Source organism: Vicia villosa, linkage group LG1 (assembly GCF_029867415.1).
Source record: "Vicia villosa cultivar HV-30 ecotype Madison, WI linkage group LG1, Vvil1.0, whole genome shotgun sequence".
Classification (NCBI taxonomy): Eukaryota; Viridiplantae; Streptophyta; class Magnoliopsida; order Fabales; family Fabaceae; genus Vicia; species Vicia villosa.
Genome location: NC_081180.1, coordinates 109,291,898 through 109,361,672, shown reverse-complemented (window position 1 = coordinate 109,361,672; position 69,775 = coordinate 109,291,898). Strand labels below are relative to the sequence as shown.

Genomic DNA, 69,775 nt, shown 5'->3' with positions numbered 1-69,775 from the left:
ACCAGAATATGCTAAGGCTACTTCTGAGTCAGACTCAGATGAGGAAATGGAAGACGCACAAGCTGACGATCTTCCACAAAATCACCCTGCTGAGATTGCTGTCCCTTTTGGCAGAAATTCGGGTGCCTCTTCTTCTGGTGAAACCTCAGCCCTGATGGAGACCTTGGGAGCTCTTCATCAGAATCAAGCTATGCTGGCTTCTCGTTTGGACGCGCAAGAAGCAGCCAATGCTGAGTTTCGCTCCTTCATGGCAAGGCAAACTACAAGCACTGATGGGATTCATGATGTTCTGGCACGGATTTTGCGTAGGCTAGGAACTTAGTCCTTTTGTCTTAGTAGTTTTCTTTCCTTGTTGCATCTGTTTTCTTTCCTGCATTCCCGTTTGTAATCCTTGTTTTTGATTATCAATGAAAAGTTTCTTTGTGTTTTGCATTCCAGTAAATTTTATTTGTCGTCTTATACATCTGAATCTCTTTAAATATTCTTTTTGATGTTATGACAAAAAGGGGGAGAAGATAAATGATAAATGATTTGATTTAATCAGTTGCATTTACTAACAAGAACTGCAAGTTCTATATGGTTTAAGTGTTTTGCAGGTATAAAGAAGTGAAGTGAATCTTCAGAAGCAAACACAAGAAGCAAAACCATAAGAAGTGTTATTCTGTAAAAAGAATAAGCTCTTGGAAACTGAAGCAAGCTGAGTGCTATCAAGCTTCAGATATCAGAAGCACGGATAATAGAATTTGATCTTTATTTGTCTATTTGCTTTGACAAAATTCTATTTGCTCTGATACATTTTTTTAGCCTATATAGCTCTGATATATATGGCTCTGATACATATCATGTATTTGAATATACATTTTATGTTCTGACTCGTTCATGCTGACTTTTGTCGTTTAGTTTTTGTTCTGTAACATTTCAGGATGTAGAGATGCTCTGATGATGCTCTGGTACATTCAACAATGTTCTGATACAAATCTAGCATGAAGAGATGTTGGTAGACATTCAAAGTTCTGAAGCTATCCGAGGGAAGCAGAAATCAGAAGATGTGAATGTTCTAAAAGATCCAGAAAACTCAAGTTCTGAAGCTGTCCTGAATGGAAGCAGAAATCAGAAGCTGTGAATGTTCTGAGGATCAAAGAAACTCAAGTTCTGAAGCTGTCCTGAATGGAAGCAGAAATCAGAAGCTGTGAATGTTCTGAGGATCAAAGAAATTCAAGTTCTGAAGCTGTCCTGAATGGAAGCAGAAATCAGAAGCTGTGAATGTTCTGAAGATCAAAGAAATTCAAGTTCTGAAGCTGTCCTAGATGGAAGCAGGAATCAGAAGCTATGAGTGTTCTAAGGATCTAAAGAAATTCTAGTTCTGAAGCTGTCCAATGGAAGCAGAAGTCAGAAGCTATGAATTCTCTGAAGACAGAAGCTTATATGATCGTCTCTACCGAAATAATCAGGGAAGTCTTTTATTAAAGTTCTTCGAGTATTTATTTCAGGGGGAGATTATTTATCTCAGGGGGAGATTGTTAATCTCAGGGGGAGACATATTCATATGCTTATGCTATAGCTGTGTAATTTGTCTTTTGCCGTCTACTCTTTCTGATCGCAAATTCATATCATTTATATATGTTTTTGTCATCATCAAAAAGGGGGAGATTGTTAGAACAAGATTTGTTCTTATCAATTATCTTAGTTTTGATGATAACAATAATATGAATTTTGCTTAAGATAATATGGTACTCTAATCCAATGCAATTTCCCTTTCAGGAAATATATAAAGAGTACGCATAATTCAGCGCTCAGAAGATGTGTCTCAAAGGGTTCAGCATGCAACATCAGAACATGGTCTGGCAAGACATCAGAAGATGGTCGAAGCAGAATCAGAACATGGGTCTATGGAAGCATCAGAAGAACATGAGATCAGAAGCACTGAAGCTCAGAAGATGGTATCACGCAACCGAAGCACTTCAAGGTCAGAAGATCAGAAGATGCTATGCACCAAGCTGTTTGACTCTGATGATATTCAAACATTGTATTTACAAGCATCAGAAGGAAGTACAGGTGGCAGACTACGCTGACTGACAAAAGGAACGTTAAAGCTATTAAAGGCAACGTCAGTAGACACAGCGTGAACAAGGCTCGAGGTAGTTGACAAAAGCGTATAACATTAAATGCAATGCTGTACGGAACACGCAAAGCATTAAATGCACTCAACGGTCATCTTCTCAACGCCTATAAATATGAAGTTCTGATGAGAAGCAAGGCGACGAATTCTACACCTATTCTGTGAATATCAAACTTGCTGAAACGCTGTTCAATCAAAGCTCAGAATCTTCATCAACTCACTACATTGCTGTTGTAATATCTTAGTGAGATTAAGCTTAAACTATAAGAGAAATATCACAGTTTGTGATTATAGCTTTTAAGAAGCATTTGTAAACTCTTGAATTGATTACATTAAGTTGTAAGGAACTAGAGTGATCGTGTGATCAGTATACTCTAGGAAGTCTTAGAAGGTTTCTAAGCAGTTTGTAACTAGAGTGATCAGTGTGATCAGTAGACTCTAGAAAAGTCTTAGAAGGTGTCTAAGCAGTTGTTCCTGGAGTGATCAGGTTGTGATCAGGATACTCTAGAAGACTTAGTCGTGGGCTAAGTGGAAAACCATTGTAATCCGTGCGATTAGTGGATTAAATCCTCAGTTGAGGTAAATCATCTCTGCGGGGGTGGACTGGAGTAGCTTAGTTAACAGCGAACCAGGATAAAAATAATTGTGCAATTTGTTTTTATCGTCCAAGTTTTAAAGTCACACTTATTCAATCCCCCCCTTTCTAAGTGTTTTTCTATCCTTCAATTAGATGGTCATCCTTGAATGGAAATAGACGTAGATTACGTTGATCCTTAATTGAAAACATGCGTAGTAGCTTTGATCTTATCCGGATCGGAGGCGGCTTGGATTCTAAAGTGAATTTGGAAAGCGGTAATCTATATGTTTGCATTTTGTGGCTTCGATCTTGTCCGGATCTGAAGCGTGACTAGATTCTATATGAATCGGAAGCGGCGGAACTTTGGGTCCACATTGGGTACCACATGCATAGAGTCGCATGTCTTGCATTAAGTCACATTGAGGTTATATGATGTTTGAATATATGCATTTATGTGATTGTTATGTGTACATGAGATGTGATAATTGAAATTGGTGATGTTTTGATACATAATTGGTTAAATATGTGAATATGTGATAATGATGGATTATGTATATATTTGGGATAACAGTATTGAATCTTTTGAGTATTATACTACTGAATTTTGTGCATACTTGAATATGTGAAATTTATTGGATGATACTATTTACATGATTATGACTTGTTGTGTGATGAAAAGTATATGAGACTAATGAACTGCAGAAGTATGAAGTGTATAGTAGCTATTGATACTTGCGATGTGATGATTTTATATGTCTGAATCCTAGCATGCAATTTATCATACACCCGCTTATATGATTTAATATCTCACCCTTTTCTCTTGTTTCGCCGTTGCCTTTATATTGGCAACGTGCAGGTATTCAAGTTTGAAGATTTAGTTGTCGTTACTCGAGTCGGTTGTTGCTCTGATACGTAGCACTCTGGGGGGAACGATTCATGTCATTCATGATGTTGTTGTTTAATTGTGTTATCTTGGTTGAACAAAATGATCAGTTAACTGAAGATATTTTATTGAATACTTGTTCAATTGATTCTGATGTGTTTTAATAAAATAAGTTATTTTGTTTCAAAGGTGCTATGTATCCGCTTTATGCAACGAGTTGATTTGTTTTGATTATGTGACGCCTCATTTGTTTATTGAGAAATTTTGAAAACTCTAATTTATATATATTTGTCGGGTAGAAATGAGGTGTTACAACGCACCCTCTGGCGCTCTACACAAGAACAACAACTTTATTTCTTCAAAATACTCTCACAGCCGTGTCTTTGACACTTTATTCCTCGAGGCTCCGACAACGCAATAAAACCTACAAAAATACAACAAAACTATCAAACGGTACATATTTACACAAAAACGTAACAAAATTCAAAGTATACGAAATTACACAAAACGGGGAATTATTCAAACGGTATTAACAAAAAGTATCGATAAGTGCCACTAATTACATACACAAAATAACTACATTCTGGCACTTATCAAACTCTCCCCAGCTTGAATGTGTTTGTCCTCAAACATGGCCAAACACTCAAATCGCAAAAGTAAAAATCCATTGAATCAAGATTCAACAACATTTGGAAAAACGAAACAATTGTACGGTTCAAACAAACACGTACGAACAAAGTAAATACTTACCACAATCCTACAACGAAAACATGAAAATGAAACGAATCCTACGTACAAAAATCATGTAGAACATTCTAAACACAACAAGCTCAATCATGAATCACGCCTAGCAAAAATTCATCGGTAGATGAAAAACACCGAAAGGTGAGGACTTTGACCACACCCAACAATCTTGCAAACAAAAGACAAAATTATGCATTCATCCAAAAATAGTATCGAAAATGCAACGACACGAATCACAAAGGCTTTCAAGGTTGTAATGCGGCTCGATTAACAAATAAGTGATAAGTCCTAAAGCTAATCGAAACAAAAACTTGTCTAACCTAAGGGAGTAATTACTTCCACAAAGTTTCAAACAATACAATTCCAATCCAACTTTATTCTTCATCACAAGCTGTCAAACCACACACAAAACTTATTAGCACAATTTTATTTCACTACTCTTTTTGTTATTTTCTTTTTTCAAACTTTTTCTCTTTTTTCTTTCTTTTTCTTTTCTTTTATTTTTCACTTTTTTTTCCTTTTCCTTTTTACAACCTCATACCAACCACAACATAAGTAAGCAAACATCCTCTCCCCAACTTGAACTCAACCACAACATAAAGTGAATACTCTCTACTTTCTAAGGCAAGGTCAAAATTCAAACTATAAATCATAGTTGAGGGTGCAAGAAAACAAAGAATCAACATCCATATACAACTGAGAACCAAATGCTCATAGACAAGCATTAAGTAAAAACAATATGGACATTGACAAAAAGGCTCAAAGGGGGTTACTAATGCTCACACGCTCACAAGGTGAATTGATATTTGGCTATGGTAGTTGTGCTCAAAATCAAACAAGTGCCTTAATCACTTTCGTGCATTCACAAAATCAACACAACCGAAAGATTAAACATAATAATATCCAGATAAAACAAGAAATGTAGGTCACTTGCATATATACACAATGGAAAGCCACCTCACATTTATGGTAAAAAGGGAAAACTAATTGTGATTCAAGTCATGAGCAAGTTATGCAAAAAGAATGAGTAATATGAAATTTGTACAAATGAAAAGTCTCCTAAACATGTTATGTTATAGAAAGAGATAAACGAGTACCTTGATACGTACAAATTTGAACAATCATTACCGCACAACCGGCATGTTGAATCTATCACAATCGGAGAATTACCAATTGCGACTCCAAGTAATCGGGCCAAAATTTGAGTCTAAACAACAACAAAAGAATTAAAATATAAAACTATAAAATACTATACTATAAAGCCTTGGTGTAAGGGGGAAAAAGGTAAGCCGAGTGAACAATTAAAAAGAGTTCACTGGCCAAAAGCTACAAGGCGCGCGACGCGCGCTACACCTGAAAAACAAAAACCAGTGTAGCTAAACAGAAACCTAGAGATACCTCCAGTTATCACCTACACTAGTCATTTACAGAAAAACAGAAAAACAAAATCGTTGGGGTGCCTCCCAACAAGCGCTCGTTTTACGTCGTCAGCTCGACGCCTTTATTGTGTACGGTGGTAGCTTCCTCTATGATACGCCAACGCTCTTGCCTCAACGCAACCTAAAGAAAATGTCCTAACCACACACTTGAATAAACATTACGAAACAATATAATTTACAACAAAAATTAAACAACACATATGTACACATACTCAAACAATAAGAAAAACACAATTTACAACAAAAATTAAACAACACATATGTACACATACTCAAACAATAAGAAAAACACAATTTACAACGGAATGGTGAAATTGACTAAATAACTTGAAAAGTGAAGATATGTAATTTAAGAGCTAATCTAAGTTCAACTTGTTTAGTCATTTTACCAAACAAAATTGAAGTATAACTATACAAGTATGAATATGCACAAAATATACGATATACACATATTTACGAAACTTAAAACGCGAAACCATTGCGATGCGATTAATCTAAAAACCAATCCCCGGCAACGGCGCCATTTTGTTGAAGCGGAAAAGCGGCAAGCAAAAAGTAATAGGTATATTTATTACCAGGTGATATAGGTTATATCGTATCATAGTCCATAGAGATTGGTAGAGAAAAACTATCGTTCAACTATCTCATGTTCTAAGTTTCATGAATGGGTTACGAAAAGTAAATACGAGAAAAGTAAATAAAAGCAAGTAAACGATCTATTGTAGCTTAATAGAATTCATTCTAGAATCGTATTTCTACTCAACCCGTCTAATACTTAAATTTGAAGATCTGTCGCTCAACACTCACCATACGTATAAAAATCATCGGGCATCATTCGAGATGCCACATCAGTGTCCATTTCTGCAACACTAACGAAAGCTCAACCGTACTATTCACATCAGCAATTTCCCAACCGACACAAACAACACGGAGGCATTAAACTCGATACCCATTATGATTATTAGCCTCAAATCTATTTCTACAATTTAGAAACTAATAGTTATCATTCCTAATCAAGATCTATGATGTCCATTTCTGCAACAACACAAATCCAGAGCATTTAAGCAAAAAGATCAAGAACAACAACAATGATGATTTGTAAAGCAAATATATAAACGATCCCAAGATCAAAAAATATACATACAAGAGAGGAAAAATATACATACAAACCCCACCATTGGAATGGGTCACAGGGAAGAAGAACAACAAATAGAAACTTCTCGTGTTGTCGGCACAATCGGAGACCACCCGTGCTCAATCGACATGATGAACCACCCAATAGTGTTGCTTGAACCTCTAAACTACAAAGAATGGATCAGAGCTCAACTTTGTCAAAGAAATGATGATCCAACCCTAAAATAACAAAGTTGGTCTATTTATACAAAAACAGAATTTCGCATAGCGCGCAACGCGTGCCCTAACTTAATGTACCAAATTGCTCTAGAGAGCGCGATGCGCCCCAAGTCTGCGCGACACGCCCAACCTTCTACCAGAATTATATCTTTTGCTCCTACAGTGCGCGTAGCGCGTTACACCAGTACAACAGCTTTATTTCTTCAAAACAATCTCGCACCGGTGTCTTCGACACTTTATTCCTCGAGGCTCCGGCAAAGCAATAAAACCTACAAAAATACAACAAAACTATCAAACGGTACATATTTACACAAAAACGTAACAAAACTAAAAGTATACGAAATTACACAAAACAGGGAATTATTCAAACGGTATTAATAAAAAGTATCGATAAGTGCCACTAATTATATACACAAAATAACTACATTTTGACACTTATCAAGAAGCAAGCATATTGAGACAAAATATCATTTTCTGAGGAGTCAAGTCCAGAACGCGATACTAGAAGTTGTGCATTGTGACACCCAGATGCAGCTGGCAGACGTTCTAACAAAGGCAATCAAGACGAATCAATTTCTCCGCTTAAGGGATGGATATGATGTTGTTAGTTTTGTATAAGAAATCCTAAATTAAGGGATGGTATTGAAGGATAATTTAGTATTTTAGTATGTTGCCTATGTGACCTTAGTTTTCTGTGTATAAATAGACTAGTAGTAGTTGTCATTTAAACCTAATCATTTCAAAGCTCTTTTGTAGCCATCATTTACAGAGTATATTATTCCTTTTGTTTTCACTTCATCACCTTGTGCACTAACAAGAGGGTCACAATTAATAACAAAACTCTCTAAAAAAACTAATATTTTTAATTATTCAATATTAATTTAAATTTAGAATTTATGATTAATTTAAAAGAAATCCCTTACAACACACCCAAATATTTTTGGATACTCATAAAGTTTTAGTTGGTTAAATAGATTATGTCTCTTTTGTTCAAATAGAACTCCTATCTACATCTAAATGTATAATTAATGTCATATTTTAAAAATGTGTCCCATTTTTATTAGGGGTGTATGCGGGCCGGTTTATTTCGGGTTTTGAGAAAATATGATATCCAAATCGATTAAAATTAAATGGATTGGTTTGGATTTTTTTAAAAATAAAACTCCTATCTAGATTACTTTGATCTTTTTATAAATGTATAATTAATGCCATGCTTAAAAAACCTAAAATGGTTGGCCTAACGGAAGGGAGCTCGGGTTCAAAGGGTTTGCTCCCCTTGGGATCTCGAGTTCGATGGCGCCCGGGACTAAAATATTTCCAAATTCTCAAGGACTACGTGGGGTGAAAGCCCTATATGCGGATTAGTCGATCTGACTGGTTGGATACCACATATATTTAAAAAAATGTCATACTTAAAATATGTGTGTCATTCCCGTTAGGGGTGTTTGCGAGCCGATTTGTTTTGGTTTTGAGAGAATCTGATATTCAAATCGATTAAAATTAAATGGATTGGTTTGGATTGAATTTGCAAATTTTTGTGATAAAGCCCAAACCGAAGCAAATCGAGAAACAACGAGTTGATTTGGGTTGGATTGATCGGGTAAATAAAAAATGCAACAATATTTGAAAAAATAACTTATTTACAAAAATTAATTTTTCATAATAATATAAAAAAAAGTATAGTGTTAATAGTGCTCAATTGTAAATATTAGACTAACAATTTTTTTCTAAAAGATTAAAAAATATCTAACATAAAGGCTTTTAAATCTATAGCGAGTCACTTGAGTTAGTATGATAGTGAATGTATTTCATAGCTATATGCACATGCACAGTTACCACATTACAATAACAATGTTTTAATAAAAAATTAAAATAGCATAACTTGTTTACACATGATATTTCGCTTTTTTCTTCTTGAAGTTGAATATTTGATAGTAATTTTTATGATAATTAATTATGGTTGGTTTGGGTTGGGTTTGCGGGTAGAAAATTGAAAATCTGATATTCGAATTGATTGTAATTGAATTTTATTGGTTTGTTTCGGTTCTTGCCCGAAATGAAAAAATATCTAATCCAAATATTATAGTTTTGTTCGGATTTACCTGAACCAGTGAACACCCATAATTTCATTATATTCTTTATACATTTAAAATCTATTTCACTGATCCCTCCTACTTTAAATATAAATAAAATGTTTTCATTCCTTTAGCACATGCACACCTTTTATTTGTTTTATTATCCATATTACTACTATATGCAAAAATAATTTGCTTCCTTTTTCTGTGTCTTATTCCCATGGTTTTTCTCTTTGTATATCTCAATAATAATGGGTAAAAACACAGAGAAAAAAAAACGTAGCATATATATATTCTCATATTAGAACTAGACATTAAGAAAATCTCCAAGTGGGGCCAGCATTACATCTTTGCTAGCTATTCACGAATTCCTATCAATAACATGGGATTCTAAATACAACATCTTAACATGAAACCTTAGAAAATTTGAATAAACAACATTCATGCAAGTCCAAATGGAACACATGCAATGCCCATAAATTGAGGTGATTTTGTTTAATAAAAATTTGGTTTAAGGGAACAAAGGTTAATGGGTGAAATGATTTTATGGCTTATTGGTGATGGAGTTTTGTGGAAAATGGTAGAGGATAGAATAGGGACAAAATGAATGGAGATAAAAATATTGTGTATGATGTGTTACCTAACAGTAACATAACCCACACGCTTTCGATTTTACATACCCGATGTTTTTGTCTTGATACAATTGGAACATAAATGATTGCCCATGTTTTGGTTAAAAATAATAATACTATATGGATTCCATACTAGAATTTACTAAAATAAAATTTGTTCATCTTATTGAGATCCACTATTGTGATATTGATTAGAGTGGTGAAATGTATCTTCCGACTCCAATGCGTTTTGGTTCAGTGGACCAAAATATATAAATAAACTGAAATGAGATGGTCTGATTATTTAATCTATTATCAATCTATTAAAAGAGAAGTACCTGAAAAAACCACGTTTACCCTTCTGAATTTATGTTTTAACTTTTCTAATTCTATGGGCATAAGTGACTAATTACATATCTGCTGCAATTATATGCATTTGATCATTAATGCAGCTGATGTGTCATACCACCATTTTTTGTTACTTTTTTTTATTTATTTTAATTTTACATATCTATTATTATCATTCACTAATTTCGTGGGCCCATTATAAATTACTAATGGCAACTCATTTCGTCAATAATTGATTGCTCCACTAATGCATAATTAAAAATTTAATTCATTATAAATTACTAATGGCAACTCATTTTGTCAATAATTAAAAATTTAATTTCCTACACAATTCATGCATTAGTTTGGAATTGGAATAGACATTTTTCAAAAGCACACAATCATAACTTCCCATATTCATTTTCATTCTTCCAATAAAAAAACCACATCTTTCTCTATCAATTTTTATTATATATAATTCCACGTTATCAACAAAACAAAATATTGTCTAATTCAAAGTCTTTCTCTTCCACTCTCTCAAGCTTCATTCAATCCTATTTTTTTAGGTTAAATTTTTTGCTTTCCATGATTCTTCGTCATCCCGTTTTTAATATATTTCTCTGCGGACGTTTTTAATATATTTCTCTGCGTCGAGTTTAATGAAGTTTTTCTAACAGATCTTTGAAAACATCAATGACACGACTGATTGAAGCTTTGAAGGACATTAACAACTCAAAGGATTTGGTAAGGTTGTTGTTCGTTGTAAATCCGGCATCTTCCATGCATCTTCCATTCATATATTTCCCCTAATTTCTAAAATCATTGTCAAGTTTCGAATCGAAAGGATTTTTTTTTAAAAAAAATTCAACCTTATCTGTCTTTATCAAAACTCCATTTTTTGTTATTCTTCTTAGAATTGATTTGTTTCTAATTGTGGAATTGTTTCTAATTCCTCAAATTGTTTCTGTTAGCTGTCTTTTAATAATTATTCTGATAATTTCATGAATTTTATTTTTCAAAAAAGTATTTTGTTGTGTTTACCTTTTGATATGTTATATTTTCTATAATACTTTATTGAATGTGTGTCATAGTTATTAAAAATTAAAATGAAGTTGATTATATTAATTTGTTTTTGTAGATTCTTCAAACCACGACCGGACATATATCCTGGATTTGAGAAAAATGTGAAAGAGAAGGATAGGTTCTAATATCAAAGAATGGAAGGACAAGCAGCAAAAAGAAACTTGAAAAATTATTTTTGAATGTTGTTGTGATAGATTATTCTAATGGAAATATAATAATTTGCACTTTGTGAATAGTGTTGGAAATTGTTTTTGGGTGTGGGAATGAGATTATTCTATTTGTTTTGTCATTAATTAGTGTTTTTATGGTGCATAAAGTAAATTTCTTCTTCATAAATGTATAAAATGATATATAATAATTTGTACATATAAAATTTCTTTAAATATATGATCTTTTGTTAGAATTTATTTATGAAAATTTATCAATTATAAAATTTCATTTACCTTTTAGGAAAAAGATTATTTATAGTACATCTGACATTTATAAACTCACAAAGACCATTTAAACCAAAGTATAAAAATAATGATATTCATTAAACAAATATTAACATAATTCTAATTGTCATTTTGTACCGCCCTAATTATTCAAAGTTAATTTTTACTTTATTAAATATATTTCTTGATAATTTAATTTATTATTATTATTATTATTATTGTTATTATTATTATTATTATTATTATTATTATTATTATTATTATTATTAAGGGTCAACTTTTAATATCGTTATTAAAAAATAATAATGTTAAGCAATATATACAAATGTAAATCTTAATATTAATAGAAAAAAATGATATCTCTGTCAATTTAAAAATAAACGAGTCTTAAGAAAATAGTTTTAAAAATCATATTTATGAATGATGGTAAAGTAATTATATTAAAAAATTTATATTACCTATAAAATTTAATAATAATACTAAAGATAAATAATTTAATTTCTTTTTATCTATCACTCAATCTTATTGAATAGATCTATATTAAAATAGGTTTTAGCTTATAACTAAAATATAACTTAATATTTATGATATATTTTAATTTAGTATTACGATATGCGCGTTGAAATTCCACACAATTATATATCTATGTAAATTATAATTTTTTTAATGATAAAATGATAATATTTATACTAAAAATCGCTGTAAATATTTTTTTTAATAAAAAACATGAGACAATTATGATATATGAAAAACACAACTTTCTAATAAAAAACACATTTTTAAGCATAATTTTAAGAGTGATAATATTTTGATTTTCAAAAATATCTCTAAGAAGTTATTATAAATAATTAATTTAATTTTTAATTATTATATTATATATTATTAACAAGCCTACGAAATTTTATATAAATTTAAAATCATTATTATTAGTTACATGTTTAAAAAAATTTCTTATATTTTTATTTAAAATTTGTAAAATTTACAAAATTTTGTAGAGTTAAACTTCTATTATGAAATTCTCCCAGACAAAAAAGATAGAGAAGATATTTATTTAGAACTGAAATTTTAAAATTTTAAAATACCTTGGTGTGTAAATATTCATTTGGAACTCAAATTTGACGGGGATCTGTCATATATGGTAGGTTTGTAAAATTTGTAAATATGATATAACAAGAAGGATTTAAAACTGATATTTCACGGGAAGCTGTTATAGATTTTAGGTTTAATAAATTGACTAATATCTAAAAAGTAATATTATTTGAATTGGAAAAATTATTTTATTCAAATATGTAGTTTTAAAATAAACTCATTTGGATTAAACTGAATTTTGTTAACTCATCTGGATTCACGGGTAGATGTGAACGTATCTAAGAGATACCAGTTGTAGACTGTTCATTTTAACGTTCATCTTTTAAATATTTCTCTTATGTTTTATATAATTGAAATTAGATAATCGGTTGTACGATTTACTGTAAGTTTGAATCAATGTTTAAAAGTTGGTGTATATAATTAACATATATTTGTAACTATGTCAATGTTAACCAATTGATTAATGAATTCAAACTTTACAAATGATAATTTCATAGACATGTGATGTGAATTCAGACGGAACCCGTGCGATAGCACGGGTTTCTTACTAGTAGACTATTAAAAATGAGTTCAACTTAGTTTTTAATGAATGGCATGGTTTGATGTGGCAATTTGACGCATATTTTATTATTATAGTTTTAATTTTATAAAAAATAATATAAAGGACAAAAAATTATATAGTATAAATAAAAAGTAATCATAAATTTAATTAAAATAATATTTAAAATATTCATCAAATCAATATATATATATATATATATACATATATATATATATATATATATATATATATATATATATATATATAATATTACTGCGTCAGTCCAAAGTTTGTTTGGTCTGCCAACCTAACTCATAAAACATATAGGTTTGGTGGACTGGACAAAAAAGATTGGGTCATGTTTTTTGAATGTTTTTTAGCGGCCCGGCCTACACTAAAAACTAGGGTTTGTTGGTCGGTCCAATGAGTCGGACTCATTTTGACAGCTTTAATTTTGACCATGGCCACAACATATCTCCATTCCAACCATTGTTAGTCATCACTCTGATCAATGACCACCGACAATCATTAATTTGATCACTAGAAACCACTATTCTAACCACCATCCGAATCATTAATGTTCACTACTCTATCTATATGTAGTCTCTAATCTAGATACTACTAGAGGAGTGCTAGGAACACTCTCTTTCTAACACTCTCTCCAACATTCACTCTCTTATTGGATGAAACACATATGGGTATCTCACTTTGGAAATGGATTTCATATAAAGTGGTAGGACTCACATGTGTTTCAACCAATAAAAAAACGAGTGATGGAGAGAGTATTGATAAGAGAGTGTTATTAGCATTCCTCAATACTACTAACCACCACTTTAACTATCACTCAAGTCACTATTGTTGTTCACCACCAACCACATTTTTAACTAATATTACTCGCTATTACATTCATCTTCAATTATTAATCTGATAGATAACCAACGATTATTATTATTCTAACATTCGCTTCGAGCATCGACAATCACCACTCTTATCACAAACGCCCATCATTCCATCCACAACATCAAACTACTATCAGTCACTCCTTTGACCACCACTAAAACTGCTGCTCTAACATACGTTGGCCGCCACTCTGAAAATTATTTATCCACAACAATTATTTTAGACCACTATTATTTTTTTATAAAAAGAATCAATCACTATTATTTAAATTATTATTAAATAAATATATTATAAATTTAAATATTTATTTTTATGTTTATGTTTAAAATCGCTTTTGGTTTTTCATATTTTCAAAACTGATTTTAAAATTATTTTAAATTTTAAAATTAAAATTGATTTAAATTTTAAAATTTTCAAACCAAAAAACCACTTCGATTATAGTCTAAGATACAAGGAATACATGCTCCCTCTATCTCATGTCACATGTCCACTGAAAATAATGCACGCTCATAATAAAAGTTATTAACTATGTTGAATTCAATTATAAAATACAGTATAAGTTCTTAACAAATATATAGTTTTAATTTTTTTTATAAAAAATTGGATTATTGAAAGAAAGATCAATAATGATGCAGCAGCACTATATGACAAAGTTAAAAAGATATAAAAGTCTAATTACAAAATGTCAAAAACATATACACATTCCGCCTTTTTTTTTTTGTCAATAAACTATGTCTTTTATATGATTAAAAAATCAATAAACTAAAAAGTACTTATTAAAATATGTCTTTATTAATTTTGAATAAAATTTAAATAAATTATTTAATATTGCATTAAAAATGTAAAACAACACATTTTTGAATTTTTGTTTCTGTTAAAATCATACTTTTAAGCTAATATTTTTATTGAAAATATCATAAGTAAACATTACCACATGATACGGCAAGGATTGTCCAACCAAGAAGACCAATAAAACCAACAAACATTGACAATATCTCGCACCCAATTGGGTATCTAATTAAGGCTTCAACCCTTGTCTTTGTAGTTCACATTAGTTAGTTACAACTTACATGTAGTTAACAAATATATAATGTAATTTTTGTAAACTATATATGTGATTCATTTGTGTTTTGATAATATTACCTATAGTTCTTCAAAAGACAATCTAAACCGATCTTATTTCTTTAATATGCTATCCATTAATTTATAGATTTAGAGGTAAAAATAGATTTGATCGTTAAAAAGTACATTTTAGATGAAAAGACAAATTATTAATGGTTAATTGTTAATAAATTTTTATCGTGGACGACTTCTCAATACACACTATAGATTTCTTAGACACCACGCGAAATTTCAATTTTGCTTCCTAATTTCGTATATGCATATCCGGAAGCACCTCTATTTTGTAAAAAAATGTGTTTTCTTTCGTAGATACATCTACGGAAGCATTAAAAAAATATTATAGTATAGTTAAAAAGCAAATGGTTTCAGTTGAGGAAGCCTTCCGTAGATGCATCTACGACACGTGGTGAAAACAGAGTGTTCCGTAGATGTACCTACGGAACAGTCCGTTATATTTTCAAATCATGTTCATTTCATTCCAAAACTAAACTTTGGTTACAAAAATGTAAAACTAAAATAATGCATCCATCAGAGTAACATAAGTAACATACATACATCATCAAAAAAATACAAACATCAAAAAAACCACAGGTATCACTATTGTGTGTGTCAGACATCATCCTGCTGCTCGCCTCTGCCTCTGGCCCAGCCTCTGCATCTGCGTCCACCATGCCCTCTCATGACTCTGCCTCTAGCGTCAAGTGTCCCACCAGTCCTGACACAATCTCCTCGTGGGCTGGTCTGGAATGATCTCCAAGGGCAGTGGACAACATGTACGGGTGTGACACTCTGTAGTACCATGTAATGTACCCCTCGACGCAGCTCTAGTCTCTCTTTGCTCTCGTCGCTCAAGCCTCCTCAAGAATCATGTGATGCTCCCAGTCTGCAAAGACCTCATCTAACTGTCGACGAGTCATGGTGATAGGAGCGGAGACTACAGGGTCGTGAGGTATCGTCTGTGCATAGCCAAACTGACGCATGACGCGCTCCGGAAGATAACGTACAATGATGGTCGAGTTGGAGGCCAACCATCCATAATACAGTGCTATCTCATCAAAGAGAACCATCTCCCGGTGCTCAGCATAGCAGTCATAACGTACGTCCTCGGCAGCCATCCGATCAAGTCTGCGCCTGTAAGGATCCGACACCTGGTTCCCTCTGAGGGGGCTGAATGCACTGGCACGCGGCATGAGCTTAGTGTAGGTAGTCACCTCTCCCCAACAAATAATGTTTAGGAAGTGGTGTAGTATTCAAGCCTGGAAAAAAACACGGTTATTTTAATTTACTATCACAAATATATAATAAGTAGAATGAGATAAGATTGTTACCACTAAAAGGGTACAGCTACCTGCCAATGTCCTTGCCTTCCATAGGCATCACTCTCTGAGTCTGTAGTAATTGTACGCCAGTACAGCCGTTCCCTAGTTGTACTCATGGATACGTGTTGTATCCAATAAGTACGTCAGGTAGACGGTGTCTGTGTACGACGAGCTCGTGTCCACAAAGAGCTGAATGTATATCAAATATAGGAAGTAACATCTCAGCGTCCTCTCTCTGTGTATATCAGGCTCCACCTCGTCGCCAGCAGCCTGATGTGCCGCAAGAAGCTTTGCATCATATAACCTCTGCAAGGTGTGAAACCTCACATGCGCCCTGCGGATCCTCTCTACCTCCTCAAGTGCGTCATCTGGGTCGCACCCTAACTCAGCAATAAGCATTTCCATCGCTTCCCCTTGGTTAGCCTACCGTGACCAAGAAGGATACCCCTGATAGGTAGATGCAGGAGGCATGCCACATCATCAAGAGTGATGGCAATCTCACCGTGAGGAAGATGAAATGAGGAAGTCCCGGATGCCATTTCTCTACAAATGCCATCAGCATCCCATTATGTATCATCGTGTAGCCCACCTGACCGTCCCTCGGGCCAGAAGCTGATAGTACATCCTAGAACCACGACTGGTCAAGCTGCGTAAGAGTCGCAATTTTCCGGCCGTGGTTGTAGAACCTCTGCGGATCCCTATCCTGATATTTTTAAAAAAATAAACACAATTATTAATAAGCCAAAAACAGAAGAAAAAAAGTAATTAACAAAGAAAATTTACCTCTTCATCCCAGATACGCCTGGCTGCATGATCGTCATACTCTGTCAAAAGGGATGTATCTATAGGACCCTCCGGATATCAGATAGGCTCTGGCACCGGCTCATCCTCGTGCAGCTCCGGAGGTGGCTCAACAGATCCTGCATCGGCCGTCACTGGCATAGGCACAGGAGTAGAAGTAGAAGAACTGCCCCGACAATGTCTGCGAGAGGGTGGCATCTGTAACGCCCTGATTTCGGTATTTATTTTATTACTTATTTATTGGTGTATTTGGTGCTTAAATTGATATTTTTAATTATTATTCCATTAATTTTGTTAATTTAACTATAATATAATAATGGGATGATTTAATTAATTAGACTAGGTGTGATTAGTGTATGAGGGTGTGTACTAAGCCCATTTAGTAATTTAGTGATTAGTATGTTTTAATAAAAATAATAAGGGAATTAAGAGGAAAAAGGAGAGATTTGTGAACATTAGTGAAGAACGTAGAATTCGGAGAAGAGGCTTGGGCAAGAGGTAGAAGAACTCCACCATTGTTGAGGAAAAATCAAGCTTCCATTTAAGGTAAGGGGGGAATATGTTCACTAAATGGTGACTTAAGCATGAGAGGGTAGTGAGGGTTCCTTTCCCTCTTTAGGTTTCATAATTGTTGGATTGATTTCTTCTTTGATGTTTGAATTGATTTGTATTGTATGTTGTTCTTCTTGACTAATGATACTGTATGATTTCTGGACGAAATTCTGGTTTGAAATTGATGAATTATGATGTGGATTTGGATGTTGGTTAAGTTGTTGTTGTGTTCTTAGGTAAAAACTGAATCTGAATGTATAATTATCCAATTTGATGAGTGGAAATTGGTAAATTAAATGATAAAATCAATGTAGGATAATAGGTTAATGAATTTAGATGAAAGTTATGAGAGAATGGATGAAAATATGTTGTTTTAGGCTTAAAATCGCAGACGGGAAGTGATGAAAACGGGTGAGGAACGAACTGGTGCGAGTGCAGATCTAGAAATCTAGTTTCTGTCAGTTTGCGTATGATACGCGTATGGGTTGGGGCCATACGCGTATGAGGGACAAGCCCAGGGGCTATACGCGTATGATACGCAGCCCTATCCCGTACAAAAACCCATCCCTGGTGATACGCGTATGGTACGCGTATGTAGAGGAGGCCATACGCGTACGGGAATGTGATACGCGTATGGGAGGAATTTTAGTTCAAATTAGGTTCTGGTGGTACGCATACGGTACGCGTATGGGCAATGGGGAATACGCGTATGGACAAGCTGATGCGTGGATTTTCCCGTTTTTGTGATTTTCTTCCAGTTCTTGAATAAGATGAGTACCTTTATGAATTCCCTTGATTAGTAAGACTTAAGTAGATATGGGAAGGCTTTAAAAGTTATACAGTTGGACATAAAATGTTGTGGTAAGATTGATGTTGATTTTTGTGAATGTTGATTATAAGAAATGAGTTATCGTTGCATGTTGTTGAACAAGTCGGTAGCCTAATGGCAATGAGTTGAAGGCTGATGCCTTATGTTGTTGGATTGTGTTGATTTTGGATGTTCATATTGCATACATATGTTGTTGAGGGCTTATGCTCTGTTGTTGGCCTGGATTGACGGTGTTGAAGGCTTATGCCTTGTTATCGCCTTTAGTTAATGGCAACTGTTGAGGGCTTATACTCTGTTGGTACCACATGCATATAGTATTGCTAGTCGCATTGCATTCCACATAATTGATTGTTAATGTCGTATATCGTTGTTGTAGTGTGGTTGATGGTGTGAGGATCTGTTTCATGATTTCTATCTGTATGTCGTGTGAATACTACTCCTTAGCATGTGATATTTCACCGTATATTTATTGGATGTGATTCTCACCCTTTTTCTGTTCGAGTCTTAGGAGTCGCTCTGATACGTAACACGGGAGTTTTGGGATGCGTTATGTTTTTGACTGTTTTTCTGTTATTTGTTAATTGTTACGTATCTTGATTTTGACATAATTGTTGGACCACATGTTTAGTGGAGATGATTTATTTGTTGAGGCCATAGTGCCATGAGAACTAATAAGCTATTTTAAATTCCGCTGCGGTATTGGATTTATTTTAACGAAGACTTATTAAATAGAGCGATGTTTTTTTTAATGGATTTTTAGAAGATGTGACATTCTACTTGTACTACTCTGATTGTTTGTGTATTTATAATTCATATTTATAGTAGATGGGAAAGTGGGGTGTTACAGCATCTCTGAGGAATATGTATTTATAATTCATATTTAGAATATGTTTTTGACTGTTTTTCTGTTATTTCTTAATTGTTACGTATCTTGATTTTGACATAATTGTTGGATCACATGTTTAGTGGAGATGATTTATTTGTTGAGGCCGTAGTGCCATGAGAACTAATAAGCTGTTTTAAATTCCGCTACGGTATTGGATTTATTTTAACGAAGACTTATTAAATAGAGCGATGTTTTTTAATGGATTTTTAGAAGATGTGACATCCTACTTGTACTACTCTGATTGTTTGTGTATTTATAATTCACATTTATAGTAGATGGGAAAGTGGGGTGTTACAGCATCTCTAAGGAACCCTCAGCATCACCCTGGGGCCTCCGTGGTGTAGTAGTAAATGGGGGTCCCTCTGTGGAATGGATGTAGAGAGCCCCTCAACTAGGAGTGATGGAGAAGGCTCGATTGGAGCGGTGTATCAGGTGGAACGGCAACTCCATCAGTGACCTGAGATACTACACGCGCCCGTTCATGCCGCACGGATGCGTGTTGTGCAGTCCTCCCATGTATATCCCTATCTGGACCGTGGGTCATAATGTATGCATTGTGATACAAATAACATCGAGTTAGATACTATGTATCTATAAATGAACAAGGATTTATAAATAAACAAGAAAAGGAAAAAAAATACTCTTTCGTAGATGCACCTACAGAAGTACCTTAGTTTCAAAAACTATGGCGCTTCCGTAGATGCATCTACGGAAGGCACTGAAGCTCATAAACACAGCAATGGCGTAACTCCACTGTTCAATCATCCAAAAACTTCATTTTTTGGCTCGATTGTCCGTTTTAAACCTCAAACAGTATCTACATTGTCTCTAAACTATATTTCTAAACCTATCCAATCATTTCTACACCTAAATATCAAATTCTATTTTGATTTCACAAATACTCTAAAATAACTCAAAATTTCAAAAGTTAATAATTGGGATACATTTGAAAAAGTTAAATTAGAATTTAATAAAAGTTATCATTTTAGTTTTTTTAATTGTAATATTAGAGTTTTTTATACATATTAAATAATTTAGGCAAAATTACATTAGAGATCCTTCAAATTCTTTTATTGTAATTGATTGGTCCTTTATATTTTTTTGCTACAAATCAGTCTTTTAAGTTTCCTAACGTCTACACCGTGCCCTTTTTTTAAAATTCCGTTTCAAAAATGAATATGTGGCATTAACGCGAGTGAGCTGTCAGTTAACGGTGCTGACATGCATGGAATTATTATTTTTTACATTTAAATAATTATCCAAAATCCCTTTTCTCTTCTTCTTCCTTTGGTTCGTAACTTAAAACCCTCTCTTTTTCGTTAGATCCGCCCTTTGCATCACCTTCAACCTCGCATCAATAGCCATTTCTAAGTAGATTTTGAAAATTAATCAAACCATGATAACAATTCATCAAACACATCCATGTTTTCAAAGATCATGAGCTTCATCCTCGAAACCCCCTGTTAACATCAATGCACCGTGCTTTATCCTCCAAGAACAAGTTCAATTTATCAATGGATCTTTAATAAAACCTCTTCAACTGACCCTAATTGTTAATTCCTTATTGTAAACAAAAAAAAAAGGAAAATTGATGGTGTTGAAATTCAAAGTCTATAAGCCTTAACATATCACTACGGTTATTACTATGGACCATAGTGAAAAGTATTTTAATTAAAAAAATAAAAAGCAGGTGCCTAAATAAGTTTATTACCTCGATTGGTTTAATAGTCATGGTAATATCATGTTACGCTAAGTGTTTTTTCTACTATGTCAACACGGACTTGGAAAAGTATAACTAAATGGAAGAAGAAAAAAGGGAGACTGCATGATGTTGGTCAACACATCCAATCATTTTCTTAAGAACCGCGCAAAACTCAAATTGGACACTTATTATAAGACGGAGGGAGTAATAAGTACTGAAAAGTGACAAGTGCCTAATTTCATTAATGGTGATGGTTTCCAATTTCCATTCAATCCCATGCACGTTTTTTAAGGGCTCGTTTGGTCTGCAGGATATAATAGAGACATGATATGATATCAAATAGGATAAATATATGATATGATACAGACATGACAAGACTTAATCTATCATGTGTTTGCTTCACACAGGATACTAGATAATATATATATATATATATATATATATATATATATATATATATATATATATATATATATATATATATATACACACACACACACACTTGCTTGTAAAATAACTATATTTTTTCTAAATTATTTTATAAAATAATAATTTAAAAAAACTCATTGATATTATTGAGTAAATAATATATAATTTAAAAAAACTCATTGATACTATTGTAAATGACAAAATTACTCTTACAAGAATATATATTTAATTTGATAAAAAATAAAATTAATATTCATATTTTAAAAAATTTAATAATTATTTTATTTTTAAATATTCTAATTTTTATTTTATTAAATTAATTATTAATATTTTTAATTTAATATCAAATTAATTTTTATTTATATTTTGTCATATTTAATTTTTCATTTTAAATTATATTTTGTAGAGGTAAATTAGTAAATCATTTTCTTATCCTATCCTACCAGATTCTAACTCAACTCATATTCAGGATAACAATTTGAACTAGTGAGGCAGGATAAAATAAGTTTCAAGATTAACTTATCATATTCTGTTGTGTCAGCAAACACTGAATTGAGATAAGATATGATACAAATATCATATATTGTCTTTTATCATGCGCACCAAACGAGCCCTAATAGTATTTGGTCTTTCACATTGGAAGAAAGAGCTATCTAATCCTCTTTTTTTTTTTTTTTTGATTTCATAAATAGATGTAGACTAATAGTCTAATAGCACTACTCTTCTTAAGGTGTGGTATGTCTGAATGACTGAATTGTCCAACTTTTATAGGCTGAGCCGTATCCTCTAGTATAAATGTTCCACTCTTTATAAAGTAAATATTCCCTTCCTCCCATAATGAATGACTCGTTTAGAATAAAAGAGTGTTCTAAAATAAATGACTTATTTCGATTTTTAATACACTTTTCCAATTCTACCCTTTAATTAATTAAAATTTCATCATTCCCAATACATGATAGGAGTATTATAGTAGAAATATTATCCTCTTTCTTACTTTTATACATTTTTCTTAATATGTGTGAAATGATCCAATGAATCACTTATTATGGGATGAATAAAATATATTAATTGAGTAGACATTTTTTTTTTGCAATTTTTAACTTTAGATATTCAGAGCTCACAGACTCGTCTCACCCTCATATTTTTGTTGTATGAGTCAAAATTTTACTCTCACATCCTCTATTATATCTATCCCACCTTTTATATTTATTTGTGAATTTATACAAAGCAAAACTAAACGATCATACATATTTGATTGCCACCGTAGTATTTTTATTATTGTAAAATATCCAAAATTTACTTTTAATCAATCAATTATATTTCAAGTGTCTCGTACACTAATATAAATTTATATCATGATTAATATTTAATTTTTAAATTGTCATTTGCTATTATAAGTCAGTTTTCTTAATGAAAAATGTTAATCAGTGTCTTCAAGGCAATGGTTAAGATTTTAAAATAATAAATTTATCTTGGTAATCTGTGTATTTAATGTCTCGAAAATTGAAATGTTAGATTTTCTATAAAATATATTTGTTTTTTAGAATGTTTAACCATAGCAAAACTTTTTTTTATTCGACTAAAAAAATAGTAGCAGTAATAGTGTGCTTTTAAAGTAGAACTATAAAATGTATACATTAATAGTCAAACAAAGAGGTGGACGTTTAGCGATTTTAAGTATTTGTGCTTAAAAAGTGAGACACTAACTTAAAAACAACAATAGAGATTTGGTCCCTTAAACGTCAACAAAACACACATACTGATAATCATATATCATCACTATTTCCAAGGAAAATATTTTAGTGTTTTCAATTTAGATGTACTTCTAGATTTTAAAATTCCAACACTTCTTTCTTTTAGAATTAAACTATTTTGTTCAATCTTTATGACACCAATCCTATTTCATAAAAAGTAAATTACCATTTTTAAAATTATCTACATAACATGTAGTAACTTACAATGTTTGATGACCAATTTATAGACAAAAGTATTCTTTAAAAATGTTAAATAAGTTGCTAACATTAGCTATTTTTTTTTGCAAATTACTAGTTTTTAGTCGAAGATGTTGAATTTGAGTGCTAATTGAAATGATACATATTTGATAAGCTTTACATAATTGAAAATTGTTGGTTGATGATACACTTGAATAGTCTCACATTATTTAGTTTTGTATTTAAGTGTATTTCTCTTGCGTTAGAATATTATGAGATGGAGTTAGACTTTTTTTAGAAAATGTGAGTGCATTAAAATTTAATCATGATGTATTTGAGAGGAGAGTTTGTATCTTGTAATAATTTTTACATATTGATATTCTCAAATTGTCTTTATATAACGTCATAATTTTTTCTTTTGTTTTGGAGTTTATACGTTAGATATTATATTATAATTGTTTTTTTTTTTCATATGTCAGCATTTTTAAACATAAAAAAATAAGTAACATATATCTAAACTGAAATGCATTGAACCATAAAAAACTTCAACTATTTAAATGGATGATAAACTGAACCACATATTATAACCAATTCAGTTAACCAAACTTAAATGAAAAACTAATTTAAACCGTTTAGCTAGTTGTTTTGAAAAAATATTCTTAAAAATAATTTTTAAAATAAAAAATAATATAATTTTGAAAAAAAAAAATTTTTTTAATTGAAATAATTTTTTTCTAAAACTTTTGTTATTCCAATAAAAAAATAATGTTTTTTTTCGAAAATAAGAAGATTGTTTTTTCAGTAAATAAAATTTATTCTGAATATAGTATTTTTTGCTATAAATAAAGTTTTGTTATTCGTAAGAAATGAAAACAAATATTTTGACATATTAATTTAATTTATCACTCATTTTAATGCTTCTTAGTTTTTTTTCCCGATTTTGAATTTCTTTCCTAAATAAATTGCATATGTTGAATGCTATCATGTAAATTGAATTGAACACATGCAATTTATTTAGGAAAGAAATTTAAAATTGGGAAAAAAAACTAAGAAATTCAATTTAAAACTGGTTTGAATTTCTTTCCTAAACAAGTTTTTAATTGAATTGAAATCATTTTATCAATTAATTGTATTTTTATTAAAATGGTTATTGTAAATTGAACTGAACTATAAATGTGATTTGGTTCAATTCAGTTTATGAACCATGAACACCCCTAACTCATATACTTCCTGCATTAAGGTTTTTTTTTTCCCAATTTTGAATTTCCTTCCTAAATAAATTGCATATGTTGAATGCTATCATGTAAATTGAATTGAACATATGCAAGTTATTTAGGAAAGAAATTCAAAATTGGGAAAAAAAACTAAGAAATTCAATTTAAATCTGGTTTGAATTTCTTTCCTAAACGAGTTTTAAATTGAATTGAAACCATTTTATCAATTAATTGTATTTTTATTAAAATGGTTATTGTAAACTGAACTGAACTATAAATGTGATTTGGTTCAATTCAGTTCCTGAACCATGAACACCCCTAACTCATATACCTCATGCATTAAGTTTTTTTTTTTAAGGTGAGACATCTCTTTCTCACTCTCACATACACACACACTCTTGTAATTTTGGAGCATTAACATGTTGCTTCGAATGATATCCCAACTTTCCAAAAAATAATATCACTTAGAAAGTGTATTTCATATGTATGAATATGATGATGATACAGGATGAATACAATAGTATATGTAGAATAATGTATAAGTATTCATGATCCTAGAAACATGCTATTAGTTAATACAATGATCCTATAATAACTAAAATGCAATAATGCTAATGAATATATGTTTACATAATCATAGCATATGTGAATCAGGTCGTATAATTTTTTGACACTCCCTTCTCAAACTTATGGGTGATGGAGTCACCCCAAGCTTGTCTTTGAGATGGTTGAACCTTGTATGAGTCAAGGCATTTATAAGGCAGTATGTAATTTAATTAGTTGACGGAACATGTGCTATAATTATCTTGTCTTGCAGAACTTGATCTTAGATGTAGTGCACATCAAATTCTATGTGTTTTGATCGAGGATGCATGACTAGGTTAGAATCCAATGCTTTGCCACTTAAGTTATCACACCATAATGTTGGTTTACACGATAATGGGGGGGATTTAACTCATCAAGGAGTAAACGAGTCCATACTATTTCTATAGCTAAATTACCATAGGCTTTATATTATGACTAAATGATGGATCATGAAACTATTTTATGCTTACTTGAGGCCTAAGAAATAAGTGTCTCTCCAAGAAAGACGCTCTGTCTTACCATTGATTTATGATCATCCACACTAGTGGCCTAATCTACATCTTAAAAATATGATAGGTCTAGATCAATGGAGGGTTGGATGTGCAGACAGTTATGCATGGTGCTTTGGAGGTACCTCAAAATCCTCTTTATGTCTTTCCAATGATCCAAAGTAGAGGACCTCATGAATTAGCTAAGTTTCTCGATAGAAAATGCTATGTCAAGTTGTGTTTGTCAAGTACTATAATTCCCCCGTGGCTTGTGTGAACATGGTTGGATCCTTTAATTTCTCCTCCTCAACTATAAAGTGTCTGCTGGTCACCATAGGAGTATGACAAAATGATGCAATTTCCATTTTAAATTTTTTCAACAGGTTCCTTATGTACTTTGATTGCTTCAGCTACATATAACTTACATCTTTGTGAACTTCTATGCCCAAGAAGTAATGCAAGTGACCAAGATCTTTTAGTGAGAACAAAATATTGAGTTTTTTTTATGAAGGTTTCCAAGAAATTAGGATTGTTCCCTATCACAATTATGTCATATAAATAAATTAGTAGAAAAGTGATATGATCAGTGCCTCTTAAAGTGAAGAGTGTGTTGATCTATGTGCTTGCATGTATATCAGTTAGTTGGTTTTGATGTTGACAATGGATGAATCCGTTTTGAAGATAACAGCTCTATAAGTAATTTGTGACAGGGAGAATTGATTTCAACTGTCAAGTCAAAGCTTATAATGATGACGCCTAATACAAAAGATATCTCCAGCTTCATCGGTTATAAGTTTCAAGTTCCAATTAAGGTGACAAGTCATTGTTGTATCCAGCAAGGGAAATTGAAGATCTGGAATTGTGAAAGTGTGAAAGCTTGTTTGGTCATAAGTTTAACGTCTTAAAGTGATTAGTCAAAGTGTAAAAGGTAAAGAGTATGTTTTGAAGTATTAAGGTAATCACACATTCACACACATAAAAAATTTCAAAACCCCCTATGATTTCATAAAACTTCTTGAAAAGCTATTAAGGCTTGCATGGATGATGGAATGGATTAAGAAGTATTTCTAATTAGAAAAGTTTTACATTATCTAATTGATTAAGGACTTGGCTCAATCGATTAGATCAAGGTTAATAATCTCTTAATTGATTAGAAAAGCTTTTAAACGACTAAACCACGTAGTTCTTTTGGGATTTCCTTTTTTGAATTAGGGTTGTCGTATTTGGAAAGGTTTTAATTGATTTCCAAATAGGGCTAATCGATTAAATCAATAAATTGGTCCATGGATTATTCCTTTTTTTTCACCAAAATTTTTCCTATATAAAGGAGGCTTTTTATCATTTCTTTAAACACACAATTTCCCCATAGAGTTTTGATTCAGTTACCCTGTTGTCTAAACAAAGGCAAATTAGTTTGGAAAGACTCCACTAATGGTGGCTTGTCCCCCAGTGCAGCTTATGACCTCAAAGTCACTAATTCTATTAAGCTTGACTAGGCCAAGATCATTTAGAATGTGGATATGTATCCTTCCAAATCCTTTTTAGTTTGGCTCCTAATCCTCAATAAATTTCCAACCGATGAAATGGTTTAAGCAAGAGTTCTTATCTTGGCTTTCAGGTGTAGTGTCAACAAATGTCATCCTAAATCAACCAGACAGGTCATCTTTCAATGTCCTTTTGCTTGCAAAATATGGAAATGGCTCGGAGAAATAATCAACTCCTTAATTGTGCTTAAATCCACTGGTGACCTTTGTCAGTTTTGTAATGGTGGAAGGTCTCATAAGTGTGGATTGATCATCAAGGTAGCCTTGGTTTTCTCTATTAACTCAATATGGAGTATCTGAAACATGGCAAAATACAACACAAACGTTCTTATATTACAAACATCAATAGCCAAAACTATGGCCCATATTTCTCTAGCATACAATATTTCATCTTTCACCTCATTTTAAGGTTAGAGTGCAACCTAAGGAGGGTGAATTAGGTTTAGCGGTATTTTCTCGATTTTAGATGGCGGTTCATGTGTTCTTATTTTGTTGAACTTTTTGATGAACCTGAAAGGTAAAGCACAAATCGTATATGCTAAAAAGTAAATAACACAATATATATCCTGATTCCCCTTTCCAAACAAGGGCACTTTAGCCCCCTCACACATCGTGAGAGATTTCACCATGTTAGAAACGTTATAGTCGATCCACATAACTTAACTTTCTAACCCATTCACAAATGCACCCACCTCATGCTAGTATAGACACAAAGAGAAAGAACCCTACTTTATTAAAACACATTTGTTACAAACAATCTAGTACACAAGTTACAGAATACTGATACAATGTTACTACAGTTTTGAATTGAAAACATAAGTATAATAGAATTTTGATAACACAACAAAATTATATTAAAGTTATTTTTTCCTTTCAGATATGATAATTCAAATATCCACTCTAAGTGCTCGAGAACTTTATTATGATTGAAATGAAAATTTATGCAGAAAGTTCTTGGAAAATAATGTTATAACAATGAATTAAATTGTTTAGGAAATATTTGAAAGAGGTAATTTAAAATAAGGAAAATTCATGCATTTTATAGTACCAAGAAACCTCTTGGAAACCATGGCAATGTTTTTAGAAAATAACATGAATAATCATGCGTTGTTTTGGAAAATATGTAATGAACAAGTGCCATGAAAAGGTATTACAAATATTCAAACAAATTTCAAATTTTCCTCAGTGACAATCGATTGCACGTCCATTACAATCAACTGTCTTAAGTATAACGTTCAAATATGAATGACAATCGATTTCATATCCCTTACAATCGATTGTCACAAAAAGCATTTTAAAATTTTACTAAGTTAAAATGCAATTTCAAAAAACTTGTGCAATATGCTTAAAAGTGAAATCTTGACTTGAGAAAACATCTTGATCTTCTTTCCACACATATGTCTTCATAAAAATAAAGTTATAATGCAAAATCGTCAACAGCAGGATTCGAAATAAAGTTATAATGCAAAATCGTCAACAGCAGGATTTGAACCTGCGCAGGCATAGCCCAACAGATTTCGAGTCTGTCTCCTTAACCACTCGGACATATTGACAAGTTGTAAATGATTTGTTTTTATTTGGTTTACCTTATAAAACATTTATTAAATTAATACAGTCAATTTTGTTTTTTTTCAAGTGACAATAATATCAATAAATTTAATTTTCTAGAGTGACATTAAAAATAAATTAAATAAAATTAAATAAAATTAATATATTTGAAACAAATACATCAAATTATTTTAATTTTTTTAAAACTCATTATTTTTCTCTATTGTTGTTTTCAAATAACACTTAATTAGTTAAAAATATTACTACATATTTATTTTTATTAAATATTACTATGAATTTTATAACTTAATGTTGTTTTTTTAATAAAATGATTCGTAACTAATTTGTGATGTCTTGTGATGATAGTTTTCAATTTTATTCTAAAAATTTGAACACATTTAAAATGAGAGGCTAATTCCTTTTGAATTAGAATAAAAAAACTTATAAGTTTATTTTAAGCAAAATTTATAAAAACTTGTAAGTTATAACAATCACACTTCTAAGTATAACTTTATAATCAGGTAAGCTATATTACTAATTTTGATAATTAATAGTTTTTTATAACACAATTGGTTTTTTCTTTATTGCTAAGTTATAATGTTGGTCCGCTTATTATGGCTAGCTTATAATATTAGTCCTCCCATTTTATTTTTAAGCAATTTTGATATTTTCCCCCTTTTTTTACTGTCAAACAGCGTTGATTTGAAATATTTTTTTAATATGTGGCAATCAATCGATGATATGTAATGTACTAGTTGAATTATTGAATTTGTCATGACATTTTGTATTAAACAAAGACAAATTAAAACTTAAATAAATATTGACTATTAAACATTTAATAAGTGAAAACAAATTAAAATTGACTTGAAAGTTTCTTATAGATGTGTTTCCATCACCTTAATCACCGTATTCATTGCATTGACCTATAAAGTTTCTTAAAGCTATGTTTTTTTAATTATCTTTGTTATGTTGTCTTCCAAAGCCATTCTTCTACCCTTTTCAACCATGTGTCTTTTCAACACCATTCATTTTTTCTTCATTGTGAACGACTTCTGAATCAATGATATTATCGAGTAACCTCACTCATTTTAGGAGCAAAAGCATACAACATTATTATGGATTGGATTCTCTATTAGTGATTGTGTGGACATATAAGAATAACGAGCATAACTTTTATGAATATGAGTTATAGAAGGTACATGCATATACTTATTTTTTAAACAAATCTTCTCCAACCCTAGTTTATTGGTAATACTTATGCCTTCTTTTTTGTATTGTTCAATTACAAGGAAGGAAATGATGTTCCTTTTTTGACTGGTGTGATGAGTAAAGGACATGCCATTCAAAGAAAGTGATTAAATGTTGAAGAAGGTTAATCATTTGAAAAAGAATGTTAATGTAATGTTAATCTTAAGAATTAATGCAATAAAACAATTCTAATTTAGTCATTTTATTATTGTAATGTTAATCATTTTGGTAGTTCAATTTGTGTTAAAATTCATTGTCACTACTACAAAAAGGCATTCAATAACATTTGGAAAATATATATAATCACGCAGGTCCTAACGTTGTTATGTAAAGTGTTGCTGTAAATGTATTACTTACAATCACAGTCCTGAGACCGTTGTAGTATACTAGAAAGCACACACGATATCACAACGGTTAGTTAACTCAACCTTTGTGATAGACCTAAAGGTCATAGGTTTGATTCTCAACAATGATATTTTGGAGTTTATATTATTCTAGCGTTCAATATACAACCACGATTAATTTTTATAATCGTTGTCAAAATATATGTTATTTTTAAAAAAAGAATTCCCTGCTTTCAAAAATATACACCCATAACCTATTAGAGTTTGACCTAACTCATCCTTACAAAACCGGTTGGTAAGGTGAGGAGTGTGCCTCTATATATATTCTTTGAAAGCTCTATCTCTAGCCAATGTGGGACTTTAGGATCTTCCTAATACACCCCCTCACGCCCAGCACTCTTTTTGGGCTTGGTGCGTGGATATTAATGGTGGGCGGCCCATGGTCCGATCGATAGGCTCTGATACCATATTAGAGTTTGACCTAACTCATCCTTACAAAACCGGTTGGTAAGGTGAGGAGTGTGCCTCTATATATATTCTTTGAAAGCTCTATCTCTAGCCAATGTGGGACTTTAGGATCTTCCTAATATAACCCATCTGTGAATTGAATATAAAAACTTCTATTACATCAATGACACAATTCCATTAGGAACCAAACAACCTACAATGTACATACGAGAACATCAAATTATGCATAAGAATGAGTGAATGAAATATCAAATAAGGGAAAAAGAAATTTGAAAAGACAAAGATATGTAATTATTCAACAACTCGACGTAGTTAGTCATCCAAAAGATCTTTCCAACTTCTAAGAGAAGAAAACATGGAGATTTAAAGAAACAATAATTGGAAGGAAACTTGACATGTGTGCAAATCTTTTGGCTTTTAGACGTTTAAAGAACAGAGAAGAGGAAGAGTCAGAAGAACCAATATAAAAGCTGAAAACCTCTTTGAATCAAAACCCAAAAAGAACTTCATCCAACGAAATTAGAGAAGAAGAATTACCAAAACACAAAACGATTACTAAGCCTAAATCTATCTATATAGTCTAAGACCTAACAAATATTCATCCAAGAACAAGATTTGAGAAGTTTATGTCTAAAGCAACTCAAATCCAAGCACAAAGTAAAAACAATGATAAACATCAATATTGACTTTGTGCACTAGATTTTACACAATACCATGAGCAATAAATTTACGTATAATCAAGGTAAAGTTACATAAGAATTCCAACAAATAGAGATTACAAAGAGAATAGAAGAAGAGGAACAAAACATTTATTGATTTGTCAACACCAATCGATGAAAAATTTGACCTCATGCCATTCAGATGCAAGCTCCATTGTTGTTTTCTAAACTCTCTACACCAAAAAATAAATGTTGATGGAGTTGGGAACAAATACTCCAAAATCATCAACCTAAGACGGAACAGTAAAGATGAAAATAGATCAAACCGCTTGACACAAATTTATAATCTATACCTACTTAAATTCTAATTTGTTTCGACTTTTATATATATATATATATATATATATATATATATATATATATATATATATATATATATGAGATCGATTACTATTTATTAATACTACAAATTATTTTAAAACAAGTATCTAACCATATATACCAATACAATTTCTACAAACAAAATAAAAAACATACCATAGATCAATATAGTGTTTTTTAATCTATTTTTCTTCACTTTAAATTTTCCCACCATTACTTTAGCCGCCAAAAAATATCATTTTTTATTTTTTAACTATAATAATTATAATTAAAGTGTTAATTTAATTGTATTATTTAGTCAAAAAAACGTTATCAACTTTCTACTTCAAAGTTTCATGTTCTTATTATCTACCGACTAAATTTTAAAAGTAAATAAATAAAACAATATTTATAAGTATTTTTATAAAGTAAACGGTAAATCTTTGAACAGAAATATTTATTAACTTTATCAAAATTTTATTTTAACTTGACCGCACCTCTTTATTTTATTTTACTAGCATAGGAGTATATATTTATTTTAGTTTTTTTTTTTTTAATTTAAAATTTTAGTTTTATAATGAGTGGAAAACACAAGTTTGATGTTAAGATGAGATTAATGAATTAAATAAAATTAGATTATGAACACACCTCACACCAGACCACACCACGCATCATCGGCACTCTGTTTCTCTCTCTAGTTTCTCTCTCCTCTGTGTTAATATAAATAAAATCTGACATCATATGATCCTCTCATCTTTGTTCCTAGTTTGTTTCGTTTCTGCGTCTTTTCCTCTTTTTCACCTTATTTTCACCTCACCACTTTTTTCTCTCTATTTCAATTCTTCCTTTTCATTCATTCCCACGAAAATTCTAGGGTTTCCTTTTCCCTCTTTCACCTTCCAACAGCACTCCCAGGTACGTTTCTTCTCTTCTATTTCCTGCCCTAGTTTCATTTCCCACTTCATTCCTCACATCCCAATTTTCATTTCCATATTTTCATTTTCACAATTTCGCTTGAATTTTTTGTTCCTGTAATTGTGTATGTTGATTTTGATTCGTATCGTTTATCAGGTGGCATGTGTGCTGGGGCTTTGAATGTCAATTTGATTAGGGAAATATTTGTATTGTTTTTCCCTCGTTTTCCTATGGGTTTGACTCTCAGATTGGGTTTCCCTTTTTTCTTTTTCTTTTTTCTTTTCCTTTTTGGTTTCCGAGAGATTGAAATGGTGGTTTAGTTATTGGGTTCTATTTATTCAAGTCTTAGGGAATGGAGTTTGCTTTGGGTGTATTTATTATTGGATAGCGTTTGGGTTAGGTTCTGTGTATTGTATTAGTGGAGGTGGGATTCTGTGAGGATGACAGATTTTCAGCCTCTGCAGCAGAAGCCTGAATCTGCTGATTCTCATGCTGATTTTGAGCATGGATTGGAGAACTTTATGCGTGGTCAGTTGGATGATTGTATGTCATTTGCTTCATGTAGTTCTTCCCGGGCACCCGAAGATGAGGACGATGAGAGTGATCAGCTAGTTCGGAGGAGAAGGAGGTCTGATCTTGAAGGGGATGATTTAGCGGAGTCCTCAGCAGCACGGAGGCGCCATTCGCGAATTTTGAGCAGATGGGCTGCCCGGCAGGCGCAGGAGATGATTACTACTATTGAGAGAAGGAATCGAGAGTCGGAGTTGATGGCGCTTGCAGGGTTACATACGGTGTCTATGTTGGACTCCTCTTTTCTGAGGGGGTCGCAGTCTCCTACTTCCGGCCAGGAGGGGACTGTGGAGAGGCCGAGTACTCAGGCATCTTCTATTCTGCAGATGTGGCGTGAGTTAGAGGATGAACATTTGTTGAATCGGGCACGTGAAAGGATGAGGGAGAGGTTGAGGCAGCAAAGGAGTTCTGATGCTAATACCAATGTGTCTAGTACCATGTCTGACAGTCGAGGCAGTGAGAATCGAGGGAGTTTGGGGGATGCAAGTGAGAGTGAGAATGATTATGGTACCTGGTCACACGATCAGATTGGATCAAGGAATGCACATGTGAGTCGTAACGGGTCTAGCCGAGAGCAATCTCCTGATCTTGGCGAAGTTGAGAGGGAGAGAGTTAGACAGATTGTTCGGGGATGGATGGAAAGTGGTATTAGTGATCATTCTTCTAATGTGAGCCAGAGAAACAACAACCACAGGTCAGAATGGCTTGGAGAAACAGAGCGTGAAAGGGTAAGAATTGTCAGGGAATGGGTGCAAATGACTAGCCAGCAGAGAGGTTCACGCGGGAGCCGTAGAGATGCTCAAGCAAATGAATCTGCTCAAGCTGCTCGGACCCGTGATATGGCAGCTGACCATGATGAGGGTCAGCCAGAGCATGTTCGGCGCGACATGCTGAGGTTGCGTGGAAGACAGGCTCTAGTTGATTTGCTTGTTAGGGTAGAAAGGGAAAGACAAAGAGAGCTGCAGGGTTTGTTGGAGCACCGTGCTGTTTCTGATTTTGCTCATCGCAATCGTATTCAGGTCTGTTGTGTACCCTATTAGAATTCAGAATTATCTTGCAATTTGTGTGTCCCTTGGTCATGGTGTTGTCACTTCACCTAATGAAAACCTTATCAAGACTATGAAAGCAACCAAGTCTGACAAGAACTCATATTCAATTCAAGGCTCCAGTAATTTATATTACAGTGATTTTTTTTTAAACTTTATTAAACTCTTTAGTCATGCATTATGCGTTGCCTTAATATGGAATAATCTGCATATGTGTTCTTCTGTTCTCTGATATGTATGTCTGGTACTCTGATTTGGACCATGGCATTTCCCTCCTTGGGTATAGTTATATTTTGTTATGTGCTGAAAAATTTGTAAAATGTATTGTGGTATTTCTTTTCTCTAAAATGTTTCATCCAGTTCTTTTTATAAACTGAAAGGTCCCTGTATTATTGCCTTGAAAATAACCATAAATGTTCCTTAAAAATTGAGTACGAAATATTTAAAGACCACCAGCCGAGAGTGGCCGATATTTGGTTGCATTATAAAATTCAGAACTTTTGCTTGTTATTTCTAGGTTGGTTCAGGACATATTCAAGAGGTATTTCTGTGCTTTGTATTATCAAACAAGTACTAAGAAGGAAATAACAAAAAAAAGAAAGAAATAACATTGTTCTTTTTTCGTTGTAGTGGAAAATGACCAAGTTATGAATGCTTATTATATATCTCCTTTTGTTGTTACATGCATGGTTGTTAAAATCGGGATCTCGATAAAGATCGTTAGGGTATAGAAAAAGCGTAAATCGTAGGATCGTAACACGGATCGTAAGATCCCAACAAATAGACAAAATAATAGAAATAACAAGGAAAAATTACTTTAACATAAAATTCTCATTAATTTAATCATCAATAGCAAATATTTTATAAAAAAAAAACATAATAGAAGGTCATTTAAAACATTGCAAGTCCCAAAACCCTAAAATATGTGTGCACAACAGTCAAGGTTAATTATGGGTCAGTTTATGGGCCGATTCCAATTGTTTAATGATCTGGTCGAAACAGGCCTAAAGTGGGTAAAAACAAATAATAGATCGTTGGGATCTCAAGATCCCACGATTTAAAGATCTTTCTCTAGGAGTTCAAAGCTCCAGCCAAATTCAAGATCTTTGTGCCACTTAAATCGGTGGCCGGTTACTGGAGCGTAAGATCGTAAGATTTTGGGAGTTAGAGCGAGATCCCAACAACCATGGTTACATGAGCTACTGCATATTGTATCGGTTTTTGATTCATCAGTTTACTCCTTTATCTTTTATTCCCTTGCCAAATATTTAATAAATCATGTAACTTAAAAATATCAATGTGCATTGACTTGGTTGTTTTACTTGTTTCACCAAGTATACATCCTCTAGTTGTAAATTGATTATTTATGTAAGATTATCATTTTCAGTCATTGCTCAGAGGCAGATTCCTTCGAAATGAAACTGTTGAAGATGAAAGGCCTCCTTCTACAGCTGCAAGTGAATTAGTTCAGTTACGACAACGGCACACAGTCTCTGGTATAAGGTATGCAATTTAATACTTCCAGATATGTTCTTTTCACTCTGCTCGTCATTTGTTCAATCTAATTAGGATTATAATTTTTTTGATGTTTTTTAGAATCTAAATTGACATAGTATAGAAAAACTATTATTTTGCATCTTAGACACCTCCAACTCCAAGACACAAAAGGAAATTATCATGCTGTTTTATAATTTTAATAAAATTAGTTTTTTTCCCGATAAATTCATGCTGAGGACATTGCTTTTTGTCTTATATCAAATGCTATAAATTTAGTATGGAAATAAGATAAAAAGTGGTTAAGTTGGTCTATCTAACATCTGCGTCTAGGAGAAATAACATCTGCGTATATTAAGTAACTTTGACGCACAATGGTGGATTTTTGTTTTACTCATCATTTTATTCGTTGTTAGTCTTGATATAATAATTTATTTAGCTATTTGTTTCATATTTATTTTAAATGAATTATTATTACTATTTTGCAAAAGAAATTAGCATTTTTTGTTCTCAATCAATTTTTTTTTTTTACTGATTTTATTATGGCAGGGCACTTTTTAAGTTCCCTTCGAGTTTCTCTTGAATTAATATATTTATTAAAATTTGGTTTTTGATCATAAGTTTCTTAATGTTTAATGTGCTCATCTATGTTCTGTGGTTCAAAGAGGCAGATGGTTATACCAATTGTGTTCCCTTGGCTTGTTTCTTCTCCGTTAAAAAAACTTAAAACTAGTATATAGCTATAGTTATAACTATTCTATACATTTGTTGTAAATGTGTTTATGATCATGCATTTATTAGAATGTCGCATGTTGATGATTTTTGTTGAGTACAACTTATTCTTATTATCAACAATTAAATGGTATGATTCAGGGACGGGTTTCGTTCAAGATTAGAAAATATTGTCCGCGGTCAAGCCAGCACCAATCCTGATGCCACGACAAATAGTAACAATGATGAAACAAGACATGATGAGAACCAATCAATTAATATCGTAGACGCTCAACAAGAAAATCACAACCAAGAGCAGATTAGGGGCCCAGAAACTGATGCACGTCAGTCGCCTAATCAAACAGGAACTTTGGAGAGTAGCACAAGTGAGACTATTAGTTGGCAAGAAGCTAGTAATCAAGGAGGGGATTGGCAGGAACAGATTGCCGAAAATAGGGGAGAAGACTGGCAGCAGAGAATTAATGGTCCGTTTAATCAGCTCAGAGCTGGAAGGGAAGCCAGTGATTGGCAACAGGAAACTCCCCGAAATTCAGCCGGAGATGACCCACATCCACAGGAAGCTCAAAGAGTTTGGCAGGACGATAACACAAGGGAAGCTGGTGGTAATTGGCCTGAAGAACCTTCTGCAGCCTCAAGGAATCGCCGTGGTGTTCCTTTTAGAAGATTCAACAGATTTCATCCTCCTGATGATGATAATGTATACAGCATGGAGCTTAGAGAGCTTCTGAGCAGGTAATTCTTCCCTTTATTTATTTAACTTCCAACTGGCGTAGAGAGATTGAAATAAAAGATGTAATTCCAAACATGTCTAGATTTCTGTCGAAACACTTGTTTAACCATTTCCAAAATTTAAAATAAATTCGCTATTTCTACCTTGATATTGTACGGAACCTGGCATTATACTTCATATATTGGCTTTCATTTTTTTCAGGCACCTTGCCTTATTGATCTTTATTTTCATGTTTCAGGAGAAGTGTATCTAACCTTCTTCGCAGTGGTTTCCGTGAAAGTCTGGATCAACTGATACAGTCATATGTTGAAAGGCAAGGTCGTGCTCCAGTCGACTGGGATTTGCATCGAAACTTGCCTACAACCACTCCTGCCTCGCCTGAACGAGACCCTGAACAGCAGGGTGATGAACGTAATGAGGGTCAGCATGAAGCAATTAACAGGCCGTCACTAGTGTTTCCTCCTCCACCCGTACCACCGCCACAACCTCTGTGGCACCAAGACTTGCACCAAACTGGATGGTCTCGCCATACCATGCATCGCTCTGAAATCGTGAGTAATTTATTAATATATTTTTCCTTCATTACACATTTTCTGTTATGTTTGTAATATATACACTTTTGAATCCTCAACAGAAAGTATTACCTATGGAATTGCATACAGAATATAGTAGTTATATTTCTTATCAATATTCTTTTAACATGCAATCAATTTAGGCTTCCATGCAAAAGAATTAGTTGTTGCTGCTGCTTAGGTTACCACCAATTGATGCTAGCAATTTATTAAGTTTGGTTTGGTTCTTGATATTAATTAAAGTTACTTTGTCATAATATTTATGTTGATTAGTACCATGCTAGATGATTCAAAGTATACTGCCTAAGATATCCTAGTTGAATATGTAAATTGAGAAATTACAAGTAGCTTGAAAGCTCTGGGTGTCCACTGTTTGTGATCTCTGCTGTTAGGTCTGGGCTATTGATATGCCTTTCTGGCAAAAATTAGGCCAAGTTAAATGCCTTTCTCTTTATTTTATTTATCTTGTGTTGTTACCTTTGCCTAAATCCTTTACATATATGAGTACATTTATACGCTTTCATACTATATATTTTAGAGACCTTTTTAAATTACTGATTTTGATTATGTCTGGGAGCAGGAATGGGAGATAATGAATGATTTAAGATCAGATATGGCAAGACTTCAGCAAGGCATGAATCACATGCAGAGGATGTTGGAAGCCTGCATGGATATGCAACTGGAATTGCAGAGATCTGTCAGACAGGAGGTCTCTGCAGCTCTGAACCGCTCAGCTGGTGGAAATGGTGTGATATTTTTTCTGCTTCATATAATGCAGTGTGTCATTGTTGTGTTTTGCTTTAATGAATTCTATTGGTAATAGTGCAGCTGTATTGGGTGCATTTAGCCAAATGTCTGTTGCTTAGTTCTGTTCTTCTTTCTTATACCTCTAGTCACTCATTGTATATTTTTGAATTCCTAGGATTGGGTGCCGAGACATCTGATGATGGGTCTAAATGGGCGCATGTGAAAAAAGGAACTTGCTGTGTTTGTTGCGATAACCACATTGATTCGCTTTTGTACAGGTATTTACACATTTTGCTTACATAATTTGTGCTAATGAAAGAAATTCATCCCCATATTTTTTTTGCAGGGATCTAAATTATATCAGTTGCTTTTTCTGATAAGTGGTTTTCTAATTTTTTCTCCCTGTCCAAATTTCAATTTCTTGCAGATGCGGACACATGTGCACATGTTCTAAATGTGCGAATGAGTTAATTCGTGGAGGAGGCAAGTGTCCATTATGCCGAGCACCAATTGTTGAGGTGGTCCGCGCATATTCCATACTGTAAAAAGGAAAATTAGAAGGATACGGAAAAGAAGAAATGAATCTCGAGGGTGTTGGTCTCAGTTCTGGCTGTCTCGAGGTTCTTATGTACAAGTGTTCAGTAGATGCCTTGTTTTTCTGATTACATATGAAACTTCACGAAATGTATAATTGGATTAGCAAATGGCGCTGTTAAGTCATCATTCTTGCGTAAATAAATAGTTGGCCCAGTTATTCTTTGCAAGCCTGGTCTAATGTAGATATATTTTTCTCTGAAAATTCTGAGCTTAACACATTCAAACTAAAACAGAGCTCCCAAAAAAAGATAGTTGGTCATTGCTGTACCTAGGATATTTTGACTCAATTAAAGTGGAGAAGTAATAGTATCTCGGAGCAACCTAGACTGAAATTAGAATGACATTGATTTCCCTTGATAATATAATAACCAAACTTCTAAAGCAGTTTGGTTATTACCTCATCTAAATCAAAAAACGATTTGCTGAGGATAATGACAATGACATATTGGGATGAGTGTAGTTTTGGTTATTGACGTGCAAATACAAATTATATTATATAGCCAGAATTTTCTTGCCCAGATATCAAATCAAAATGACTTGACATTGCTAATGAATTCTGGATGGTTCCTCTAACTCTCTAAATAATAATAATAATAATAATCAATGTTACCCTTGAACTTTGATAATTTCTGGTTTAATTCTGCTGAATAATTCTACCTGATTAGCCAAGTTAATGCGAAAGAAAACATGAATCTCTTGCAACTTTGAAAGAACTACCAGAAATACAATTTAATGTACTTGAAAACGAAGTTGTAATATGAATTGAAAATTTCTAGTGTTAGTCTTTGAATACAATAAAACTTTGAATTAGGAACATTCTTATGAATTGTAATATTGTACATCAAAAACAAACAGTGAACACAGAGACTGCTGTCGGTGTAAACAGTCAATACCTGTGGCTTCAAATCATCTCAGGAAGTTGTAGAAGTACTGTACTACATTTTTTGTCAATGAATTGCTATTATTTTTCATCTTTTTTTTCAAGAGCTTTAACTTTCTTCTGGTACTCTTCATTCTCTTGTTGCAGAGAATCTTTCCTGTTGCATAACTTGTCATTTTCTCTTGTTGCTTGGGCAAGTTCATACTTTAACTGAGCATTATTACGCCGCGAAGCTTCATTTTTGGCTAGATTCCATTCCAGACGTAAAATCTTGTCCTCCAGCTCGACTTTATTACGCTTGCAGTTCTCCAACTCTGATGTAACTTTCTCGGTGATTGAAAGTCTTTGCATGTAGGATACTTTCTCAGCCTTCAGCACGCCGTACTCTAAAGACAGCATCTGATATGAAGCCTCCAGTTTTCTGTATTCTATTTCTGCTTCACATAGTGATCTCTTGAAGATGAAGAGTTCATTTTGAAGCACTTCGGTTTTCTGAAGTTGAACTTCAAGTTCATAAATTTCTTCTGTTGCTTGTAGCCTCTCTAATTCAGAGGCTTTCAGCTCCACCTCGAGCCCTCTAACAACGCCCTTTAGTTTCTCTTCATTTGATTTGGACTTTCCTAACAAAACAACTACTTTTTCATGATTAATCATCAGAGTTTCTTGGTCTTCCGTCATAACGGCCAGCTCTTCAGTATAATTATGCACCATGACTTCATATTCTGCTTGAAGATTATCAAGCTTTGCTTCATATAGCTTTACTTTCTCCTGTTCTTCTTGAAGAGCATCTTCAGTCATAGTTTTATCAGCACATAAATCATAGACATCAAGTACAACCTTAGAGGCTATTTTGTTGTGTCGATGAAAGATGTCTGATAACTGGTCTGTTAGATGTTCAACTTTTCTCTGCAAGTTACACACTTCAGCTGCTTTTTCCTTGTATACCTGTCTTAAGAATCTCTCTTCTATAGTAAACCTTTCATTTTGCTTTATGTTTTCCTGAATAAGTGCTTCTAAGTCTACATTTATGGTTTCTTCTTTCAAAGCAATTTCTTCCAGCATTGAACTAAATTTGCATTCCAAGTCTTCAACTAATTTCATTATATCAGAAAATGCAACTTGTGACTCCCCTAGTTTAGATTCCAATACTGTATATCGGTTGTGCAACGCCAAGTTTTGTATTCTTAATTCACCATTTGACATCTGAAGAGTTTTCGATACTTGAATCAAATTTTCATTTGTAGTTTGTAGTTTCAAGTTGGATCTTTTCAGAAAACCACACTCTTCTTGAGCTTCTATCCATTTTTTCTGTATGCTCTCCCCCATTATTTTCAAATCAACTTTTTGTCCCTCATTTAAATTTTCCATTCTCCTGATCTCAGCCTGGAGGTATATGACAATGTTTTCGGAATTCTCCAGCGCCAAATGAGTCAACGCCTTTTCTTCATTCAAATGTCTCACTTCAGCTTCCAAACCAGATATCCGTTCTGATAACTCTGCAACTTCAGCTTCTAGTTCAGATAAAGAATTTCGATTATCATCCGGACTTTCTAACTCAGACACATTCCTTTGTTCACCCTGATGATTCATCACATTTTTAAAGGAAGTGGCTTTTGATTCAAGCAGCTTATTTAACTGGATAATGGTGCACAAGATTGCCTCAGTCAATTCCTTAAAATCTATTTTGCCTGCAACTTTCGAAAGCTGTGATTCATTTTTGGTGATTGACAGAAGAAAATCTTGATCCTTCAGTTTTTCTACTGAAAGAAGAAGCTGCTTATATAACTCGAGGAACGCTTCAGTGATGTTGATAGCAGTATCAAAGTTAAACAGCAGAAAGTTTGAAGGAAAAGAATCAGAAGTGACAAGATCCTCTCCGGACTCTCCATGCCTCTGACAAAATTCGGCTTCAAGATCTTGCACTCTTTGTGTTAAAGCTAAGATTTCATTGCTGAAAGCATTAACACCATCATGTAACTTCTTTTCGAAGTTTAAGATTTGTTTCTCTTTCTCAAAAGTTTGAGCCATTAAACGTTTTGTTACCGTTTGCATCTCTTGATCTTTCTCATCCAGAGTTTTCTCCAGTAACTGGATAGTACTTTCCAGGTTTTTTTGTTTCTCCCGCATCGCTTGGCGCTCAGTTTCCGAGTTCCCGAGTTCTTGTAATTCAATCCCTTCATGCAGGCATCTTATTGCATTTTCATTACTACTGAAATCAAAACCTGAATGATAGAACTCCTTTCTCATTTTCTCTGGCAAAGCATCTATGCTCAAACTGAAGTCCTCTTCGTCACTGTCTTCGATCCCGTCACTATTATTATTTTCAACATTTTGAAAGTGAAGACTCTTCCTTGAAAGTTCAGCAATCACCATTTTCTGCTTTTCTACTTTCTTTTCAAAATTCCGGAAAATGGAAACAATATCAATATTTGACTCCTGTGTTTTATTTAGCTTCACTTCCAAGTCATGATTGAGTCCTTTCTGATAACTGATCTCTTCTTTCAGTTTCTTAATGACATTGCTGTCATTTTGTTTCACCACAGCGGTTAGGCGTTGAATTTCTTCCTTCAAATCACCGTTCTCTTTGCGCGATGCTGATAACTCTATTTCTAGATCTTTTTTATGCTTAGACTTTTTGTGTAACTCCTTCCGCAGTCTCTCCATGTCAGTCATTAGCTTCCTAGAGCCTTCTTCCCACATCTTCACCTCACCATGAAGTAACTCGATTGTTACTTGCGCTGCTCCGAGCATATCCTTAGATGAACAAACGCTCATCGTTGATGTTGTGTCACCGGCATGCGAAAGTTTCCCAAAATCTTCCATTTTGTCTTGAATCTCTGTCCCTAAACTCAATGTTGCTGAAGTCGAGGATGCATGCTTCAGCGTCGAGGCATCATAGAGTGAATAGGGGCCATCGTCCGAGCAAGACGAATCTCGTCTCTCCTGCACATTGGTCTTCCATCCATTGACATTACCTTGTTGGGGTAGGTTTTCAATCCAAGAGGGAAAGGAACTGTCCAAAGAGCCAATATCATGATCTGAACATGTTGTCAAAGAACCTCTTCTCTGAAACATCAGAAAGTGATTTTATAACCTTGAAAAAAGCCAATTTGAACAAGAACTTATAACTTGAGGATAAAAAGTTATATAAGTAGCTAAACAATCATTGTACCTTACTGCTAAGTTCGCCTGGATAAAATATATTTTCTAACTGGTCACAATGTGAAGACACACTTGTTCTGCTGAAGGTAGTGTCAGATGCATTGGATATCCTATCCACATCATCATAGCCAACACTCATTTCCTCTCCATAAGAATTTACATCCTTCCTGTGCAATCTCATAAGAGTGAGTTCATATTTCATGATCATAAAGCGGACACCAACACCAGACACGACACCGACATTGACACATCATCACCGATAATAATTTAGAGAAATGAATTAACTGAACCTAATCATAAATGTAGGTGGTGTTGAACATGAATACGTCTTTTTTCAAAGGTGTCGGTGCTACAAAGATCATAAGAATACATAAAATTAAATTAGATTAACGTCTTCATAAACAACACACCTGTAATTTTTTCTTGGTGTCAAACACTGAATTTTAACCTGAAAAACAACAAGGATTGGTTAATGGTCAATTTTACATAAAACTTTTCTCATGCTGCCGACATAGTGAATTTGTCTCAACATATAATCAATCATAAACCTCACTTGTAAGATTGCTCCACATGAAGAGTGTTGTGTCAAAGGCAATGACACAGTAAATGTTTCTTGCCCAATGTAACTTGTTAAGTTAATTGTAGCCTCCCCAAGGGTCCCAAACCTAGGAGATCCCTGCATTAAAAGTGAAAATACAAATCATTTTCTGCTATAAATGAGCAAAACAGAATAAAGAAACTAAGTATAAAACCAAACCATTGCTACAAGAAGCTTAAGGATGCAGCTTTGATTATTATCTTGCAGAGAATAATCAGAAATCCATATGCTACTTAACATAGTCTCTTCCCAACCACACTCTCCATTTTTAACTAATGCTTTGTTTGATTTTGCTATAGTTTCTCCTGTTTCTATTGAAATTATAGAAACAAAAAGCTGGTTCCACCCTTTTTCAATCTGCGTAAACATATACATTCAACAATTACTAGCATGTTTTGCTGATGGAACCAAAAAAGAACTTGAATTAGATCATTGTAAGAGAAAAAACCTCAAGAGCCTTGAAGTCATAGAACTTGAAATCCAATCTCTCTTGAAATTTATCTCTGCTATTTCGACCGGAACGGTATAACTTCCTCTTTTCTTTTCTATCCTTCAACTGTCTCTCATTTTCACGATAAGCTTCATCACTGTCACATTGAAATCACATCATGTTAATATTATGAAACATCACTGAAGAAATAACAAAAGAGAACATTTACCTTGACATGGCCATTATGGTTCCGGTATGCTGCACTGAAGAAAGTAACACAAGAGATGCATGTAACATGTTACAAGAAACATGAAGTGCTTATATAAATAACATATGGTGTTGTGCTGTGTTGTGTGCTAACAAAGCAACACTTTTGAATTTTTTTGGTTTTCTAAGAGGCTTTTGGTCTCTTGAGAAGGTTATTTTGCAAATGAAAATTTGAAAGTGTTTTTGACTTATGATGTTGGTGCGGTCCAATTATACCATGTTTTGGTCAACTACTTGAGTTTCTTTCATTTCATTCATTTGAAGGATCAATGGTGTTGCAGTCCAAAATTAAATATCATGCCACTAGCCGTAAATTGTATGAGAAGTTTGTGTGCGAGTTGACAATGAACTATATTGAAATTGCTCCTTTTTTATTTTTCACATAATATGCATGTCACTTAGCACATAACAAGCAAGTGATTAGCAACGAGATTAATCGGTAAATATTACAAGACTAACAATACTTTTGAAAGAAAAAAAATTTTAAAAAAGAAATTTAGATTAACCAGTTATACCTAGCACCCCACTAATCACTTTTTTTTTTTTTTATCGTTATACCTTGTCTAAAGTTATTGGTTTTTTAAAAAGTATGAGTTTTTTAACTGGAATTTTCAAAATTACATCGGAAATTTTAGAAAAATATCAAAATTTTTGAAATTTCTGATAAAAAATCACAACTTTCATGAGTTTTTATCACAAATTTTGAAATTTCCGGTGTAAACTCTTAAAATTTTTTACTAAAAATTTCAAATTTTATAAGTTTTTACCGAAAATTTTGGATAAAAACTCTTGTATTTGAAATGTATGTATTTGAAACTTATTTTAATAATTACTATAATTTAAAATCAATTTTGATCAAAACGTAAATCGATAAAAATATTTTTTTATTTGTTGTTAGAATAATAATGCAAGTGTGAGTATGTGGGAAAATAGTCCCACGTTAAATATGAATGTGGTCACTTGAGAATATATAAGTGAGAGAATCCACTCACCTATCACCTTAAGATTTTAGGTGGACAAGTGGAGTGTCTGTCACAAATGTGCATAATCCTCAACTTTGTATCAATGCTCTTAGTAATAACAAATGGTAGTATCAGAGCCTGGTTCGAGAAAGGGACCGACTTACTTGTATTGAAATGTCTAGAAAGTGGTGTCCCGTTGCAAGGTGTCAAGCATTATGGACTCATACACACCATTTGTTCACCTAAAATCTTAAGGTGATAGCTGAAAGAGTTCTCTCACTTATATATTCTCAAGTCACCACATTCTTCTCCAATGTGTGACCATTTCCCCACATACTCACACTTGCATTATTATTCTAACACTCCCCTCAAGTGTGAGTCCACAATGCTCCCTGTTGTACCCCAATTTTTGACCACTGAGATCCCACCTCATTTCAAATAGTAGGATCATCATCATCATGCATATATCATTTGCTAACCAAAAAATACCAAAGAAATTATTGTTTGTTGCTTGTGTCCTAAGACAGGAGGCTAATCAAGAGGAATTTAAGCAAATTAGGGTTTTGAGGCCCACAAAGGAATCCAACATCCTTCTATGATTCAAAGGATTCTCTAATCAATATCAAAGTCCAAATATGGTTCAATGCAAGATCAATCACCTTCAAATTCACCAGAAGCTCCAATTAGGGTTTTTGACCTAATTCCACTAGAGGGTTGACTTTTAATCAGGAGATGGTTCCAAGACTCAAACTATGATTTAAGGGGATCTAAATCAACATTCTAATCCATTCACATTATTCATTTGAAGAGGAGACCTTGATTCATATGAAAATCACAAAATTGCAGCTCATCTGGAAAAAGACAACTGTGCAAGTCAACCTTTGACTTTTGAGGAAAATGGTCAACTATGGACTTTTGAGGATTCAAATCATCATCATATGGCTATTGAAGACATTTTGCCAAAGAAAATCAAGAAAATTCATCAAGAATCAAAAAGTCAACAAAAGTCAAAATTAATGTTTTTAAGTGATTTTGACCTCATTTTGGGAACTTCAAATTTTGCCTACAAACTCAAAAATCTCCAAACATGAAAGTTGTAGGTCTTGGCAAAACAAACAACTCATCACAATGCAACTTTTGGCTAAAAGTGATTATTTTGAGAGATTTTGGATTAAGAAGGTTTGTGTTCAAAAGACTTGGGAAAATTTTAAGTGTTTTCACCTAGTTTTTTCTTAACTTTAAGGTCTTTTTTCTCCATGATCCAAAAAGAGTTTGAGGAAACTTTCAACAAGTGGATTAAATTATGTAGAAAGGGTTTTCCAAAGAGATCACTAGCATGAAAATCCATGGTTTGATTAATGAGATATGATTTTGTGAAGAGGGCACCATGAACACTTGAATTCAAGAATGAAGATGAAGAAGTTAGGAACCAAAACCATTTCAAATGCAAATATTCTTTTCTTGCAGCCCATGTAACTTGTTCCAAGCACCATAATAAGTAGATTACACTTGCTTTTGAGCTATAATCCAAGTGTTTAAGGCATTGTCCAAAGTTTCATTCCATTTTAAGCATAAAGCCATGACTTCCATTCTTGAAAAGCGACTTTAATCACAAAGTCCACTCTCCTTGAGCTTCCAGCTTGTTGCTTATGCATACACTCTATCTAAAACCCAGACCAAACATGTTTAAAGCAACCAACAACTCCAAGCATGCTTGTACCATACCATTGGAACCTTAACTTTCATGTTTCTTCATGAAGAAGCAAAATGGTACAAGTATCACACGTGAACTTCTTTTGATCATATTTTTCCCTCCACAAACCACAAATTATGCCTATAAATAGAGGCCTTTGCTTATGAAATGAAACACACAACAATCCTCAATCTCACCCTCTCACAAAAAAAAATCATTTTTTTGTCATTTTGCAATTTGCTAGCCATTTATAGTTACAGAAGTTCTGGGTGCAAACCAAGCATTCCAACAACTTCTAAACATCATTTGTGAGCTATCCATCACTTCCATACACTTCCTAAACACTCCAAACTCAAAATCACTCTCATACCTCCATTAAAGAGCCAAAAAGAGCCTTAACCTTCCAAAACACAAACCAAACACAAACCTATCAAACTATTACTCTGAATACCTTCTATATACCATATAGAAGCTATTTGAACCATTGATTTGTGACTGTAACATGTGGAATCCCAAGTTCCATATTTATTTTATTGCTTTGTAGGTAACTTCGAGCAGAAGGTTTCAAGTCTAATTAAGCGCCCAGTTAGCATCCTTGGGGTCCATATAAGCTATCTAGAACATTGCAGCCATTCTGTAACACCTCCAAGCACGAGTTTGACCTCCATTTTCAGAGGTAAGAAACTTGATTTCGAGCTCTATCATTTAAGCATCATTCTTTGCAGTTCTTGATACTATTCCACTCAGAAAATGTAGGGAGTGAAAACCCTAAGGTTTTAGGGATTTATTGTGTGTCTTCATCATTTAATTTTAATTTAAAGTTTTAGGGTTCATACGGATTTTAGCAAAATTCGTGAGTTAGAGTTTAAATAAATTAATAAGGGCTACTATTTTGAAATCCTTGCGAAATTTTGAGCAAAATGATATATTCACATGTTTGATTTGGTTGAGAAACAAGAAAGTTGCATTTTTGAGAAAAATTGTTATGTTACTGTAACAACGAAGAAGATGAAGTTTGCTGGGAATTTCAAATTCCATTTTGGCGCACTTGTTTAAAATATATTGTTTTGTTTCCATTCCATAAACGAATTCATTGTTTAGTCCAATTGGTAACATATGTGCCCTTAGTCCTCTCATGCCCAAGGTCTGGGGTTTGAATCCCCCTCGCCCCAGACTTTTTATTTCTTTTATTTTTCAATGTTTTACAACTTATTTTCTGTTATATTGAACTGGGCTTACCTTATAATCACTGACTGGTGTTTGGCCCAGTGGTCTTGTTTTGAGCTGGTAATGTGAAGGTCTTGGGTTCAATCCCTCCAAGGGCCAAACCTATTTTTTTACCACTAATTTATTTTACCTTTTATCCAACTTTGAAAAATCATTTAAAATAGAAAAATTAATCTTTTTGACTTGATTTTTTTTGTGTTGTTTATTTACTTTGTCTATTTTAATATTATGATTAAAAATCCAAAAAATATTATTTATTTTCATCATTTAAAAATTAAATCAAAAGCATGTCTTTTATGCATTAAAATAAACAAAAATCATTTTCTTTTGATTATCTTCTTCAAATTAACTTTGTATCTTTTTGTGAATATTTGTTTAAGGTTAGGATAATATGTCCTTGACTTTTCCAAGTACCCTTAGACCAATTCTCTTTTATAATTTGGTATTTAATCATTAAAAAATCAATTAGGTTTAGGTGTGATTTCAAAATCCTAAGTTTCAAAACCCTAATTCAGAAAAACTTCTTGATCTTTGCTTATCCATGTTAAATGTGATTTGTTTACTTTGATTATTGTCTTTTGTTCATGTACATGTACTCGTTGGTTTTATCCTTTTATTCTTATATTTGTTATCCATTGTATTATCATTGTATATAATTTGTTTATCAACCCCTTCTTTAAAACCTTGGTACTAAGAGGATAATTATTCCCGGTGAAACTACTCTTAGTCCATTGACCTTATATTGTTAAAGCTCAACCAACCCCTTTTTTAAACCTTGGCATTAAGAGAAGAATTATTCCCGGTGAAACTACTCTTAGTCCATTGACCTTGTTTTGTTAAAACTCAACATCCAAAATGATTTTGGCCACTTTGGCCATTTTATTTTCCTTTTAAATAGGAACTACAAAAGCTCTGACTTCCCTATTGTTAAAGGGGTATGTAGGCCTAAGACGCGATGTCTTATCGAGCTCACTTTCAAAAACTTCTTTTCCCATCCCCACACTCTTTTTCAACAAATTCACATATGTTTTTTTTTTCAAAAGATGTACACAAAAACAATAACATTTTCAAAGAGGTTCCCATGGAGTACCATGGATATGAGGGGTGCTTAAAACCTTCCCCTTGTATAACAAACCCCCTTACCCAAATCTCTGATAAGCTTAAAACCTTCTTTGGGTTTTATTCGCTCTTTCTCCCATTCCTTTTTGGAAACAATAATGCGCGGTGGCGACTCTGTTTGAAACAAAATGAGCTAAGTCTTCCCATGATTCTAGTCTCACCAATTTCACCGCTACACTCCCCTTCACACTTGTACCGTCGTTGACACCTGGCAATGGGATACCCACATACTCATACTTGCATTATTATTCTAACACTCCTCTCATGTGTGAGTCCACAATGCTCCCCTTCACACTTGTACCGCCGTTGACACCTTGCAACAGGATACCTCTTCTTGGGTGATACCATTTGTTGGGGGAGTTTTTTACTAGGTAGGGAACATTGATACAAAGTTGAGAATTATGCACCTTTGTGAGACACACACCACTTATTCATTGGAGAAAGTCAGCTCGGTTGTCCATGGATTGCTTTTGGTATTGTTGTGGTTTTTAAATATTAGAGATTTAGGTGATAGGATTAATAAAAATAAGGTGAGGGAGCTTACTTAGTATAAATCCATATATTTTGTGGCGATCCAAGAGACTGAGATTCCTTGTGAGGAGGAAATTATTTCTATGAATGGAGTTTTAGTCTTGATCTTAGTAACAATGGGATTTTTTTTATCTAGTGTGTAGTTCTAAGGATAGATTCATATTCTCTTTCTCGGGTCACGGGCTTCCTCGTTATTTGCCTCGAGTGGGGGTGTTTTTAGGTTGTTCATTTTGTGATTAAAGGATTATTTTGGCCGACTTTTGTTTTTGTAGTTAATTTTTTTTGGAGAAATCTAACGTGTGTTTGTGCGCGTGTGTGTGCTCCTTTATGGAGATTATAGGGGGAAGTGGATCTTTTAGTTCTTCGTGGAATATAGATGGTAGATCCTTCAACAATTTTATTTCTCGAATGAATTTGACTAATTTTTATCGAATGGGGGAACAGTCACTGGACTTGATCAGATTCTTATTTCCAATGAGTTTTTAGATAATTGGGCGGGGGTTTGCATCTCCCTGTCCTCGCTTAGGGATGTATCTTATCTCAGTCCGATCATCCTAAAGTATTTTAGTCAGCTATGGGGTCCTAAACTTTTTAGGTTCAATAATCACAATCTTGACCTAAATAGAGTTTTAGAGTTGGTCCATTTCACCTGATCTAATTCTATGATATATGGTTGGAAAGTCGTTGTTCTTAAAGAGAAATTCAAATCACTAAAGGAGTCTTAAAAGTATGAAATAAGCAAGTGTTTGACAATTTTGATTTCATATTGAGTATTAAAGAGAGGTAGTAAAAACTTTGGATTCTCTAGCTAATTAGAGGATTATATTTGAGGATGACATTAAGGTTAGATCTGGAGCATTGCAAACTTTTGGTCCTTTGTTAAGGATCAAAGATTATCAACTATTTCAGAAATCTAAAGTTGTGTGCCTTATTGAGGGAGATGCTAATGCCATTTTTTTATGTGTTTGTCCATAACAGGATCATGGGAATATTATTTTATCCCTTAAGGTTGATGATGGTTGGTTAGAAGGGCTGTTGTGATTCACTAATCGGTATTCAACGGTGGATAACCTTCACTTACTGCTCCTTTTCTTCTCCCAAAACTAGATTGGACAATAGTGATCTTGGATGAGAGTTTGTGTGTTTACTAGAAGGCTTAAATATGAACTTTGGGGTGTAAATATGAACTTGTTAGCATATGTGATCAAATACTCAAAGACTTAAATTTTCTTGGAGTGGTTTTTGTCCTTAGTATTTTATTTCTTATGCAATAAAGATGCAGCCCAAAAAAAATCCATATTTTTAGTCATCCATTGTCGCGCTTGTGCAATTTTGAACTCCACCCTTTTAGACCACGAACAAACATGCACAATAACAATACTTGGAGAACTAAATGAAATACTAAAATTTAAAAATCAAAGGGTCTCCTTATTGCTCAAGAGGGTATAATATGAAAGATCAAATTTGTCAACTTTCAATTGAGGAATAAAATCTCACAATCTTGATGATTGAGATTGATTAAAAGGTTATTCAAATATAATTTAAAATAATTAGTTTAGAGTTTCAACCCTATCAATGACATTTAAACATTGGTTATGCCTTAGAATTTCACCCACTAAATTTATTTAAGTTACACAGTTGCAAGTTGATAATAGTTCGAACATATTTTTTTTCTTAAACTAAGCCTTAGCCAAATCCAAAACACATCGACATCTAAATTATTTTCATGGTATATTTTTTTTATCATTTAGATATTGTTTTTATTTCAAACGATATGTTTCAAAATACCAAGTTTAGAAGGATAATGAAATCCCCAACCTACCAATTTCAACTTTGATTAGCCTCAAATCACAAAATCCCTAATAAATGTTTCCTTTAAGAATTCAATCAAACAATCCAAAAAAATATATTCTAAATAAAATGATTAATGGCTATCGTAATATGTCAAAATAAACACATACTTTATAATTATAAAAATTTGCGATTCAGATTGTGGTTAATAATGATTCTCTGCTCTCACAAAGAACAGATCTACGTTATTCAAGTGAAAGAAATTACAAGATGTAGATAAATTTTACATTTGATAAATAAATAATGTAACAAAATCGAGTGAATATCGACTTACTGACAAGCGATGTGCGAGAGAGAATCGAGATAACAACGCACAAGCGTGGAAGAGAAAAAAATGACATCAAATAAATAGATCTTAAAACCTAAAAAAGATATTCATGGGCCATCTTGTATAACCAAATAAACAAGTGGGTTGGGCTAACTTTGTTAAGATAACTTAAAATCGAGAAATCTACATGGCACTCCTAATGTTGGACATGACACCCCCATACAATTATTGATTTGACCATAATATCCCCTAAGCTAAAAATAAATAAATAAATCAAATTTCCACTTTCAAAATCTCCTTTTTTTTTTTTTTTTCAGATTTTTACTGTATTTTTAAAATTATATGGTATTACAAGTAAGGGTGTCACCATAATTTTTTTAAAAAATTCAGTTTTATCCTTCTTTTTTTAAAAAAAATTAATTTTTTACCAGTAGAGTTTGATTTGGATTATAGAAAAAATTGCGCATAAAATACGTTGCCTGTGGATATTTTTATATATTTTGGAATATATGCATTTTTAGGTATTTTAACTAATTTTTTTCAAAACTGGTGCATAATATTTATGCATTTTTACTTGATTTTTCAAAATGTTTGATAATTTATGTGGGGTGTCATTGTTTTTAAAAAAAATCCAGTTTTAGCATTTTTCATAAATTTTACAGGAAATACAATACTTGTATTTTTTGAATATATGCATTTTATACATTTTAATGGGATTTTTAAGAAATTGATACCTAATTTTATGTATTTTAACCAAAATTTTCAAAATATCTGGTAACATATTTAGGGGTGTCATCATTTTTTTTTAAAAGCTCTAGTTTTAGCCATTTTTGTATAATTTTATAATTATTCTTTTACCTGTAAATTTTTATTGCATTTTTATTGGAATTTTTAAAAATTCGATATAATATTTTTGCAAGGATTTGAGTACAAGAAAAATGAGAAAATTTTGCTATCGTATTCTTTTTAAATAGTAAAGTCAAAACTATATATTAATAATAATAAAAAAAGATAACTGAGATAAAAAAATTTAAAGAGCACTAACAATGCACTTAACCCAAAAAACCACCCCAAATAAGGACACTCTAGGAAAAAAAAATAACACAAAGAGGGCAACCAACAACTAGAAAACGAGAAGGAGAAGCTACAAACCAAAAAATCAACCATCAAACCGCAACCACCAATAGGAAAAAAAAACAACCACCAACAAATTTAATCTAATCATCGGCCACAAGGACAAGAGATCTCTGGAGGGAGCAAATTGGAGGAAGGAGAACCTAAACAGCTGCACAACAAAAAGGAGGGAAATTGGCTACCCACCACACTCCTAAATACTCAGCCGTCTCGCTCCTAATAAAGCAGAGAAACGACAAAAAGAGGATCATGGGTTTGAACTCACTTCCATGCCAAAATGATAATTGAAAACATCCAGTAATTAAACATCAAGCGAACCTGTCTAAAAGTAACTTTATTCCTCATATTCCAAATAACCCAAACCACCTAATGTCATATTAGACCATACCTACAAACACCAGCTTCTCCTCTCCTAAACCCAAAAACAACTGAAACACTCCTAAAACTGACCTCGGAAAAGGCTCTGGCCATCCCACCTAGCTAACCACCCTATACCAAATGGCAGAAGCAATATGGCAAAAACAACCTTATACCAAATGTTGTTAGACACAACACCCCCCCCAGAACACCACCTCTTGACATGATGATTTAATGCCTAAGAAGATTTTGCATAGTCAGTAACCTATTATGAAGAGTTGGAAGGAGAACACTGCAACTTTAGAAGGCGTCCAACTTTGCCAAATCCTAGACAACTCCCTAAAGCACCGCCTCAGACCTGCTATATTGGGAATCAGCCTAAGAGGCAAGGAAATCATATGCAACTTTCAACGAGAAGCCATTTATGTCCAAATCCAAACATCCTCCCAATCAAACCTCACCAGCCCATCTAAAAGACAAATTAAGGACCCTAGAAGATCTTTTTCCTAAACTTAGAGAGAACATATCCATGAAAACCTCTAAACCTAAGCACCCCGTCCTAGACTCCAAAAGAACTCACCACCTAGTTCTTTTGCTTAGAGACGAGAAATAAGCGTTCAAAAGAAACATATAACGGGGTTGATCCAGCCTATACATAATGCCAAAACTTAGACAGTGAGCCGTCCCCGAGCCTCTTGACACAAGAAATGGTGAACTAATCCGACTTTACATCAAGAGGAGACCCAAGAAGCATGAAAATCATATGCAACTTTTTTCGAGAAGCTGGATTTGGATTTGCAGTTGCGAGTACCTGGTGGTTGTTGGCAGAAAGGGCAGAAAACATGATGGATGATAAAAGAAGAATACGACAAGAACCCATTAGATATGGATGGTTCAAAGGAAATGAAGTGAGGGATAGAAAACCCACAAATAGGAAGAAACCTCCATTGGGGAGGAGGGAACCTCCATGATGGAGGAGAGAAGCTCCGAATCGGAGAGGAAACGGTGCTGAACCACCAATTGAAAACCTAATTTTGGAGATGGGAGAACTTCTCTCTCTAAAATTAGTCATCGCATGCATTTCCTAGTAAACTAGTAACAGGGAATTATGAAAGTTATTTTGGAACTTTTATTTTTGGGAATAATTTTTTAAAACCTTGTAACAAACATGGGATAACTATTTCTCACCCACGTATTTTCGGGAATATAATTTCTAGACTTGAAACAAACGTCATCTTAATGGATTGTTATGTAGTCGCAGAGTAAACACACTTGACCGGATTAAATAAAAAAAACTATTATGTCCATTGTTTGCAATCTGTGTTTCTATTTTGAACAGAAACTTGTTTAACAAGTTTAGTGAAAAGAAAATAATCTATTAAACTTTGTTTATGGCCATCCCATTGCCTTCTTAATTGCAGCTGCTAATTCATCATAGGCTTTACCCCAAGCACAATCCAATTCCTCACTCCATTTATCCTCCACAGCCTTTTTTATTGTTTTCAACATAGCTTCTTTAAACACCTATATAAGAAAAAAACCAATGTTAGTTAGCTCTAACTTTTTTTAAAGAAAATAATAGCCTACGAAATATTGAATTTTATGATTAAAAAAACTTGTTGTCTTTAGAAATATCAATTTTAATTAGTTTCTAGTTTAAAAAGAACAATTTTTAAAATGAGTACATTAGAAAGTGTTAATTTAAGGAGCATACCATGAAATGGAGATCAATGACACCTTTTTGAACATGGACAGAACCCAAATATTCTAATGTAACATCATCCACAACATCTACTTTTCCTTTTGCTCGAAGTTGAACTGCTGAATCGCGCGTCTACATCCAAACAAAACATAAATATTAAGGCGTGCGAGTAACTTTTCCGAAATTTAATACTAGTATTCTACTAACCATTTCGAAAATCAATTCGGCGTGTGCCTCAAGTGTTGAATTGTTATGTGGTATTCCATCAAAGTTTTTCAAAAACGAGAACATGTCCTTTGCATCAGGTACTTTCTCCAATATCCTTTTTTTGAATCCACCAAATGCAAAGAGTGTCACATAATTGTATATAAGAAATTCAAACAAAGGGAAAGGAGAGGCCATAGTAGAGAGAGAGAGAGAAGACTTACGAGGTATAGAAGAAAATGCTAAGTTGAGGAATGTTTTTCTTGAATGTTTCCCATGAACTATTCACCAAAGCTTCTTGCTCTATTGTGAAACCATCCATGCTAGTATATTTTATTTTATTTTTGTTTCCTTTTTGTTATTTGTATTCTATAAAAATGCAACAATTTACATATATCTAAGATTTGTTTATAGAAAAAGCTTGGAGAGTTCGAAGAGCTAAAGATGGTAATTGTGATTGTTATTTAAAGTATTTCTTGGCCTATGAGGGGAGGCAAACATTATTAAAAGATAATAATCAAATATTTATTTCAAAATATTAAATTAAATAAATAATCCAAAACATTTCAATTTTATTTTATAGAATATGAATCTTTGCAGTTTCTCATGTAACTGATAGTAACTATCAAAACATTAAAAAAATACTGATGGAATTTGTTTTAATATTTGAGAAATTATTATTACACCCTTGAGTTTTTAGACACCACGTGCATTTTTAAAATTGTCCCTCTACTTTCATAGATGTATTTTCAGAAGCACATTTTTTTTACTCAACGTTAGTTTGTATCGTATATACATCTCCAAAACCATTTAATTGCGGTATTCAGTTTTGAAAACAGATTAGTTGTGGTGTTATATTTTACACAATCAAATCAAATATAATTAAAAGCCTTTTCACTAAGATAAAAAGACTCTCCATCCTATCGGTAATTTACAATTTGTTTTGTTGAAAATGTCATAGTGATAAAATAAGAAAATTTCTTCACCCACCTCCTAACCTTCTTGGCCACCTCCGGTGAATTTACCACAATACCCCTATTTTCGGAAGTTCATTTTCGAAAACGTACTTTTTTTGAAAAAAAATGTGTTTTCGGAAATGTATCTCCGAAAAAGTGTTTTTTTTAATATAAAATATTGATTTCGGAGATGCATCTCCGAAATAAAGTTATTTTTCAGAAAATGTGGTGTTTTCGGAAGTTCATCTCTGAATTCACCCCCATTGAGGAATTCGGAAATGTACTTCCGAAATATTGTCTGGACAGAAGAAAGATGAAAAACAAGAACGATTCGCTTTATTTAATCGGGTGAAGATTACATCGATCACATTACATAAGATTAAAGTTACATATTGTTAAACACGGGTAGGTGGGGATGAGTCAACATTTTGATAACGTCGTCCGCCGATCTTTGAAGTTTCGCGTCCAACTCGATCGGGCCCTTCGAAGAAAATCGGTCGAACGTTGTCCACATAACCGCTAAATCTTCGTCGTTCTTGATCTCAAAAGGTGTGAATTCAATGGCTCCCTCGTCGTTAAGCGATGGCGAGCGGTACTCGAGCTTGACAACCTTTCGATTCTCGGGATAGCGCAAAAGCGTGTTGAGCGACGTTATCAACTCCGCAAACGGCGTGTCGCGCGAGAAGCGAAATTGGAACGACATCGGGTAGCCGGTGGTGAAGTAGACGAATGCTAGGTGGGGGTAGGTTTGTGTCATTTGTGTTTCTAGGTGTGAAGAGGATGAAGAAGAGTGTGTTGTATTTATAGACTTATTGGAGCAATGATGGCCCAACAAACCTTATCCTGCCTCAAGGGACTTTTCGGAAATGAACTTCCGAAAATAGGAGGCAGACAAGCATATTTCGGAAGTTCATTTCCGAATTATGCAGAAACAGACATAAATTTTGCATTTTGTTGATTGCTTAGTGTATTGTGTAAATTGGACAAATGGAATTCAAAATAGACTTAAATTACACAATGATGACATAAAACATACTTATATTATATATGTATTGAATCGGTCCATTTTACATGATAAACAACAATACATACAAAAATGATCATTAGAAACAAAAACGATCCGGAACAAACTAAAATTCACCGAACCAATCGGTGGATCCTAAGTCCAAAATAGGTACGTTCTTCGACCGCTCTCTATTTTGCTCGCGCTCTTTGCTCATCATTTCTTCAAACTCCGCCATTCTCGAAACGAACGGATCTGGCCAAGTCTCCGCCTCATTTGAACGATGTGCCGTCCATTGACAAGAAGTAGCCGGTATAGGACAACCCAGTTTCAAAAACACTTGAACGAAGTGCCGCGATCGTAGATACCCGATGCATATGATGCGGCCCGACGCGTCCAACGGCGGTCGACTATGAAGTGGAAAGAAAGTCTCACTTAGTCCAAACCTCGTCAAATCGATGCACACCATATCATATGCACTTGCTATTAGATGACCCATCTCGGAGAATGACATCCACTTCGAAACCGGAGCGATACCGGTAAGTGATGGAACAAGTGCATCATGAATTTTCGCAAACTTTTCTTGATTTTCATATAGTCGGCCGTAGATGTCCCGATACGAAGTCAACTCCGCAATGAGTTCCCGTCGGACTAAAGTGTGATTATTTTCCCCTTTACCGAGCAAACCCGCAACGGCCCGATATCCACAATTGCCGTCGCCTCCAACATCAACGATGTTATCGATATATTTGTGCATAAAAAGTGGCATCTCATCAATGTAGACAATCGGTGATTTTTTGATCGGCGGTGTGCGAGGTGCCTTCGATATACGGGCTCCTTTGTTACCACTACACTTGGACTTCGGTGTCGGTGAATCCGGGAATGATGCATCAACATGTTCAAAGTAGGATGGAGATTGTTTTGTTGATGTGTCTTCTTGTGTAACTTTGGACTTTTTCGGTGCACCTTTCGTTTTAACCGGTTGAGATGGCGGTTTCAAATCGGTGGTCTCCAGAAATGCAATTTTCCGCAATTGTTCTTTTATGTGCATTTTGGTGGTGTCATCCGCTTTAGCAAACTTCTCCATTATCACTTCCAACTCGTCGGAGATGGTGATTTTGGAGTCATTTTCCTTCGGCGGGTCAAAATCATCAAAACGAAGTTTCTTCCAATGGTCGGCTACCTCATCCATGTGTATTGGTGAATTCAACTTCTTCTTTTTTGAAAGTATACAAGCACATGGAAGGCCGTATGTAGTTCTAATGGTACACCCACATAAAGAACTATCCGGGCCCGTGGTCTCCGACCGTTTCGCTTCATGAAACAAAAAATTCAAACCCGTCCGGGATATGTTGTAAATCAATTGGGAGAATAGAATTTGGCCCTTATACCGGTGTTCCATAAACCGAATGATGTTTGAATTTCATTGTGTTGATTTTGGAGCATTTGGTTGACGGTGTCCCATCCCCGACACAAATCTCCCTTGCTATCACCCAACCACCTCTTGAAGACCGCATGTGCGGATTCAACTCGGTTAGTCGTGGTGCAACCAAGATGTCTAACTTGATTTGTCTAAGCGCACACGACTTTTTCTCTAACTTTGTCAAGAATGGTGGATTCGACGTAATGACAAAATGTCTTAATGGAACCACACAAAGACCTAAAGTGTACCAATTTCTCGGTATACACCTCTTCGGAGTGTGCATCCAAAATTTCCCTCCATGCCGCCATTATCCTCTCAACCACAACACCGACTTTAATAACTTTGCCGTTTTCATCCGGCCTATCTTTTGTCCCAACCGCGGGTTTCAACTTACTTCTCACGTTGCAAGTTATGTGATACCGACAAAGTAACGTGGTCGATGTCGGGAATACGGTATCAACCGCATTCATCAAAGCATTGTCCCGGTCGGTGACAATGACGTTTGTCATAACCTCTTGATCAACTAACAAAGACTTGCAAATTCCCAAGGCCCATGTAAAGTTGTCTTCTTTTTCACACTCCAAAAAAGCAAACCCGACCGAATAAGTCTTGTCCGTTGAGGTCACACCGACTATCTCTAGAAGAGGAAGCCTATATTTGTTTGTCTTGTACGTCGAATCCATGACTAGAACGGTTGGAAATGTGTTGAATAATTTGATACTTTCGAGATGAGTCCAAAAAATATCACGCACCGTAACTTTGTCCTCGGAGGTTCGGAAGCTTGAAACATATTTGTTATTACCTAGTAGTTTCAAAAGTTGTTGCATTTCCGACCGAGGGCCCATATTCAAAACTTTGAGATTGTGTCGTTCATTGTAAACTGGTTTGATATTTGAAATGCTATCCGGTTTCTTACGCTTCAAATCGGCAAGTATGTTGCGAGGCGCCACTTTGACTATCGTTAAGTCCGATATCACATTCCTCTCTTTGCGGGACAAACGACACGCCATTGGATGTCCGTGTAACTTGACATCCAAGGCATGATTATGAATTCCACAAATTACGGTTAACCGCCACAAATCATCAACCCTCCGATTAGCACGCAACTTAAAAGGACACCCGCACTTTCTCGATCCCGTGTCTTCGTGTTTTAGAACTCGGTTTGATTGTGCATAACTCCCACCCCGTTCGCAATTCAAAACAACGAAAGCTTTCCGCCTACTATTTCCGTTGTCCGACCTTAAAATAACAATTCCAAATCCAAGTTTACTAGCTTCGTTCCGAACCCACTCAATCAATTGTTCGCGACTACCGAAGCTCCGATCATTTGTAAATTCTTGCCGAACATTAACCGCATTGATCATAGGATTAACGTCGATAACCGGATCGTTATTAACGTTGACAATTGTCGGAACTACTGCGTCATTGTCTTGCACATTGTTGTCCGGATGCACCATACCTAACAAATGAAAAAATTAGCAAAAGTTGGCCAAAACAGTTTTTTTTTTTAACTGCCAGGGCATATTTCGGAAGTTCATTTCCGAAATTTGTTAGGTAATATATTTCGGAAATGAACTTCCGAACCATATCAGTTTCAGCATAAATTTGTTGAATCAATGTAGTGAAATAGGGGATGAAATGAGAGATGTTTACCTGAAATTGTAGTTTTCTATGCTCCCTTTAACGTGATCAACGGTTTGAAACTTGATTTTAGGACGAAAAATGGATGGAGATTGATTGGGTTTTGGAGAGGGTTTGGGGAAGTTTTGGAGAAAAATGATGAAATAGTGAAGGAGTGAAATTTGTATATGCAGCAATATTTTCGGAAATGAACTTCCGAAAATATTCACGGTTTTTGAATTTTTTTGACTTCGGAAATGTATCTCCGAAAATACCACTTTTTTGGTGTTTTCGGAGATGCATTTCCGAAGTCAAAAAAAATTCAAAAAAAAAAAACTTCGAAAATACATCTCCGAAGCAGGGGCAGTTTTGGGTTTTCGCTGGGGGTGACCCCATAAGGAGGTGGGTAAAGAAAAATTCTAAAATAATGTTCGCCTTTTTTAGAGGACATTTAGCAAAGTTCAATAAATAACATATAAAAGTTTGGCTTCTCAAACTTCTAACCGTTAGTATTTGAAGTACCTTGCGCTTGCGGCGTCGTATAAAAGTTGTGATGTTGGACTCAATCCAGTGCATAACGGAAAATACAATAATTTGTGTACATTCTAGTATTTAGATTTTGAATTTAATTCATTTACAAAAAATTCAGACTATTAAGTAGGACAGACTTCGACCTAACACATCTTAAAATTTAAGGTAAAATTTTAAATTAAATATTTTTAAAATTAATAATTTTTTTTTTAAATTGAATATTTTAGCTGTCTTAAAATGTGAAACTATTACACTATTATAAATAATTTTATTTAATATTGTATTTTAATTGATTCTAAAATTAACTAATCTAAATATTCTTCTGATTATTGATGTCAAAATTATTTAAAAAAAATTAGATATCAAAGTAAGTATTGTTTAAAGTAATATATATTGTGCTGATAGTGACTCGTAAAATAAAAAATTTATTTGATACAATATAAAATTTATTTATATACCGATGTAAATTTAAAATGAGTTATTTAATTATAAAATGAAAAATAATTATCATGCAAAAAACGCCTAGCACCCTCTCTCTTTTAAAAAAAATAATAAGAATAATCATGTAAAAAAGGACTCGTGAGATGAAGAAATACAACAAAAAAAATTAATATTTTGAAATAAGGATTTTGTCTTTCAAATCAAGACAAATTATTGATTAAAATAAAATAGGAATAATGATCCGTGAGATAAAAAAATTATTCGATGCTATATAATAAAATGTATTTATAACAAATGCAAAATTTAAAATGATTTACTTAATTGTAAACTGAACAATAATCATATCATATAAATTTAATTGCATTAAATAATTAATAAAAAAAGAATTGTGAGATGGAAAAAAAATAAAAATTTAAAAATAAAAATTTTATCTCTCAAACTAAGACAATGATTAAAATAAAATAAATATTTTGTTGATAGTGACCCGTGAGATAAATAAATTTTTAATTTTATTAAAATTAAAAAATAGATTATTAGTGTTATTAGTGATTATAAAATAAATAGAGAAAAAATTAAAATTAAAATGAAAAAGTGTGAGAAAAAGAAATGTGTGGAAATTTTGAAATTTTAATGAAGAGAGAGAATAAGTGTATATAATATTTAATTGTGATTTAAGACACATGTCATGTTGTAATAAGAGATGAGAATGAAGAGAAAAAAAAAGTAAACATTACTTAATTATTTAAATATCCTTTTCTTACTAGAAATAATTTTGTGTGAAAGGGTAATTTAGGAATTCCATGCAATTAAAGTGTTATAGATTGGAGATTTGGATCTTAAAAGTGTGCTCCTCTCAAGGTCTCAAGTTCGAATTCTACTAGGTGCAAACAATTCATGTGTTTGGCCAATCCATACAAAATTTTGCTCTGGTTTAAACAGGTCCATGCAAATAGATAGTAGAATTTTTAGATTAATCGATCGCAAGGCCGGATTTTAAAAAGAAAATGGTTATAGATAAATAGTAGATACCAAGCACTAATAGGACCGATTGCAAATGGCACAGTATAAAGTATCTATTTTTATCTTATAAAGCATATTAATTTTCATTGATTTTGATTATGTGAAGGAAACATATACAGTACTTGTTTATGTCTCCATAAGTAAATATTATTGTTTTTTCCTTCTCGTTGTAGTTTTACTTGTTAGATTAGGCTTATCTCTCATACTATTTTCTTTTGAATATTAAATTTATTTTGTTACTATTATTATTAGTATAGTGTACTCAAACTCATAATGCCAATAAAATTGATATTATATTAAGTGAATTTTAGTGAATTTTTTTGTTATTAGAATTTTTATTCTTTAATTGACATTATGTTATTTATTAAATATTTTTGTTATTAATATATTTTTTGAAAATATGTTTTTTTTATTTTTTTGTGTTCATTATTATATTTACTAAAACATGTTATAATTCATGTTTTTACTATGTCTAGCAAATGACTTCTTCTTTGATTAATAATGAGGTTATTGAACAAGTTTTTATAGATTAAACTCAAGTAAAAGCAAACACAAAACAAGAAAAAAATCAAGAACTAGAATTTGAACTAGAATCTGAAACAATTGTTGGGAGAAAGAAGAGAAAAACATCAAACATTTGGAACGATTTTGATGAAGTTAAAATTAGAAAAGGTGTGAAGAAAGGTGTTGCAAATATCGTAAACTCCAATTTGCTACTGGGGACCAGGATCTAGCACTAGTCATATGAGAAGACATAGTGACAAATGAATGAAAAAGAAGTTGCACGAGTCTACCGAAAAGAGACAAACAACCATTATGTATTCTCTTTATTGCTCATGGTGATAGATACTCTAATGAAAATATGAGAAATAATTGCAACTACCATCACGGTTCATGGATATCCTTTTAGTGTTGTCGAGGATGACATTTGGATGTGAGATTTTCAATATGCACACCTTAATTTTTCTCAAGGTTACTCATAAAACAACAAGAAGTGATTGTGTGGCATTATTTGAGAAGGAAAGGAAAGTGTTGAAGAAACTATAAGAAAGTATGAGCAAGATAAGTTATATGTGGAAATCTAGTCATCAGTAGTTGATACTTGATTATATGGTTATCACATGACATTTCATTAATGGCATGGAATCTTCAAAAAAGTGGTTTAAGTTTTATGAAAGTCTCAACAACAAGGTGTGATATTGATGTGGTTGATTCTATTTATAAATGTTTGGAAACTTGGAGGATTGAAAATATTTTTTTCAGTATCTGTTGATAATGTTTCTTATAATGATTCGTACTTAAGATGTCTCAAAGATAATTTAGATTTAAGTAGTAAGTTAATTAGTAATGGCTCTTTGTTTCAAGTAAGATATTATGCCCATATATTGAATTTGTTGGTGCAAAACAGCCTTAATAAAATTAAGGCCATCATTTTCAATAATCGTGAAAGTGTCATATATGTTAACCACAATGATGCAAGATTAAAGGCAACTTGTGATGTGGTTGAGCATAAAGGTTTGAAAGAAAAAAAAACTCATTGTTAATTGTCTAGCAAAATGAAATTCAACTTTTAATGTATTTTCAACTGCTTTAAACTTTAAGATTGCATTTGCAGCCTACAAAGAAAAAGAACCTCATTATGATTATGCCATTTCACTTGAAGAATGGAACAAAGTTGAGAAATCGTGTTACTGATGTGATCTCATATATTTTATGAATTATTTTACTCTTATAATTATTTACTATAACTACTATTTTAAATGTAGGTAGTGACTAGTGAATATCCCACTACAAATTTGTATATGTCAAAAGTTTGAAAGATAAAAGAAATACTTGATAAATCAGATGAAGATCTCTTTATGAGAGAAATAACAAGTCCACTGAAAATAAAATTTGAAAAATATTGGGGAGGATGTATTATGTTAATTGCTATAGCAAGTGTTTTGGATCCTATGTGCAAATTTTATATGGTGCATATATGTTTTTTGAAGATATATAAATCGAAAAAAGTTGTTGATGAGAATATAAATAAGGCCAGGTGTTCATTGGAAGAGTTATATGATGAGTATGTAGTTGTATTTTTGGCAGAGTTTTTTTTCTTTTGTTGTTAATATAGATAGTAATAATTCATCATCCTCTCAAGTGAATGTTGCATCTATTAGAATTGAATTTGATGAAATTATGAGCATATCTCATTATCTCATCAAATCCCCAATTCTAACAGATGAAACATTCACTTGGGAAGATGATGAATTATTACTATCCAAATTAATAATAGAAGAAGAAAGGTTGTCATAGAAGAGCTACATACTCATCATATAACTCTTATAATGAATACTTGGCCTTATTTATATTCTTATAAGCAACTTTTTTATATTTATATATCTTGGGAAAACATATACGCACTATATAAAATTTGCACATAGGATCCAAAACACTAGCTATAGTCATAAACATATTACACCCTCCCCAATATTTATCAAATTTATTTTCATTGAACTTGTCATTTCTCTCATAAAAAGATCTTCATCTTCATTCGATCTATCAAGTATTTTTATCATCTTCCAAACATCTAACAGACACAAATTTACAGTCGGATACTCACTGCCATGATTTAAAAAAGTAGTTATAATAAACAATAATAATAATAATAATAATAAATTTTTAAAAAAAAAAAGTTGATAAAGTACCTAAGATCATATGAGTAGCACAAACTTTCTTAACTTTGTTTCATTCTTCAAATGAATTGTCGTAATCATACTGAGGCTATCTTTCTTTGTAGGCTGCAAATGCAATCTTAAAGTTCAAAGTAGTTGACAACCTATTAAAGATTGAATTTCATCTTGTTGAACAATCAACAATGAATGTCCTTTATTTCAAACCTTTCTGCTCAACCATGTCACAAAATGCCTTTAGTCTTGCATCATTGTGGTTAACATATTTAACACTTTCACGAATATTGAAAATGATGTCCTTAATTTTATTAAAGTCGTATTGCACCATCTAATTCAATATATAAGCACAACATCTTACATGAAACAAAAGCCGTCAGGGATTAACTTATTACTTAAAGATTATCTTTGAGACATCTTAAGCATGAATCATTATAAGATATATTATCAACAGATACTAAAAAAACTTTATTTTCAATCCCCCAAGTTTTCATTTATAAATAGAATCAGCCACATCAATATCATGCCTTGGTGCGAGGGTCGAGGACTTTATAAAACTCAAAACTCTTTTTTTTTTAAAAAAAATTTCATCCTACATTAATGAAATGTCTTGTGATAATTATATAATCATTTACTTGATGACTAGATTTCCACAAATATGTAGTTAAACTTATCTTGCTCACACTTCCTAAAAATTTCTTCAACATTTTCTTCTCCTTCTCAAATAATGTCACACAATCACTTCGTTGTTTTATGAGTAACCTTAGGAAAGTTAGGGTTTGTATATTGAAAATCCTACATCCAAACGTCATCCTCAACAATACTTAAAGGATATTTATAAACCTTGATAGCAATTGCAATAATTTCCTTCATCTTTTCATTAGAGTACCTAGCACCAGGAGTAATAAAGGGATTACCTGAATTTGAAGGTTGAAACGGAATATGGTTTGTCTCTTTTCGATAGACTTGTGCAACTTCTTGTTCTTGCATTTGTCACTATGTCTTCTCATATGACTAGTGCTAGATCCTGACCTCCCAGTAGCATATTGGAGTTTACAATATTTGCAAACACCTTTCCTCACACCTTTTCTAATTTCAACTTCATCAAAATTATTCCAAATACTTGATGTTTTTCTCTTCTTTCTCCTAACAACTGGTTCGAGTTCTGGTTAAATTCTAATTCTTGATTTTCTTTTGTTGAGTTTGCTTCTACTTGAGATAAATTTGTAGATATTTGTTCACTCACCTCGTTATTAGCCAAAGAAGAAGTCGTTTGCTAGACATAGTAAAAACATGAATTATAATGTTATATTAAATAGAATAATGAACATAAAAAGAAAAAAGTTAGTACTTTCAAAAAATATTACTAAAATAATAATAACAAAAAATTCAAATAAATAATATAATATCAATTAAAGAATAAAAACTCTAATAACAAAAAAAAATCACTAAAATTCACATAATATAATATCAATTTTATTGGCATTATGAGTTTAAGCATACTATAGTAATCATAATGATAAAATAAGTTTAATATTCAAAAGGAAATATCAACAAATATTGCAAGCATAATAATAAAATTGATATTAAAATAAGTTTAAGAGATAAAACTTTTAAAAAATAACAATAAAATAATAAAATAATATTAATTTATTGTGACATAAATAAACAAGTACGACATAAGCTTATCTCACATAGTTAAAACCATTGAAGATTAATACGCTTTATAAGATTATAATAGGTACTTTTGGTACTTGTATTGTTAGATAAAAATTGTTATTTTTTGATACTATACCATTTGCAATCACTAGCCTCATAAAAGATTCTTCAAATTACTGAATTTTTAATGGTATTCATCTTTATCTTAAACATCACTTTTGTAAAAGACTTTTGGAATTATCAAATGACTATCATTTTTTCTTTAACATCTTTATTGTTTATATTCTTCAGTATCTTTAAAATATGAGCAATATTGAAATTTATATTCATTATTATTTGCAGTAACAATAACATACGAATAATCACCATAATAAAATCGAATATATCAAATTTAGTCCTTATTTGTCAGTGCTTCAATCTAAAAACAAACAAGAAATTAATTACTGAGTTGTTCTTATATTTATTTTCTAGCTTGATTATCTATCAAATTCATAAGTAAACCATCTTAAACTTGTAGTGGATCCTTTTAATGATATCACCTCCTCATGAGCATCTTCAACTTACTGTCATTCTTGATGGATATTATACCCTCTACAATCCAAATTTTTCTTTCATACGTGTTTGTTAACAAAAAATCGTTTAAAAAATTATCTTTATTTGATATGATTTACAAATTAATTTAAATATATTTTTAATATTCTACGTCACGTTATACGCATCCTCCAATTTCTATTAGGAGTGACAATTTCATTCATGGTTAACAGAATAGATGAATCAAATTATAAATAAAACCAAACAATCAAATAATAAATTTAGTATTCACTTACCTTTGAATGAAACTTTGTATGAATCTTTGAAGCTTCAATAGATGATTATTGTAATTTCTTCAATGGAAGACACTTTTTCAGTTTTTTGAATGAGATGTTCTTCTTCAATTTGCCTCTCTTGTATTACAGTTTCTAATTATTTTTTTGGAGACTCAAGTTCTGAAATAAATTCCTTCAACTTCCAAAAGTATTTTTTTTTTAATATTATTAACGTGAATGATTTTAGATATACAAATGAAATTTTTAAACATTTATCTATAAAAGTATTGTTTTAAAGTTAATAATATTTATTAATTCATTAATTTATTAATAATCACAAATAATTTTAGTATTTATAAATACATATCAAACTGACCTATTAGATTTTATAGACTTTTTTTAGTAGCTTAAATCTGACCTATTTAACTAAATAGGTTTTTTTTAAATCTAAGCTTGGTCTTTTAATTAAAGAGGTCAAGTCAGGCTTAACTTAAATAGATCACACTACAGGCCTCTGTAGGCCGACATAATCTATTCACAATCCTGTCTTTAGCTGGTAAAATGTTGTTAGTAATTTTCCTTTTGCCAAAATTCTTTTTAAAAAAAAAAAATAGGTCAAATAAATATAAAAGGATGTGTAGTCTATTTAAAAATAGGTAGTAAAATAAACTATTTGAATAGACTTTTAAATAACCTTCAAGGTCAGGGTAAAAAAAAGCCTATAATAGGCCATAGAGAAGGCCCAGGCCTTCAAAATTTATCATAGGTCAGGCCCAAACATTCTCAAGTCTGACCTAACCTATTTCAACACCTACTAATCCAAGCCAAATTTGCATATCCTATGAGAAGAGGAAAGGGAGCGAGCTTTTACAACATTACTAATCCCAGGACCATAAGTACAAGATAAATATGTCTTTTTTTTAAAACCATGACACTTTTGCACCACATAACCCTACAAAATGTCAAACAAACTGAAGAGTTTTTTCATGCATAAATTTACAGTGCTAATAAATTTAATTGTATTTGAGTATCACTAACTACAAACATTAACTTGAAGATGGCTGATTTGAATATCCATTTGTCCCTTGGTTTTCTCAAAATCACAATTGAGTACTCAGCCCTGTGAGGTGAGAAGGAAAAATAAATTCTTAGATAATGTAACATGCATTATCGAATTATACAGCTTGTTTTTCTTAGATTTTTTAACATAAACCATATAGTAGCAAAATAGACTTATCAGTAACCTTAAGGCTCAGTCACATAAGTTTATCTCCTTTTTTGGTTTGTTTTAGATCGGTTATGACGATATATAATAAAAGGTAATAGAGTGTTTGGAGTTATTATGGCAGTTAGTTAATTGGACAGTTATGACAAGAATAACATGTATAAATAGAAGGATACATGGAGAGGGAAACTTATTCATATTTGTGAACACTTGTGAATAGAGCTTGGATTCTATTGTAGAAAGGAAAAACTCCCCTCTCTTCTATTATTTCTCATTTTTCAATAAAATATTCTTTTTTTAAATTCCGTTTCTTGATTCCCAACAAATGGATCAACCTGTCAGATCCTTGAGGAGAAGCCAAAGTAAGTAGAGGAATTGTTGCAAGCTGATATTGATGGCATTCTTTTAAGGATCAAGTGATTGTGAA

The 69,775-nt window shown here is 32.8% G+C and overlaps 5 protein-coding genes, 1 long non-coding RNA gene and 1 other non-coding gene across 9 annotated transcripts in view; 2 read left to right on the top strand and 5 right to left on the bottom strand.

Moving 5' to 3' along the window:
* The first annotated feature begins 10,581 nt into the window (after nt 1-10,581).
* Nucleotides 10,582-11,516, top strand: LOC131614185 (uncharacterized). Its single transcript, XR_009287633.1, has 3 exons — nt 10,582-10,694; nt 10,806-10,872; nt 11,267-11,516. It is a non-coding gene; the product is annotated as an uncharacterized LOC131614185 (long non-coding RNA).
* A 4,629-nt stretch (nt 11,517-16,145) lies between these two features.
* On the bottom strand, nt 16,146-16,487 carry LOC131651235 (uncharacterized). The gene has a single exon (XM_058920909.1). It carries the CDS (start codon nt 16,485-16,487, stop codon nt 16,146-16,148), a length of 342 nt encoding a protein of 113 aa, XP_058776892.1.
* Nucleotides 16,488-29,048: 12,561 nt separating this feature from the next.
* TRNAS-CGA (transfer RNA serine (anticodon CGA)) lies at nt 29,049-29,130 on the bottom strand. Its single transcript has one exon. It is a non-coding gene; the product is annotated as a tRNA-Ser (tRNA).
* Nucleotides 29,131-32,979: 3,849 nt separating this feature from the next.
* On the top strand, nt 32,980-39,774 carry LOC131643818 (uncharacterized). 3 transcript variants are annotated; one of them, XM_058914143.1, is made up of 8 exons: nt 32,980-33,119; nt 33,685-34,708; nt 36,123-36,238; nt 37,103-37,693; nt 37,930-38,242; nt 38,844-39,009; nt 39,186-39,288; nt 39,438-39,774. In XM_058914143.1, exons 2-8 carry the CDS (start codon nt 33,845-33,847, stop codon nt 39,553-39,555), a joined length of 2,271 nt encoding a protein of 756 aa, XP_058770126.1. In that variant the 5' UTR covers nt 32,980-33,119; nt 33,685-33,844; the 3' UTR covers nt 39,556-39,774. The 3 variants fall into 3 exon arrangements, with proteins under 3 accessions (XP_058770126.1, XP_058770124.1, XP_058770125.1); XM_058914141.1 differs by having other exon boundaries at nt 33,276-34,708; XM_058914142.1 differs by lacking the exon at nt 32,980-33,119 and having other exon boundaries at nt 33,126-34,708.
* A 540-nt stretch (nt 39,775-40,314) lies between these two features.
* LOC131643819 (uncharacterized) lies at nt 40,315-45,101 on the bottom strand. Its single transcript, XM_058914144.1, has 7 exons — nt 44,907-45,101; nt 44,696-44,834; nt 44,407-44,604; nt 44,203-44,325; nt 44,060-44,097; nt 43,660-43,816; nt 40,315-43,553 (listed from the first exon to the last, which is right to left on the bottom strand). Exons 1-7 carry the CDS (start codon nt 44,972-44,974, stop codon nt 40,569-40,571), a joined length of 3,708 nt encoding a protein of 1,235 aa, XP_058770127.1. The 5' UTR covers nt 44,975-45,101; the 3' UTR covers nt 40,315-40,568.
* Nucleotides 45,102-55,305: 10,204 nt separating this feature from the next.
* Nucleotides 55,306-56,414, bottom strand: LOC131614178 (leghemoglobin-like). Its single transcript, XM_058885804.1, has 4 exons — nt 56,217-56,414; nt 55,996-56,110; nt 55,801-55,920; nt 55,306-55,610 (listed from the first exon to the last, which is right to left on the bottom strand). Exons 1-4 carry the CDS (start codon nt 56,312-56,314, stop codon nt 55,476-55,478), a joined length of 468 nt encoding a protein of 155 aa, XP_058741787.1. The 5' UTR covers nt 56,315-56,414; the 3' UTR covers nt 55,306-55,475.
* Nucleotides 56,415-68,984: 12,570 nt separating this feature from the next.
* Nucleotides 68,985-69,775, bottom strand: part of LOC131643817 (uncharacterized) — a 4,808-nt gene continuing 4,017 nt past the window's right edge. Inside the window, exon 5 of the mRNA XM_058914140.1 lies at nt 68,985-69,243. The gene's annotated coding sequence lies outside the window, so the exon portion shown is untranslated. The remainder of the gene's footprint in view (nt 69,244-69,775) is intronic.

What these genes read in the sequence shown, in the direction of transcription:
- LOC131651235 (XM_058920909.1), bottom strand. Translation starts at nt 16,487, where the DNA reads ATGCCGCGTGCCAGTGCATTCAGCCCCCTCAGAGGGAACCAGGTGTCG.
- LOC131643818 (XM_058914141.1), top strand. Translation starts at nt 33,560, where the DNA reads ATGACAGATTTTCAGCCTCTGCAGCAGAAGCCTGAATCTGCTGATTCT. An exon ending in CACACAGTCTCTGGTATAAG is followed by an intron (nt 36,239 to 37,102) that starts GTATGCAATTTA and finishes GGTATGATTCAG; the next exon opens with GGACGGGTTTCGTTCAAGAT. An exon ending in CCATGCATCGCTCTGAAATC is followed by an intron (nt 38,243 to 38,843) that starts GTGAGTAATTTA and finishes GTCTGGGAGCAG; the next exon opens with GAATGGGAGATAATGAATGA.
- LOC131643819 (XM_058914144.1), bottom strand. Translation starts at nt 44,974, where the DNA reads ATGTTACATGCATCTCTTGTGTTACTTTCTTCAGTGCAGCATACCGGA. An exon ending in TTAAGCTTCTTGTAGCAATG is followed by an intron (nt 44,326 to 44,406) that starts GTTTGGTTTTAT and finishes CTTTTAATGCAG; the next exon opens with GGATCTCCTAGGTTTGGGAC. An exon ending in CAGGCGAACTTAGCAGTAAG is followed by an intron (nt 43,554 to 43,659) that starts GTACAATGATTG and finishes CTGATGTTTCAG; the next exon opens with AGAAGAGGTTCTTTGACAAC.
- LOC131614178 (XM_058885804.1), bottom strand. Translation starts at nt 56,314, where the DNA reads ATGGATGGTTTCACAATAGAGCAAGAAGCTTTGGTGAATAGTTCATGG. An exon ending in AGCATTTTCTTCTATACCTC is followed by an intron (nt 56,111 to 56,216) that starts GTAAGTCTTCTC and finishes ATTCAAAAAAAG; the next exon opens with GATATTGGAGAAAGTACCTG. An exon ending in TCATTGATCTCCATTTCATG is followed by an intron (nt 55,611 to 55,800) that starts GTATGCTCCTTA and finishes TTTCTTATATAG; the next exon opens with GTGTTTAAAGAAGCTATGTT.